Raw genomic sequence first — 72089 nt, 5'->3', positions numbered from 1 at the left:
GTCTTGCAGGAAACACTCCAAGCAATTCTGCGCAGGCAATTCACGATGGTATTCCAAACGTAAGCGAGAATCATTTTCGGAAGTACTAGAAAATTATTCCGCATTTAACCACTTGGTTATAATACACTAGTATTGCACGGAGGTATATTTTTATACCTGTCGCACGGTTACGTACTCGACTAGTTATATAAAAAAGGGGGGAGGGATCAGAAAAAGCGATGTGGAGCTTCAGCGGCGCAATTTATCAGTATGCCGTCAAGAAAAGTTCCTCTCACGCATTATCGCAGCTCGGGCCAATGTCGCAGCAATGCTTCAAAGTCCTTCCGAAGCTTTCGGAGCTCCTCGTCTTGAATTTTGAGTTCGTTCTTCTGTTTCTCCTCTTCCTTCTGTCGTTCTTGTTTCTCACGACTGCACTCCTCACGCAACTGGCGGATTTCCGCTTCCAGGCTGTTCATTTGCACCTTCATCTCATGCATGCACATCGCGTGATTCTCGAGCGTCAAGTGAGATTCCATTTCGTCATCACCTGCCTTGAATGTGCACCCCAAAGCGGCCATCTTGCAAAGTTTCGGTGTTTTGCGGCAACCGGCGCCATGTTCCTCTAAGCTGCCGCGTCTAATGTTCTCTTGGTTGCAGTACTGACATGTGACCGGATAATCCTGACAGTCCTTAAAGTGACTCCCAATCTCGGAGACGAAATAGTTCCCGTGGCAGAAACGGCACTCCTGGCTACGCCTGGGACACTCAGCGGTCAAGTGTTTTGGCAGGTCGGTGTTGGAGACAATGGAAGAACACTTGTTGGGACACGGCGTCGGGCGTCGAGGGCAGGTGCGAAGGTGGTCCACACAGTTATGAGGGATGGCCGTCTGATACTTGCAGCCAAATATTGAACCAGGACAGAGCAAGAGGCTGCTTCCGTTGCAGCGGGTACATCGGGGCGCTTGCGAAGGTTCCTTGTTCAGTAAGCACTTCTTGCATACGTAATGGTCACAGGTGGTTGCTTTCCAGAGGAACATGGAGGATGCCCCACAATACTCGCACATTCCGAACGAGTCCAGCGACGGCGGGGGACAAAAACGGACGGCAGGCATGTTGGGACGAGATGTTCCTCCGAGTGCGATGGGATGCAAACGCTGCAGGGGCGAGAACAGCTCGAACGATGAACTTTACTGCACGTAATGAAGATATCGGGTTCCCTATGAGGCGACTATGACGGGACTTATGTGGCGTGCTCAAATCGGTGGTGACGCATAGCGCAAGTGCGGTATGGCGATAAGGGCTTCCAAGAAATGGAGTGGCGTCGTATCAGTAGCAACGGTCGCTTAAGTTGTGGGATATGTGTGTAGTGTACTAGTCTTTGATTGTTATTTTCTGGCAAGTACGAGGAGCCTTGTTGAAAGAAGGAGAACGCCAAAAAAAAGGACAGGAAGCTTTCTGATGATATAATTGGATGCCGTGGTGCTTCGCTACAGTGCACGGTAGAGTTTTTTTCGGATCCCCGAAAATTACTCACCGTTGAAGCGCTGAGACCGGACAGTTGCTCACCATCTTCGTCAGCCAGTTGTTACGTAGCGACTTTCCTTGTCGTTCTTTCCGAACGTATCAGCACATACGGAGCACTGCAGTTGCTTATATGTACATAAAAGAAAAACATCAGGGGCCCTATTCTCTCAAACTAATCGACGTCGATTACCGCGTTCTCACCTACGTTCGGCACCAAAGTGATAAAGGCTCAAAAAATGTCTGACTCCTCGAAGATATACCTCACTATTTTGGTCGTGCATTAGTGTCCACAGATCAACATTCAATGTTGTCGCATTGTCATTGTGTTTATCGTTACAAGTATCGTTAGAAGTTCGCACACATGAAATGAATCCGTTTGATTTTTTTTTTATTTTATTTATTTTTTGTTATCGGTGAATGTGGAAACTGAGTTGCAGTGTAGAAAGACGTGAAGGTGTCTATTTTCATACACGAGACACCAAGCGCACGTGCTGACAAAGAAGCTGAGGAACCCAGGAAGGGAAGTGCCAAGGACAATGACAAGGGGATGCATTCCCTCCTAAGCCTTCATCTCTGCGTTGCACATATTTTACTTGTGCTGCTTGTGTCGCTTGCTTGCTGTCCCCGTTCTCGTACTTTATGGTCCGAAACAGTCATTTCGAAGCAACAAATTCATGAGAAATAGGATACCTATTGAGATTAGCCAGGACTCTCAGTTCCACTCTCCGCCTGTACCGGCACGACCAATACAACATATCCCATTCCTAATAAACGATACGAGGAACCTCGCGGTGGACACATAACTGGAAAAGGATATTTCCCGAATTGAAATGCTTTCAGTCGTTCGACCACATCGCTGGCACAGTTTTATCTTTACAGACGAGGAGAAGACTTTGCTCTATCATTCCACGATAGATTAACAGTTTATGATGAGCGCGGACGCGTTACCAAAGGCATGCTGGAACAGCGCACTCATTTTCTTCTTATTTTGCTTTCGTCACTGATCGTCCTCTCCCATTTCGGAGCCAATCAAATCTGCCTTATCTCCTGAAGCGAAAATCTGTCCTGGGGCTTTAAAGGGGCACTAAAGTGCAAAAATATCTCTTGGCGATATAAAAGATCCCGTCAACCTAAGAATAATGAAAAACGATTGCGCCATTTCGAATTAAAACGTGAATGAAGGTGCCGATTTCGAGGTTCCTCTTTCGTTCGTCCGAATCGGCGCAAAACGTCAAGGGTACGTCACCCCCAGCGCATCCAATTATCAAAGCAAACAAGTTGCGGGAACTGCCCATTTCCCCGTTTCTTTGTCCAATCAGCAAAGTGCGAGGGAAGCTCCGACTAGGGTGTGATGCGTAGGGATACACACCTCGCCGGAGCCCGTCTGTAGCAGCGGAAGCTTTCGCTGACACTGCCACACAACACGGAAACAGGCACAGAATGAGGCAGCGTTCATGCGGGGCAACTTTTTTCAGCAACTATGCTGTTGGTCGACCGAAACCGTGAACCTCCAGGAACCTGTGTTGCTCGGCATCGTCCTCCGAGTGAAACTTCGAGAAGTTTTCTTGCACCCGCCAATCTGTGGCGGGAACATTGCCACGTGCTCCCGATGGCGTGATGGTTTCGATGGTTGGTTCATGGGTTCAATTCCTGCAGGGTCAGCTGAGAAGTATTTTTCTTTTTTTTTCTACCAATGCCACACAAACATGTGAATAGCCATATATTGAAGATAATGATGATCTTCTGACGCAAAAAAACAACAACTAAGATTTGGTAAACAGCAGTTGAAAAAAAAAGAAGCCGTCAGTTAGATTCGAACCCACATTTTTCAGTTGCTTGAAGGTGGAGCCGTGTCAGGAGCTACCCAGAGCCGTATATCAAAAGGGAATCTGGTCATTGGCAGGAGTCACAAAAAGAGGGTCGGCCTGTCAATCACAGTTTCGGTCCTGTGATTGGTTTGCTTTTTCCCAAGGGTGTCGCCATGACAACTTACCGCCACCCAAAATGGCGACGAAAAGAAAAGCAGTGAAGCGGGGATTTCGTGACAAAAAATGTTCACAGACTACTTTGATGTTACGCTGCAAATGTACATCCTCATATACGTTTCTTGGAAATCAGTTTCAACTTATGCTCATCCACCAATATCTAACTGAAAATTATGCGTTTTATTGTCGGTGTTAGGCCTAGCGAACACGGCGATCATAATGAAATAATAACAAGAACGGCATTGTGCTGTACAATGTTACACTTAATTCCTGGATTTCATGGATATAAACATTCTTGCCTTTTATATTCCAACTGTTCATGTAGATGTGTTCAAAAATTATACCGCTGACAGAGTGTGTCCCTGGGGGTGGTTCTGCCGGCAGCGGTACAACGACGGAAGCAGACGACAATTCCCGACGTGCCTTACGCTCCCTAGGTGGCGTTAATCAAATTTGCACCAAAAATCGACTAACTTTGCAGATTGCGAGAGGTATCCATTTCAATCCCATCCAATCCACTTGCCACCCAAAATGGCGCTGCCCATGTTGGATACGGGGATAAATAGTGAGGATAGGTTTATTGATAGCGCCCCATATTACAAGACTTCATTGTTCGGAAAGCTTAAAAAGTGGGTGGAGCTTCAGGAATAGGCATGACCCATTAATGGCTGGACTCCCTTTTAATATACGGCTCTGGAGCTACGGAGTGGAACGTGCGAACGCAACCTCGAAGTGGCAGGTGGGAGATTTCGTCATTACGACGTATCCATTCGTCATTTTGACGTCAAACTCCGCATTACACACACCTAACAATCAGCGCGCATCGCGAAATAGCGCGCGCTTGTTATTGTCCCTACGTTGCATTGCGAGTGTATTCGATATAACGAGCATTCAGTACGGACAATACATCCTTCCTGTAGCCCATGAGACGCACAAACACCAACCCCTTTAGTGCCCCTTTAATCTGTGCAAACAGTATCCTTCAAAATGACCATCTTTTTGCAAACCTGCAATGTAGAAGGGACACTGCACTGTATCTGCACTAGTGGCGTAGCCAGACCTCCAAAATAGGGGGGGGGGGCTCGATACGAAAACTCCCCCCCCCCCCCACTGATCCTGGGTGCGACAACGGACATATACGTGTCCACACCGCAAAATGTGGTTGAGAAAAAAAAGAGAAAAAGAACGCAAGTAATTTATTTGGACGTTCACAATACGATTACATATATAGGCTGTCATGTCCAATAAGGCGGTGTCACGAGATTGTAAGTACTTTGAAAAGCTCAGTTTGAAAACCGTTCACGAGCGCCCCTTAGATAGACGCCATGAACTGCACGCCGCCGATTTGCACGATTTGCGTGGGTCGGGTCGGGTCGTGGCAGGTAAGGCCCCCCCCCCCTAGCCCCCCCTAGCCCCCCCTAGCCCCCCTAGCCCCCCCTAGCCCCCCCGTGGCTACGCCAATGATCTGCACTTACATACGTAAAACACATTCCTGTGACTGAGAAGATATGATGCTGAAAGCATTTTGTGGTGGTGCGTGCGTTGTTGGCCTCACAAATGCGGGCGGTGTCACGACTGTGACCCAGCATTAAGATGACATGAGGTGACGCTGACGCCCAACGATGAGGATAGGAAGCTATCAGATCCGACTGACATTTGGCTAAAACCATTTTGTGAACATTAATAGAAGCCGCACCCTGCCTATTCCGGAAAACGCACCGTTTCGAAGGAGCATCGTCCATTCTTAAAACTGGTGGTGGTGGTGATGGTGAAAGGGCTTGCTTAAAACTGGACTTCGCCGCACAGCATGCAGCTGGCAAACCATTATCATGAATGGCATCGTTCTATCCCTGATCTCTTGCAAATGGGAGGCGTATGCCTTTTGTAATACGTTAGCATTAGGAATGTCAAGCTGGAAAAAGCTGTATGTAAGTGTGTGTGTGTGTGGCTATGAGCGGCGTACAGACGTGGACAGATGGAGAGAGGACAGCAGGAAGGAGTGGGGGACGGGGGGTTATTATGCGTCCTGGGCCGACTTCAGGGGGAACTGTACCGACATTCGTCTGGAAAGTCTTCGGAAAACCCAAAGTGTGTGTGTGTGTATCCGTGTGTGAGATGGTGAAGCCTCAACGAGGCAGAGGTATAAGTGGACATGTAGAGGGGCATATAAGAAGGTAAATCTAAATGGAGGTAAATGATTTGAAATTGAGGTAGTCAAGGGTAATTAAGAGAAAGAGGTAGGAGTAATTTAAGGTAATTAGAGGTAATTAAAGGCAATTAAAGAAAGTTGAGTTTAAAGGCAATGAATGTAAGATATATGCAAATAAGAAAAAGATTAAATGAGATTGAAGGTTACCGAAGGGAACTACAGGTTACCGGTCGTAATTAAATGTCATTAAAGGTAAGTAACATCAATTAGAGGGGAATTGAGAGTAATTGAAGCAAGCAAATGTATTTAAAGGCAATTAAATGAAATTCAAAATTATCTCGGATAAACTCCGTTTACCTTCGGTAATTACAGGGTAATTGAAAGTAATTGAGGTTAATTAAAGGTTCATTAAATGGAGTTACACATGGTAATTGAAAGTGTCGAACAGCAAGTCAAGTATAGACCGGAGGTGGACAGCAGGAAGTCAGGTTCGATCGGAAGCGGAGAACCGGAAGTCGAGTTGGACCAGAAGTGGACAACCGCAAGTCAAGTTAGACCAGAAGTGCACAACTGGAAGTCGGTTTAGGCCACCACTGAACACTGGAAGTCAAGCATAGACGGGAAGTGTACAACCGGAAGTTGAGTTTTAGCGGAAATGGATACTGAAAGTCAACTATAGATGGGAAGTGGACTACCAGAAGTCAGGTTAGACCGGAAGTGGATACCAGAAGTTAAGTATAGATGGGAAGTGGACAACCGGAAGTCAAGTTAGACCGGGAGTGGCAACCGGAAGTCGGGTTTAGACGGACAATTGGAAGTAAGGTTAGACCGAAAGTTGACAACCGGAAGTAGAGGTGGACCCGAAGTGGATACCGGAAGTCAAGTATAGAGTGGAAGTGGACAACCGGAAGTCAGGTTAGACCTGAAGTGGACAACCGAAAGTTGATTAGGACCGGAAGTATCGACGGGAAGTGGACAACCGGAAGTCGGGTTCAGACCGTCAGTGAACACCCGGAAGTCGGACTTAAACCGGAAAAGGCGCTTAACGCATTTCTGTCGCATTTACCGTTAATCGCCACTTAATTTTTGTGACACTTATGCAGTTACGATGGTTGTCACAAAAAGGCATAGATGATCAATGTAACATTCTGTACAATGGTTGGCCTTCAGCGTGCTTGTGGTGCAGTTATGTTTTTTTTTAATTGCGTGTTAGCGACGCGAAGCAACTGTGACTATGAGCGGCGTACAGATGTGGACAGATGGAGAGGGGACATCAGGAAGGAGTTGGGGGCAGGGCGGTTAGAATGCGTCCTGAATATCCCTGTCAATTTTCGTGGCAAATTTCCGACTTCAGTTGGCAAAAATTTACATAATTAAACTTACGTTACATGGCATTCACATCAGGAGGTGGCAAAAACCTAGTAAGAACAAATGCCGTTGACCGCATGATTCTAGGTGGTGTAGTTTTTTATCATAATTCAATGACACGTTTTCTGCGACACCCTGTATCTACTTGCTGGCTTGCACTGCGGCCTCCACAGGTGGCGCCGTCACCGTGGAACATTGACGGCTCGCCGAGACGCACTGTCAGAGCCGATCCAAGAACGTGTCACTTCCCTACGCCGGGCTGGCGAGTCCCAAGTAGCACGAAACAGCTATACTCGGCTGGGAGTGCACGATCAAATTGTTAGCATATGCTCAACGTGCAGCCATAGAGCATTAGGTATTTTTCCTTTGCATATGTACTTGCTGGCTTACACTGCGGCCTCCACAGGTGGCGTCGTCACCGTGGAACATTGACGGCTCGCCGAGACGCACTGTCAGAGCCGATCCAAGAACGTGTCACTTCCCTACGCCGGGCTGGCGAGTCCCAAGTAGCACGAAACAGCTATACTCGACTGGGAGTGCACGATCAAATTGTTAGCATATGCTCAACGTGCAGCCATAGAACATTAGGTATTTTTCCTTTGTATATGTACTTGCTGGCTTACACTGCGGCCTCCACAGGTGGCGCCGTCACCGTGGAACATTGACGGCTCGCCGAGACGCACTGTCAGAGCCGATCCAAGAACGTGTCACTTCCCTACGCCGGGCTGGCGAGTCCCAAGTAGCACGAAACAGCTATACTCGGCTGGGAGTGCACGATCAAATTGTTAGCATATGCTCAACGTGCAGCCATAGAACATTAGGTATTTTTCCTTTGTATATGTACTTGCTGGCTTACACTGCGGCCTCCACAGGTGGCGTCGTCACCGTGGAACATTGACGGCTCGCCGAGACGCACTGTCAGAGCCGATCCAAGAACGTGTCACTTCCCTACGCCGGGCTGTCGAGTCCCAAGTAGCACGAAACAGCTATACTCGGCTGGGAGTGCACGATCAAATTGTTAGCATATGCTCAACGTGCAGCCATAGAACATTAGGTATTTTTCCTTTGTATATGTACTTGCTGGCTTACACTGCGGCCTCCACAGGTGGCGCCGTCACCGTGGAACATTGACGGCTCGCCGAGACGCACTGTCAGAGCCGATCCAAGAACGTGTCACTTCCCTACGCCGGGCTGGCGAGTCCCAAGTAGCACGAAACAGCTATACTCGGCTGGGAGTGCACGATCAAATTGTTAGCATATGCTCAACGTGCAGCCATAGAACATTAGGTATTTTTCCTTTGTATATGTACTTGCTGGCTTACACTGCGGCCTCCACAGGTGGCGCCGTCACCGTGGAACATTGACGGCTCGGCGAGACGCACTGTCAGAGCCGATCCAAGAACGTGTCACTTCCCTACGCCGGGCTGGCGAGTCCCAAGTAGGACGGAACAGCTGTACTCGGCTGGGAGTGCACGATCAAATTGTTAACATATGCTCATACTGTTGACAACGCAGTTCGTTTCCTGCTTTCTGAGCCCATCGCGTCATCTTTGCGGTACTGGCAGAAACGCAAACACGAACTCCGTGCGCTTTTGACCGTCTGGGGAAAGCGTAAGGCTAGAGCCAGGACCCAGGAATTTAATCGCCTTTGCGATAAAATTCGAGTTGTCAGGAGAGGCGGAACATTAACGATGCAAGCTCAGGAATACCTTAACAGCTTGATTGCCAAACGCAATCTTTTGTTAAGCTCCTCAACCTGCATAGCACGCATGGAAAGATCACGCAGCCGCTCTGTTTCCGGCATTCAGGTATATCGTTTTTTACAACACCGCAAAAAACAGTCGAATACATTCTTCTCCTCGTGTGTTCTTCCAGACGGATCCGAAACGCACGACCCTGCCCAGTTGTTTGAGACCTTCAACGAATATCACTCACGAGATCTTTCCGTAGGATGCCCCCCGTGTGACTTGGAAGACTCCTTCTTTGACATTTTGACAGTGAATATTTTCCCACTACATCACTTGCGGTCTTTCTGTGTGGTGTCGTTCGTTCGTCATTTTATTATCACGAAACTCGACAGACCAGAGCACGGACTGGCGAGTGGTTTAGTTTTATTCAGTTCTAGTTGTCGTTGGTTCGCAGAGCAGCATGAGGATGACGGTTAACTGTGTGTATTCCTGTTATCTACGGAAATACGTAGATGCCTACATTCGTTACGATTTATTGATTTCGCTCGCAAAGGATACAAACGCCACTTCAACACGTCATTGGCGGTGAACATCTTCTTCCGTGCCGGTGAAAAGCAAAGGGTTGGCAGTGTCGCAGAGGATCTCACAGATAAGATATATAACATGTAAGTAAAGATTCACGTTTGATATGACAACGTTTACCTTGTGATACTAGAGAGTTTTAGTTCATCGTACGCTATCGACTTTACGTACGTAAGGGATTGCGTTGATTGTTGATGCCCATAAGAGAAAGGGAGCTTCGCGCATTGCGCAGAACCACCAAAGCTATCTCTTATGTACGCAATATCGATAGCGTACGATGTACTAAATCTCTCTACTGATAGCGCTACTCAGCTCTGCACGCACCCGAAAGGGTCGTACGTACTCAACGCAATTACGTGGCTTGCCTCGCTTTCTTCCCTGGACGTTCCGTTCCCTCCATCGGCCCGTTTTGCTGTTATACCGCGTGACTGCACAGGGTTGGTAACAAACGGAGCAGCTCGGTTGTATTTAGGGGTCAGCAATTCGTCCGCTAACACAGTCCATGACCAGCGGATGACTGCGCCTGTGCGGTGACACTCGGGGATAGGAGAATCTCATTCACGGCACGCCATGTCTGCTCTCTAGAGCCCTCCTATATTAACTCTATTGGGCGAAGTGTGTGTTCCTTCGTCCGTCCTGCATCGTCATCGCCCTCAGACTCAAGGTCATGTTGCCTCTGCCAAGTATTATTTACAATAATAATAATAATCGGGGGTTTATGGGGGTTTACGTCGCGAGACAACTGAAATCATGAGCCACGCCACAGCAGTCGGTCTGTGGGTTCCTTTTGCCCACCCGAGGTTTCTTTAAAGGGACCGAAAAGTGAATATAAACCTGTCGAAACTTTATGTTGAGCAAAAAGCTTGAACCTTCAAAAGTTCAAATATCAAAGAACTCCGGTGAAATAGCTGTAATTTTTCTGTAATCGTATTTTCCATAATTGCATGTCCAGGGACCTAGTAGGAAACCGAGCAGTTTGTCAACAATTGCATCACACCGCGCTATCTGTCGAGGACGCATGTAATACACGTGCTTCCGGTCGCTAATCCGGCAGTGGGCATTTGTGACCACTTTTTACGCCGAGAATGTCGAGCCTCTTGAACATGAGTGCGCTGGAATTCCGCATTCGAGAACTGTCGCTCACAGAACTTCTGTTCGTGCGTTAGCGTGCTGGAAAGTGTGTGCCAATGGTGTGTGCTTTGCAGTAGAAGATTCCTCGTCCAGAGGTTAACCGGAGTCACATTCGTCTTCACCAGTAGCTCATCGTGCCGTGGACATCGACTGCTTTGTGAAATTTCCATGTATCAGGGAGAAGCACTTGTGTAAGCCGAAACAAGGGCTGTTTTTTTCGTCGTGCAGGTGTTCATGTGTGAAATGCAAACCGACGGATACCACGGTTTTTTCTGCCAAGAGGTTGAGAATGCGCGTGGAAAGCGGACAGACAACTGCATCACAACTAACAAATATTTCGAAATACTGTGCCTTGGCACGGAAGTACTGCAAGTGTATTTTACATACATCGAGAAACTGAAGAGCATTGCTACATACCAGCGCCGTGTGGTCTTTACGCGCTACTTGAACGGCAAACTGGACGGAAAACCCTTATTTCTGCAGGTACTTCCGTTATATCACATGTCGGCCATTCACAAGAAGGATATGAAGTGCTCCGAGAAAATACAATAGAAAGTACTCCACTGGATCTCGATCTACGTCGTGCGTGCTATATGGGATGCTTTCCCATCAGTGCGCAGACTTGTAAAAATGTTGATGTCAGCAAATTTTCATTTTTTGCTTACTGTTAGTTTCTCTCGTTGCTTTTTCTTTGCTGTCACAGCATAATTATTAGTTCGTTCCTGGAGGGTTAAGTAACCTGGGGGCTAAGTGATCCTGAGGGTTAAGTAATCTGTATTTGTAGGTTATACTAATGTCTTGCATATATGAGCAGTAAATAAGATAATTTTCATCAGTGTCAGTCAGCTGAACTGTGTTCATAGCCTTTTAATATACTTCTAATTAACCATGGTTCCAAATGCCAATTAATTTTTGAATCAAGATTGGGATTTAACACTTGATTAACTCTGTTTTACTAAAAGGAGTACTTGTAACTGATTCATTATCACGTCACCAACTAACATTTGTAAAGAAGGACTTGAGGGCTAACGTCAAGTATTATCAACCCTTCGGATCTGGGTACAAACTCAACCATGCAGCATTGGTGTGCATAATAGTCAAAAATGGTGAAATAAGCTATCGCATGAGTTCTCTGTTACTGTAATTGAGATGTACTTTTGTAAAATACATCTTAACTGCCCTGCAAACTACAACTGGCTTCAGTGTACACGACAAATGCATCGTAACATTTAATTGAAATATAATATAAGAGCAGAAGCAACATTTTGTCACACATCAAACTATATCTTTCTTTTTTATTGCCAAGGCATTTAGGAAACAGAGTCGGACTTCTTGCCCTCTGATGTTTTGATGTACTTGATAGAGTTGTAAAACCTGCAACAAAATAAACAAGAGAAGTATAAATAGTTTTGTCTTTCCCTTTTGAATTTAACAAGCAAGTTGTATTTCACCATGTGTGCACTTTTGTATGCTCTTGTTGATGAGAAAATTACAGGAACAATGATGCTGCAGATAGATCCAACAATGACCTGTCATCTTCATGAAGATTAGAACTTTTCTTCACGCGTGCTAAGCAAGACAAAAGAAATGGACAATGAAGGCTGTACAAAAACAGAAAATCTCCGTCGACTAAAATTTTATGTATGTGGATGCTACCACATCGTTTAGTTTCCATCCAAAAGTAGGACTAGGCAAGGTTGTTTGCTTGTTGTTGATAAGTTGGCGGCATGTTGATGTGCTATACCGTTATAGCACATCAATATAGACGAGGGGCAAACACAGTAGACAGCGTGATGGCTTCAAACTCTCAATTGAAGATTTATTCAACAGAACAAGAAACTGAAAGCATAAGTAGAAAAAGCATAAGCATGCACATGCAACGCAGGACCACCTTAATCTAGGAGAAGGTAGGATTGAGAGAGCAATAAAGAGAAATGACCGTTGTGTGCGAGATAGGGGAACTCTGCAAATTTAGGACCAATATGATGTAGTCTTGTGTGGCTCACTGCAGGTGCGACGCGCTTTGACCAATTCCAGTACGGGGGCTTCAAATACAATGAACTTTCGCTGTTTCAGTGGGCATTCAAGTGCAGAGGATGCATCTCGAGAAAATTAATTAACGTTCCCTAGTCATAACTGTACCTCAACAGGAAGTAGTCATCTACCCTTCAAAGAAGCTAGTAGTTCTCATCGGCTTCTTCTCCTGCTGTTGGTGTCATACTAATGTTCTGCACCTGCCCAAAGACGCCAAAAATGTCACGAAGTCTGCAACACGTAACAGATCTAGTGATTCTATCTGTGCACTTTGCATACCTGCTTTCAGCTATTTCTGTCATGTCAACTTGAGTGCCTGGATCACACACACGCAGCAGTCTGGCGCCACTTCAACACTGAGAGGCCCCTAAAATCAAATTTGTTGATGTTGACAATGCTGAGTACGGGACAAGTAGGATAACATAAGTTAAATGGAATTGCTATATTATAATGTATACATGCGTGACATCTGCACATACCTAAGAGGTTGTGTTGAACTCGTCACCTAGATGAAGCAAAATCAGTGGTTACTGAATGGCAGATTGCTTCGGACGTCTTCGCAATTCGCCTTCTACGTCATCTTTGTAGTCGTCGGCAGCAAAATGAGCTCAGCACACACGACACGACTGCTGTATCTAACAGCAGAGTGCTTGGAACCACACTCGTTTTCGAGAACTCTCCTTTGGAATCTTGTGGTAGGAAACGCCCGTCGTCGCAGATGAACGAATATGATTTTTGCATCCCCGAACACCAAAACTAGGCCAGTCGGTCTCTCGAATACATGGCACAGCAGCCACAGACATATCATTCACTTCCATTTTCTGATTCGCGCCACCGGCATGACCACCCACGACGTAGACAATAAAACATCAATAAACGCCTAGCAGATGGCGTTGCGGATCGTAGCCCGTAGCGGCGGGAGCGGCGGAGTAGCTGAATGCTTCATTAACGCTTTATTAATGTAGAAACTATGGAAGTGAGCGTCAGTTTTTAAATGGCGTTTAGCTGTAAGATAGTGTGCGTCAACTTTGTTCTCTACAAAGTTAACTCTCACGTGGTAAGGGTTGACCAACCTCTGGGAGCCCTGGACCCAAAACCCAAGTTGCTCTTTTTCGCCGTTCGTCGGCAGCACCGTCCATGTTCCTGCACTCTTCCAAATATTTATACGTAAAAAATATGCCGAACTGAGAAGTAATGCTTTCAGTGTGTCATCAAATAATGATGTTGTGCACGATAATGGGCAAATATATGGGAGTTATTTTTCACTTTTCAGTCCCTTTAACGTGCGATGAACGCTCACACGGACCCCGTATTTAACGTCCCTCAGGAAGACGGCGTGTCTAAGCAACTTGTACCCTGTCACCAAGTTGCTTTCATCCTCCGCCGGGTTCAAACCCGCGATCTCGGCATCAGAAGGCGAACACGCTACCGTCTGAGCCACCGAGGCCGGTGCAGTATTTGGTGGCAGTTTGCACGAATGTATAATGTAGATACTATTTCACTGCAATAGTAAACTATGCAAATAACATTATTTCATGCCTCACGTCATCACCAGCAATGGGGTAGAGTGTCGCTCCTGGTGATGAAATTCCCCATTCATTATCGTGAAATAAATTTGTTGTTGATGTAAGAACAAGTAGAGATGTTACTATATATCGCAAGGTACGCATATTAGACTAATATATGCACTTTAACTGCGAGTCGCTTGCCAGATAGCACACGAATATATCAGTTGCACCCGATTCCACCACGAATTACAGATCTAAGAATAACACCCAACTTCCTCCCCACCCCCGAGTCCTGGATAGGCATTCTGCCCAAAAAAGTCTCACCTACGTAAAGGGATCGTACACCATATACTCGATACTGGCGAGAAACAAAAGGCAGTGTGCAGCAGGCTGACCACATGCTTGCTGTACCGAGATCAGTCTGTATTTTTTGATAGATCGCTTCTTCTTTCCCGGGTGATCAAGAAAAGATCTTCCCGGAACAGCACCGCAAGCGGTACTGCCCCGAAGACCTTGTTATCGGCCGCGCGTTCAAAGACACGGCCCAACCGGGGGCAGACCGCGTTATCAAGGGGCCCTTCTCCAAAAATGAAGGACCGGCTCCCTTTCGCCTCCCTCCACCACGAAAGATCGACCGCGAAAGGGTGACCGCGAGGTAGCTAGTGCTTAGAGGAGTCTGCTACAAGCTTTCCTCCCAAGCCCCATAGCTTTGAGTAGTAGAAATAAAAATTTAGTGGTGATCTTGCGGTAAATGCGAGAGAAATGCGTTAACATGATGCGCCTTTTCCGGTCCATAGTTGGCTCCAGGTACCCACTTCCGGTCTAAACCCGACTTCCAGGTGTCCACTTCCCGTCTATACTTGACTTACGGTATCCACTTCCTGTCCGCCTGGACAGGTTCTCGATATCCGGTCTCCCCTGACTTCTGGTCGTCCACCTCCAGTCTATACGTCACTTCTGACTAAAGACAATTTAATTATCATTTAATTAGCCTCAATTAGTTTGACTTACCCTTAATTTCATTTACTTGCTTTAATTACTGTCACTTTTCTTTAATTGACGTTAGTTACCCTTATTACACTTAATTAACCTCCTGTAACTCGCGTTTACCTTCGCTAATCTTTAATTTCACTTAATCTTTCTCTTAATTACATATATCTGAAATTCGCTACCTTGAAACTCAACTTTTGTTGCTTTAAATGCCCTTAATTAGCAATAATACTTTTAATTGTTCTTACTCTTAATTACTTTGAACTTCTACTGAACTACTTCAATTTACATTTAACCTCTGATATCCCCTTTGCATCCCCCTTTACATATACAGGCTTCGCCAAGATAAACTTCGGGGTTTTGTAACGAAGATAAAACAAATTAGAAGAGTGTCGGAAAGCCAAAGTAGATGTTAGAAGACGTATTACGCCCCAAAATTTTATGTCGACAATGCCGCTTTCTCCGTTTCTCTGTGGATAAATCGTGAAAATTAAAAAATCGCTGCTGCCTAAACGGCTATACCTGTGTTTCAGCTTCTTTCCGTCAGATGACGAAACGGCCGGACGCGGCGTTGCAGAGTACGATTCTGCATTCAGTTCCACTTGTTCAAATTTCGATGTCGTCTGCAACGCCGCGTTCGACCGTTTCGCCATCTGACGGAAAGGAGCTGAAACACAGGTATAGCCGACTAGGCAGCGGCGGTTTTCTAATTTTCACGATTTATCCGCAGAGGAACGGACCAAATGGCAGTATCGACATAAAATTTTGTGGCATAATACATCCTCTAACACCTACTTTAGCTTTCCGACACTGTTCTTATTTGTTTTATCTCCGTTACAAACCCCGAAGTTTATCTTGGCGAACCCTGTATATCTCCTTTACATGTCCCCTTTTATTCCCTTTACATGTCCACTTACACCTGTGTCAGGGTGAGGCTTCAGCATCTAGTACGCAGAGACACCACACATACTATTTGGACTACTTTGACTCTCCCAATGCGAACACATTAAAAATGAAAGCACATAGTAGAATGACAGCAATATTTATTTATGATTATAGCGCTAGTTATATCAATGTGCACATGAATGATGCATCGACCGATGACTCCATGTTCAAGTCCCCTCCTCGTACGGCTCCTGCTTCTCAAGGATGTGCCACCTTGCTTGTTCATGCGATAGTTCAGGCTGACGTGCTGTGCGTAATATTCTGGAATATAAGAACTTTTTGCACTGAGAACGGCACTTCAAAACTAATTGGTCATCTTTAATCAGCAATGTATGTGTTCTTGTTTTGTCCGTACTGCAGCTGGACTTTTATGGTCCTGTGTTTTCAGCTTTTATCTTTTTTGAAAATCGGCGCTAAGAAATCAGGTTCTATCTCAGAACCCGGTAAAACAGGGTAACACCGGGTGATATCTGTTGAAAAAGTAGACTTCCGGGTAGGAAAAAAAAAACAACAACATCAGTGCCCTTATTGATGTCTGAATTGGAACTATTCCAAGTTCATTTAAGGGTTTTACCGGAAGTGACGATGATGCAAATCGGGGGATAAAATCGGGGCGGGGGGATACCGGTTTCACCAGAAAACACAGGGCCCTTGCATGTGTCTCGCGCAAGCCAAAACACTTTATAATAATCAAATGGCATGAATGACAGTGATGACAATAATGAAATGGCATGGATACTAATAGCTGGTCCTCAAATCGGCTTGACAAACGAAAAGGTAGATAGGTAATATAATCAAAACGACCATGAAAGTATTTCAGCTACACTTTTCATGTCGAGTTCAGCGTTTTCGTTTTGGGAGCTAAAGAAGAATCTAGATGCAATCAGAAGTGCAGAGCAGAAGGGAAATTGTTTAGAGATACGGAGAGATCTGCATCCCTGAAGGCAAATCATTATTTTGTGCATCTTGATACAGACCGGTGATGGTGAAAGGGCTCGCGCTCGGAAATGTCACGACTATCGCCCTTGGGGAATGTTCTAATCTTCTAAGGGAACTGGTGACGACATATGTCTGAAAGCGTCTGAGGAAAACCCAGGGAAAAGCCCAGACAGCACAGCAGGCACCGAGATTCGAACCGGGGTACGTCCCAGGCTCGACGTGACACAGCCAGCACGCTAACCACTGCGCCACGCGAACTGACATTAATAATGACCGACGTATGCCTTGTAGCATGTGAACCGCTCCTTGCAGGGACGCGCAATGATACAATCAGGGATTTGTGCAGGATTTAGATCTTGGAGGGTGGGGGAGGGGTATTAGCCTTATCTGGCCTTTTTGAACCATGTTTTGGGAGATATTGCAAGTTTTTCGGGAGGGTATTAGGCAGTACTGGGAACAACAACAACTTTATTCTGAGATGGAAAGGTTCATCGCATGAGGCGATACTCTACCCCATTGCTGGTGGGGATGTGGGGAATAAAATAACGAGCCCCTTCACAATAACGATCGAAGTCCGATGGTGTCCAGAAATGTCAAAAGAGCTTTGAGCGCAGATCGTTGCTGGGCTGGATTGGGCCAGGGACCAAGCAATTTCGATCGGGAGAAGGGGGCGAGAGTCCAGCTGACGAAGAGACTCGGAGAGTGCGGTTCGGGAAGGTTGGTAGTGGGGGCAATGAAGAAGAATGTGCTGCAGATCCTCGAGTGCACCACAGTGGCAGCAGGTGGGAGAGTCAACTTCACCACAACACATGGTTGCCACCAACGGACGGATGCAAAGTTCAGATTAAAAGTGCTCTTTTTTCTAAACCGAGCGTAATATTGTTTATTGACGGGATAATGTGCTTTATATTATAATTACTTCTTTAATGTGATTTTAACAGAGCTTAGGAGAATAGAGAGAGAGAGAGAGAGAGAGAGACAGAAGCTCTTTTATTGGCATCACATACGGAATTCCGGCTTTTCATCAACAACGGAACATCATCATTTACATAAGGAATGACCTTGAGGGATCAGACGTTATTCGCGTGTAACTGATCCGTACTCAAATTGGTAGCTGAAATATACGGTAAACAGTAACTGAGGATTACATATCAATGAGCTCTTGATCTACAAGTTGCAACCCAAAAACTCGTGCGCAAAAAAATAAATAAAACGAATATATATACAAGACGCAAACGAGAGAACATATGAAAATTTGTAAGTACAACGTGATCTATTCCGTTACAAGAGAATATTTAGTTAATATCAATCCGACATAACAGCTAATTTGTAGCTTGAAGCATAAAGTTATTATGAAGTTGTATCTTGAGGACATGTATTGATGTGCTGCTTTGTATATGAAGTGGCAATTGATTCCATAACTTGACAACGTAATATTGAAAAGAAAAGTAGCCGCAGTTGGTCCTTATCTTAGGTAAACCTAGGGAAAACGGTCCGTAGTTTCTTAGCGGGATGGTACATTCAAGACTCTTCAAAGTAATAAATGGTAAAGAACATAAGTTGTTTCTCAGTTTGTAAACGATGGTGCATAACCTGCGCTGAAGTAAAACTTTTACCTCAGGAATATTGAATAATTTAAATGCAAAAGTAATACTTTCATTGTTTGGCGTAGCTAACACCGCTCGTAATGCCTTTTTCTGGGCAACATGGACAGGCTTAATTGTAGGATCGTATGTTAGGGCATAGCATGCGATGCCATAGGAAATATGGCTTTGAACAAGAGACATGTAAACGCTTCTTAGAACCCGTAACGGCACGAGGAACCTCAACTTGTTTATTGCATAAGTACCCGAATAAACTTTGTTGCACACGTGTGACACATGGTCGTGCCATAACAAGTGCTCGTCAAGTGTTATGCCCAGGAATTTCGTGGAGGAGTGTTTGGCAATAGTATGAGGACTAAGTACCAAGTCACTATTACAACTACACGTGAATAATTGGGGGGACCTGAAGATGACATATGAAGACTTGGACGTCTTAATCTCTAACTTATTAAAAGTCGTTTATATCGTTTATATAGTTATATCGTTTATATCGAAAAATCGTTTATATCGAAACTGTAGAAATATGGAAGTATCGGCCGCGTATAGAATTGTTGGCTCGTTCAGATAAGATACCAGGTGATTTATGCACGCCAAAAAGAGAAACGGCCCAAGAGTCGAACCCTGGGGAACACCCGCCGAAATGTTGCCAACAGATGAAGAGGCATCGCCAAGTTTAACAAATCGCTTTCGATTAGACAGTTAGCTGGATATAAGTTGTGTGATGGATGGAACAAAGTGATGGATGGGCAATCGTGTCAAATGCTTTCCGAAGGTTAACGAACACGCCCATAGTTAGGAGCTTAGACTCAATATTAGACTTAATCAACTCACAGACTGAGAGGGCTGCTATTTCAGTTGACCTGTTCCGGCGGAAACCAAACTGTTTGTCTGATATCTAGGAATGCCTCTGGAAAAAATCATCTGATCTGGATAGTATTAGTCGTTCTAATATATTGCTGATAGTGGGTAGAATCGCGATGGGTCTGTAGTTCCCGGGAGATAAACGACTACCGATCTCGAAAATTGGGCAGATTTTCGAGACCTTTAACTCATCAGGGTACGGTCCTTCATGAAATAATGTGTTGAAATCAGTGTAGCTACATTTTAAAGAAACTCCACACATGTGTGATCATATCCTGAAGCCGCCATGTTTTTCATATTGTAAATGACCGACTGGACTTCTTCTGGACAACAAAGGTGGAAGAAACATCTGTGGGGCTTACGGGAAGGCAAGATGTGACCTTGTTCAGAATTAGCGTTATCTGAACGTACGAACGCAGCGACATTTAAGAAGTAATTATTTAATAGATTGCATATAGCTACTTGATTGTGATGAATATTCCCTGAATCATCAACAAGGCTTGAAATGGCGTTTGACTGCCTGCTTTTCCCAAGAGCGCAGCTGACTAAGTTCCAAGACTTGCGTGAGTCTCCAAAAGCTTCATTAAATTTTTGGTAGAAGTAGTTTCTCTTAGGTATGCGGTATTTATTTCTTATACGGTATTTAACATATTTCTCTCTCGACCGTGTATTTTCAGGATTCGGACGATGTTTGTTACACAAATTTCACCTACGCATTACACATTGTAAAAGCCCGGTGGTTAGCCACGGTTTCCTTTTGGTCTGTCTTTTTGAACATCTTTTCAGCTTTGACGATGCCTCGATATACTGAGTAAGTACTTTATGAAATGTACGAAATTTACGTGTAGCAGATGTGTCTGCATCCACGAAAGACCAGTTGACGCTCTCGACATATGACCTAGCTAATGAGAAGTCACAAAAACGTACAAGAGCATGAGAACTATTTGTCTCACAACGTTTTTTCTCTATCGCGAAAATGATGTCATGGTCGAACATATCGCAGGGCAACACTCCGGCAGTGAAGGCGTCCGAATGAATATTACACAGGATGTGATCTATGAGGGTACCAGCATGTCGAACTTGGCTACGAGTAGGGCATTGAATCCACTGGTCAGTGCTATTGGCGAGCAATATATTTAGGTATTGAGTTGACTGATCTTTATCTAGTAAATTGCTATTTATGTCACTCATAATTAAGATATTATAGTGGTTCCCCAAAAGCCCATCAAGAGTAGCATCTAATTTTTCCAGGAAGTGACTCATGTTGCTCTGGGGAGACCGATATATCACACCTATTATGACGTTCTTATCTCTGAAAAGCAATGACTCTTTCCTGAAGCGTTCAGAGGGAACTTCGATGAATAAAGTTTCACATAAATCTCAGCCTAGGTTTATGTCATCTCTCAAATGATAAGTCAAGGAATCATCAATAAGTAGCGCAACGCCGCCGTGAGTAGTATAGGGGGGACCGCTATAAGGACATCCTTTTTCTAATCCAGTTCTAGCAATTTCTAATCCAACACAAGCCAGTTCTAATCCCTCTGGTTAGTGGCCCCACTTTGATTGACAGGCCCCTTTTTGGCTCGCCCATTCATGCTGATTGGTTTGAGATGACCCCACTTCGATTTACAGGCCCCTTGTTTGGCTCCACCCCTTCACGCTGATTGGTTCAAAATGACCCCACTTTAATTGACAGGCCCCCTTTTGGCTCCGCAGAAGAAAATCACTTGGTAAAGCTGAATAGTGTTCTATCATGGAAAGTGGGTTTGTTTGTTTTTGTTTGTTTGTTTGTTAGATTTTGTTGGGTGCTCGATGAAGTAAGCAGTGCTTAATCTTGCAGTTATGGGTATTTGAGCAGTCTGAGCCTGGAGTAGAGATTCCAATAAAGCACCTCTCCTTGTGCATTCCTGAGCTGCTGTGTGCGCGCGCGTGTGCTTTTTTCCTGGTTTGTGACGTCATCATGGCATGTTGGGGCTTGTTTAGCAGTGTTACAATTTTACCCGCCGCTAGTATCTTGTTGTTATCTTTTGTTAACTGCGTAGCGATGTGTGGTGACTCTGCCATTATTCCTGAGGTCTTAAGCCTTTTCCCTCATCGTTTAAGTGAATTTGTGTACCCTTGTCCTGTGGTTTCTTTACGCAGGGACAATGCGACTGTATGTGGCATTATGCAATAATTATCTGATAGCAGAAATGGGTGTCTTTGTCACAGTTTATTAGCGTGTGCGTCGTTATTATTTTTTTTTTTCTCTCTTATAGCTATGCGAGCAAAAGTGCGTGTAATTTTTCGCTGCTCTTTTCTTATTTTCTCCACTTTTATGTAGAAGAAAGCCTCCTGCGTAAAAGCTGAATAGTGTTCAGTCAGTGGAAGGTGGGTTGTTTGTTTGATTTTGTTGGGTGTTCGATATCTTGATAAAGTAAGCAGTGCTTAATCTTGCAGTTATGGGTATTTGAGCAGAAATGTTGGTGTCTGAGCCAGGAGTAGAGATTCCAATAAAGCACCTCTCCTTGTGCATTCCTGAGCCGCTGTGTGTGCTTTTTTCCTGGTTTGTGACGTCATCATGGCATGTTGGGGCTTGTTTAACAGTGTTACAATCTTACCCGCCGCTAGTATCTTGTTGTTATCTTGTGTTAGCTGCGTAGCGATGTGTGGTGACTCTGCGCTTATTCCTGAGGTTTTAAGCCTTTTCCCTCATCGCTTAAGTGAATTTGTGTACCCTTGTCCTGCGCTTTCTTCACTTAGGGGCAATGCAATTGAGTATTTAGCATTATGCAATAAGTATCTGATAGCAGTTGATGGTAGTTTGTTAGCATGTGTTTAATTTTTGAGGTCATAGCTATTTTGCTATTTGAGCAGAAATGCTGGTATCTGAGGGTTTAACGCTGAGGGTAGAAATTCCTGTCTGAGATGAACCTGCATTTCACTGCAATTTGTTTCTTTTAAGTAATATTATTGAAATTCCACAGCCACTGTGAACAAAAAGGGATGGTTGTGTGCCTGCTCATGAAAGCAACTTGCATATCGGAATGACATGTGATGAGAGCGAACTTTGCGCTCAGGTACGGCAATGGTGTAGGCGGACGGAGCATTACGTGAAGCCAAGGGCAAGCTGCGACCTTGAACATGCAGAGCAGGTTATTTTTAGGCTATGACGACTCGCCGCACCCGTGCATGTTGGGGCATGCAGCGAGGTCGCCGCTATATAAATGGGGAGGATGTGTAAAGAGGCAGCAGTCTTCGCGTCACTTCGGGAGTGTGCGGAGCTCGCTTCAAGAGTGAGTATTTTTCATCCACGCTTTGTGGTGCACGTTTTCTTAGTGTTTCTTCTTTTTTTCAGTGCCTAGATGCGTGTTCTGCTTTTTTGATCCTCATGATATCGGGGATGATGAGCCATTGGAAGAGAATTCACCATCTTCTCCAGACATTTCACCTGCCACATTGCATGCTCACGTCGAGCGATCGCATCCCCATGTGGACATTTCCTTCCTGCCTTTCTTTCAAACTGATAGCGCATTTCGAGGTATCGTCAAAGCGTTTGTGCTATTGGCATCTGTTCACGATCAGGGAGTAGAGGACTTGCGACAATATTTAATGAACCACCTCCACGATATAATTGCTATTTTGCGAGCGCAAAGAATACCCTTTAGGTTTTGCATTTGTTCTGACGTTCTAATGATGAAAGAAAATCGAGGGGATGTAACCGAGCACATAGCTCATTTTATGGAGCTTGCTCGCGAAGTCCACAGCGACGGAGCTATCGCAAATACTTTGATGGATGTGATTCAGGAGTCCACCGGGCGCATTGAAAATTACCAGCGCGAGGGTAGTGGGTTTGTATTCACTGACGTCCAAAAAGTTCAAATGTGTATTTCTGCTGTGAAAACTAAAAAATTCGGGTGCAATGGGGTACTTCCCACGAATCTGGCTAAACGCAGGAACGTGTTAACGAATATCCATTTACCAGCACGCAAGGAGGGCGAATGTTTTAAATACAATACGCTCGCTCTCCTGCACCCACAGGAAAGGAATTCGTGGAAAAAATGTGAAAATTATGCAGTAGATTACTGGTGGCCAAGCCACTTCCCCGTTTCATTTTCTGATCTGGACGAATTCGAAGACAAAAACAAGATATCCGTTTACGTGTACGAGTACGTCGATCAGGGAGTGCACGTGTCGCGACCCCCAAAACTCGAGTGTGAAAAGAAAATTCACTTATTGGCTATAGATGAACATTTTTTTGGAATCAAGTCCCTCGAACGATTACTGATGAGAGACAATAGGTGTTTCGTATGCGAACGTTGCACGCGCTCTTTTAACGAGGAAAAGAGCATGGCGAAACATCGTCGCCTGTGCGCGGACGTGAACGAAATCTTATTGGAATTTTGCGAACCTGGCAAAAATTTTGTAGAATTTAATAAAATACAGTACAAGCAGCAGTACAACTACGTCGTCGCGTTGGACACGGAGAGCGTACTCGCGGCCAGTGGTGTTGGCATGCAGCGTCACGTCACCTCTAGCTTCTGTGCCGTGCTCGTGCGCACCCACGACTCGAAGGTGATGCGCGTCAGGACGCACCACGGTGAAGATTCCGCGAGGCAGTACGTGAAGGCTTTGATGGAAATGCGGGACGAGATGGTTGCCCTGAATGCCTGCCCCGCCACAATGGTGCTGAATGATGAGCAACGGGCCGAGCACAGAGCTGCCACCCATTGCGCGTACTGTAAACGGGAGTTCACGCGAGATCTACCCCGTGTCCGTCATCACGACCATTCAAAGCGATGTACTACCGGGGACACAAATTACATTGCGACGCTGTGCAGCCCCTGTAACGTGGCGTGCACGACGAGAGAAAAATTACCGATCATGGTGCACAATCTGGCCTACGATTTGGCCGGACTGCTGCGGGAATTTCACCTTCTCGGGTGGAAGCGAGCTCCCTTCATCGTTGCCAGTTCCATGGAAAAAATTCGATCGTTCGAAATTGGCACCTTCCTATTCAGAGATACCATGCAGTACCTAAATTCGTCGCTGGGAGAGCTCGTGGAAACCGTCAAATCCATGGGGGGCGCAGAGGCGTTCCAGTGCCTGAAGCAGGTATTTGGAAACGACTACGAAATCCTGCTTCGTAAAGGTGTATTCCCATACAGCCACGTTAATTCTTTTGCGGTGTACGGCGAATTGGCTCTGCCGGCAAAATCTGCCTTCCGAAATGATCTCACTGGGGAGGATATAAGCGAGGAAGACTACCAGTATGCGCTGCAAGTATTTGAACATTTTGGATGCTCGAATCTGAGGGATTATAATGCACTGTACCTGAAAACGGATGCCCTATTACATGCTGATGTAATGCAGCACTTTCGACGACTGTGCTACGACGCGCGTGGATTAGAATTGCTTCATTGTGTTTCTCTGGCATCCTATTCGTGGCAATGTGCTCTAAATTACACGCAGGCAAAATTGGAGTTAATCATCGACGAGGACATGTACAGAACCATCGAGTCGGGTGTTAGGGGCGGGCTCTGTCAGGCGAGCAGGCGTCATTTGCGGGCTAACAACCCTCTATGTAGTGGCTATGATCCCGAAAAAGAGGAGGTGTACATATCATACATAGATTGCAACAATCTTTACGGATTCAGTATGGTAAAGCACCTCCCCGTCGGCGATTTTGAGTGGGTCGAGGATTTTAGCTCTGTGGATTTTATGCGTCACCCCACGGATTCGGAGGTGGGGTACGTGTATGTGTGTGACTTGGAGTATCCAAAATCTATCCACGCTCTAACGCGGTACTTCCCCCTGGCTCCCGAGAAGGCTGTGGTCCCGGAGGAATGGCTCTTGCCATTCCAGCGAGGTCTTCTCGAAGAATTAATGTATCAGCCAACTAACAGCAAAAAGCTGTTGCTGACGTGCAAGGACAAGGTCGAGTACGTCGTTCATTACGCACTGCTCGCACTCTACTGTAGATTGGGCATGAGGGTGACAAAAATTCACCGAATTCTAAAATTTCGTCAGGCACCATTCCGGCGTCCCTACATTGAGGACAATGTTGCCAGGCGCGTTGCCTCAGGCACGACGTTTGAAAAAAATTTCTACAAAATCTCAAATAATGCGGTCTTTGGAAGAACGCTTTTAAATAAATTTAACATGAGGGATATTCGAGTAGCCTTCGATGAGGAGACGGCGAGTCGCCTCGGGAGTCGGGCAGAATGCGTGCGAATGGAAATTTTGTCCCCCGATTGTGTCATGTACGAAATGCGCAAAAGAAAAGTGCGATGTGATTTCCCCTTGCAGATTGGCTTCACGATTTTAGAACTGAGTAAATTAACGATGCACTCGTTCTACTACGAAACTCTGCTGAGCAAGCTCACTTGTCCGGTGATTACCTGCTACTTTGACACGGATTCTCTGATCCTCGGCCTATTCTGCAAGGATTACGAAGATCAGTTACGTGTGATCGCCGACGACCATTTAGACTTGTCTTCCTTCGATCGGGGTCATCCACTGTACAGCGAGAGGAATCGTGGTAAGCTTGGTGCATTCAAAAGTGAAACCGGTAGCATACCCATAGAGGAAGTAATATGCTTGAAAGCCAAAATGTACTCCATCAAACTAGCTGGGGGAAAACAAATTGCAAGAGCTAAAGGGGTCAAAAAGAACATTGTGCGCAAACACCTCCTCCATGATACGTACCACGATACCCTGTTCAAGCACACTAGCGTATCCCACGAACAGGTGTCAATAGTGGGAAAGAAACAGTGCATGTACACCATCAGAAATGTGAAAAGAAGTCTGATGGCGTACGACGACAAACGATACCTCTACAATGACATCGACTCCTACCCATACGGAAGCTGCGAATATGGTAAGCTTGAGTGTACGACGGAGATAGCGTGATTTAACTGGGCATTCTTTCTCTCCTCAGATAATGCAGAGGATGAGAAGGAGTAGCGTCAGTTGGACCAGTGGAAGGATATGGTAGCTCGTTCTCTTCTCGCTCGTCTCATGCACGCTGGCGCTGGACACCTGCAACTGAAGACGCATGAAGCTCGAGAAGGATAAGCACACCTACCCGCTTGAATGCCCTGGTGATATCTTCACTATCACAGATTGGTATGTGGTACCTATGCGGTCCAACATTAAGCTGGACAAGAACGCTACTGGATCGCTACGCACGTGCCTTCAACCACTGGACGTAAGCGTCCAGTGCGCGTGGAATGTGTCAACTCACGGAGGATGAAACTTTTCTTAGCCGCTGTCCCAGAGACACCTACATGATTCGTCACTTCCGAGGAACCATGCCCAGCATCAAAGGAATCAATCTCTCCAAGACAGCCTTGATGTACTCAATAAACGTTGCAATGTATTCCTTTTGTTTGTCTAAGATAGAGCTGTAGCGGGGTCACTGGGTTGGCCGATCAGCTGTCCTAGAAGGAGCCAATCAGCGCGAAGTGGATGGATCAATCAGCAATCAGTAGGTTTGGAGGGGCCAATCTGCGTGAAGTGGGCGGAGCCAAAAGGGGGCCTGTCAATCAAAGTGGGGTCATTTTGAACCAATCAGCGTGAAGGGGTGGAGCCAAACAAGGGGCCTGTAAATCGAAGTGGGGTCATCTCAAACCAATCAGCATGAATGGGCGAGCCAAAAAGGGGCCTGTCAATCAAAGTGGGGCCACTAACCAGAGGGATTAGAACTGGCTTGTGTTGGATTAGAAATTGCTAGAACTGGATTAGAAAAAGGATGTCCTTATAGCGGTCCCCCCTATACTACTGCCGTGGAGCCCTAACACACGATTCGAGCATTCCAGGTGGTAACCACTAAACGAAAAGTACTGCTCAGTATCCTTTTTTAACCATGTTTCGGATAAACCGAAGATTGTTATCCTGATAGTGCCATAAGTAATATGGATAGATCATCATAATTTAAACTCCGGTCATTTAAATGAAAATAAGAAAAAGCAGACGGTAAATAATTCTCGTCAAGGTCTTGCAAGGAAGATGGAGAACAAATTCCGAGGCTTCACATCGTCACGAACACCCTAACTCATAAGAGCGATGTTTTCTGTTGTTTTAATATGCAGAACTGGAGAATAGTCAGATTTTCTCGCGTAGATTTTCCCTTTGCGGATCCAAAGGTGTTTCCAGTTCACCTCTTTCTTATGTGCTACCGCACCGCCTAATACTTGCTTGTCAGCAGGCGAGAAGTGCTCATTAATAAATATCTTCACATCACCACCAGGCAGTCCCAAAGATGAACAAGTCAGTTTCACTTTCCTTGACATTTGGAAAAGTTAATCCCTTTTAGCACGAGAAATCATGCGGACAATTATATTGTGCTGAGTAGGCTGTTTTGTTGGGACACGATGACATACTTTGATATCATGGTCTTCAGGATTCACTTTTACTGCTTCAGCAATTGTTTTCGCAACATTAGTTGGACTTGGAATGTCCTTAGGTACGCCCCTGATTTCGAGGTTATTTAACCTCTGATATTGCTCGATAGCATTCCCCAGACAGAGAGAGAGAGACACACACACACAGTGAAAAAACTAGACGAGCGAGAATAATAATCATAAAATACGAAGCGTATACGAAGTGAATAGTTATATAATCGAATCTGTTATGTATACAGCATAGGAGCGGATATGCGGATACATACACAAGAGATGCGTACGGATCATCATGCGATGCAGCACTCACTTTGTTCCATGCCCATATTATGACGGCTTTTGTGCTTATGAGTTGAGCTTCCGAATTATTCGAATCCATTCGGTTTGGAAGATACATTGCTTTGATTCGGAGTTGGAGTACAGAATTACGCATTTGGTTCGGAATTCGAAAAATCCGATTATACGCAAAGCCCTAAAAACAAGACATCGTGGCTCACCTGAAACCAAGCAAATAGTAAGAGCCACGACAACGAATAGGTTCATGGTCACACGTTGGCTTCGAAGCGTTGAACTCCGGATAATCACTTGTGTGAGTGTCTCGTGTACTTGGGTTTTTCCACGGTGTCTGTACGCTGCAACCGGAACTCGTACAGTCTGTTTTTGGCTTTTTCATGTCAGATATTCTAGTTAAATAATGGGTGCAAAAAGACAGCCACATCAAACACAAAGGCTAAAGACTTTAATGCAAAGTTCGTCACGATTCTTATACACCGCCAGTAGATGCCTCTATAGGTGGCGAAAACACGTGCCTTTAAGTTTCAAAAATCTCCGCTCGTGCGCAAAAATATTACGTCATCCAAAACTTTCACGTCCATCTTACTGCGCAGTGGCTCAACACGAAAGGAAGTCCCGAAAATAAACAAATGAACGAATGAATAAATGGATGCTGAAGGGAACAACAACAACAACAACCTTATTTTGGCCTTGGAGAGTGGGGAGGTTTTTTCTTCACTTATACTATATATGCATATAGTATACAACTCTACTCAACTATATATATATATATATATATATACATATATAGTTGAAATAAATGGGAGACAGAAGACGAAAGTAGGGGAAGTAACAAAAAAGGGGTTTATTAAAACTTAAAAATCATAAAAGTTAGGGAGGATGTCTACGTTACGGCGGAAGCTCCGCCTTCTTCGGGAGAAAAGGCGGAGCTTCCGCCGGGACTTATAAACATATGTTCAACGTGCAGCCAAAGAGTCTCTGCTAATTTTCTTCACTTAATACTTTACTGGCTTCGCACTGGGCTTCCTCTCCGAGTACGTTGCTGGAAGCACTGCCACCATGCCACCTCTGCTGCCTCGGATTGTTGTAGGGTAATCTGCAATAAGCAAAGAGCCGCGTAAATCTCAAGCGTAGCTTATCTGTTGGGTTCCTGTTCGTTCAACTTTCCGAGTGGAGAGATGTGAGTGCTTATCGTCCTTTTGATAATTGTTGGCGCTGTTCATGCTAGGCGCGACAGCCGCCCACCTGCGTTTTTCCGAGAAAAGACTCTGTTTTCGTGTTGTGGGGTGCGGAGAGAGAGCTGCTAGCGGAATGACGACGCTGGATTAACACCACTAAACAACGTAAATCGGTAAGTAGTTTTCCGTATTTATTTTCCTAGTCGTTTTTCGCTCTAGTAAACTAAAATGAACCAGATTAGGGCGGTCAGGCCGCTGGTTTTTACTATTGCCCTACCACGTGGAGTCGTACTTGATGACCTCGCGGAGGCACTTGTAACCAAGAGAAGGTATGAGGACTATGAAAGAGTGCCTCACTAGGGCTTCGGCCGCTATGAAATTAAAACAAAGAGTGAAAAGATCGCCCAGGACTTGGCAAAAGATCCTACCATAGTGGTTAGAGGGACATAATATAGACTGAACTATTTGGGATACCGAACCACTAGAATATCGGTGTTTTACTACCGTGTAGATGAACACAGTAGCTTCTTGGAAAATGCGTTGGCCCAGTATGGAAATGTTGTAAAAGTAGAAGAGGCCAGGTATAAAAAGCACAAGCAATGGGGGAGTGGCATCTTTCAAGTTTACATGGAAATGGAAAAAAAGTGTCCCAAATTACCTAAAGGTCAACGTCGCGAACCGCAGCTTTGTCGTCCAGTGCGAGTACCAGGGAGTCACTCGGGTGTGCCGGAAGTGCGGACGGCAGGGTCATCTAAATAGTAATTGTAACACACCAAAATGTACACGTTGTGGAATATTCGGTCACGCGTCGTGCACTGACCCCTGCCCGCGATGTCGAGGCGATCACCCGGTAGCCGAGTGTCGGCAGAATACCTTTGCAGCGCCCTTGGGCTACACGAAGGTACTGGTGCCCGCACTCGACGTCATTCCAGACACTACAGATCTCGAGGATGAAGTCGCGGTATCACCTGAAACCGGAACCAAAAACGTAAATGAAATCGACAACAATGAACAACAAAAAGATGTGCCAATCAATAGCGCAAGTAATGAACAGACAAATGAAAAACCCGTTAGTGACGAACTACATCTAGACGAAAATTCATGGCCCCTACTTAGACCACGAGATAATGACGAGGTGTCGGCAAACCCGTCAACAACGATGAACAGGAAAAAGAGAAAAAACACTTGTTATCCCACTTGATATACAAGAGGGGCAACTGCCAGTGAAGGAACCTCGAAGTTCACCGCCTATCACCGAACAACCGCTTGATTTACAGAAGGTGCAGTTTACTTTTGAGGGGGCACCTTTGGATACCGCAGGCGGTGAAGCATATGCAAGCCCCAACTACAAGGGTAGAGCGCGACGTTGAGCCTATTAGAGGTATAACCAGTGAAGAAAGCGAAACTGTCCTGGTTGAATATGCAATCAGCCAGGGGACACCGAAACTAAAAAGGAAAAGAGTACGTAGAAAAAAACAAAACGACGACCGCCTTCATTGAAAATTACGAGCACATGCCCCAACTTTCAAGCGAAACAGAATCAGAGAGTGATGATAAGTCGCCGGCGGCTAAACAATTCAAGGAAAAGACAGATAACATCGAGGAAGGAAGCTCAGAACAATCTAGCGATAAGGCTGAGATTCAAACGCGAACTCAAACAGGGCTGGATCGACGGAATTAAACACAAGTGATTCAAACGATGATAGCTACCAAAGCCTGGCATGGGACGCATCAGCTGATACGCTTGTTGCAGATGATGATGGTGAAGACTTACAAGACCCCTTATTGAAAAAAAAATAATAATCACTCTTATAAGTAGAATTTTTTTACTCTCTTTCATGATGGTGAACGACGGCTGTATAAAAATAGCCACGTGGAATGTTAGGGGTTTTCGCCAAAAAGAAAAACAGAACGAGGTGATAGAAATAGCGAAAGAAAATAAATTTGACATCTTGGCGCTTCAGGAAACGTATGCAAATAGCGCAGAATATATAAAAAATTTGACAAGACTTTTGACGTTAAGAGTGCATGGGGTTTCTCGAATGGCAAACAAGGCGGGACAGCCATATTACTGTTTGGAAGTACTAAGCAACTGATGATAGGAATGGAACGAGACTATAGTGGAAGAATCCTATCAGTAAAACTTAAAACGGGTATTAAGATTGTGAATGTCCCAGTGAGAAGACATGAACAAACAGATTTTTTTGAAAACCTAGATGATCACGTTAATGATACACGGAAGTGAATAGTATTAGGCGATTTTAACTGCGTGGAGAACGAAATCGCAGATAGAAACCCAGCCAGAGAAAGACAGATCACTTACGGGACAAGAAGGCTAGTGGAATTTAAAAACAGATGTAATCTCATTGACGGCTTGCTTAAGACTCACCCAGGCGGACCCAAAATGACCTGGAGAAGTACAAACCATCAGGCACGACTAGATAAAATATACGTTAGCGATAACGTTCTTGAAAACCTTAAATCTATGAAAGTGCAATTTACACCGCTATCGGGCCATGCCATAGTCTCGTGCTGCTTAAAAAATGGCAGACAGATACTCGGGAAAGGCACATGGAAGCTGGACCCCATGTTGTTACGTGAGGAAAGAGTAATTGATGAAATTAAGAATCTCTTGTCGGAAAGACTAACGGAGGAGTTGTCCCCACGAAGCTGGGACGACTTAAAAAAAGAGGTGGCAAAAATCTGTAAAAAATGGGGTAAGGCGTTAGCGAGGGAGAGAAGGCTGGAAATTAGAAGGGTAGCTGACGCAATAGCTTTATTAAGGATGTCACAGAACACTGGTCCGGGATTTGAGGAAGCAATACAACGATTAAAATTAAAACATACAGGCCTGATCTAAAGATATGGGACACCGTAAGACTACGGCTGAAAGCAGAAAAATGGGAATTCGAGAACTAGCCAAGTAAATGGCTAGTGAATAAAAGCCTAGGTGAATGTATGGAAGAAATACTTGGCCTTACTGACCACCGTGTCGGAGACGAATATAAAACCCAGGAGGGGATAGAAGATTATGTGGAACAGTTCTGTGCATCACTTTACGGAAAGGAAAGTACACTATTAATCGACGAACATATTTCCTTTGCGGGGAAGGCAAGGAGAACGCATGGGGGTCGTTTTTCTGAAGAGGAATTAAAAAATGCACTAACGCAGTTAAACGAAAAAAAGACACCCGGTGAAGACGGGTTAACCCCGATCTTCTATAAACGATTTTGGAACTTAATCTCGAAACCTTTCACAAAAATGATAAATGAAGCGTTCGACAAAAACATACCGGACGCTTTCAAAAGAAGCCGCATTACGCACTCAAAAGAAAACAGATATCAGAGCTTGGAGACCAGTGTCCCTACTAAACACAGATTATAAAATAATAACAAAAGCCTTAGCAAATAGGATACAGGACTCCTTCGTAGACGTAGTTAACGACACGCAGGGTGCCAATATACAATTCCGCTCTGCGCAGTTAAACCTAATAACATTAACAGATATCATGCACTGGGTAAACAAGTCAAACAACCCGGGTGCACTAGTCACGATCGATAGCGAGAAGGCGTTCGACAGGGTTGATCACTCTTACTTGTTTCAATGCTTAAAAAAGCGAACTTCGATGATCACCTAGTCGAAAAGGTACGCACCATGTATGAAGGCTGTGAAGGCGTAGTAACAGTTAACGGTTTAATACGAAACCGTTTGGAATAAAACGAGGAGTGAGGCAGGGTTGCCCTTTATCAGCAACATTATTCATCATCCCTGTGGAACCTTTTATACAACTTATAAAAAGATTAACACCTGGGATACACTTACCTTCAGTAGGTAAGATAACACCAGTACTGGCATTTGCCGATGACGTCACGGTAATTGTTGACAACGTTGAGCATGTCGCAAAAATCTTGCACGCCTGCGAAACATATCAACAGAGGTGCACGAATAAGCAAAGACGAGTGAAATTCTTCTGTTCGGTTCGAGACGTGTCAACAAAAATAGCATATACGGGTTGCCTGTAAAAAAAGAAGGTAAAAGTGCGGGGAATAACTTTCAATAGCGAAGGCCCTTCCAAACAAAACTGGAGCACGAAAATAAACAAGATAAAAACAGCGATTGACCAACTAAATAAAATAAAATGTTCACTGTTTGCAAAAATACAGATGGCTCGAGTACATCTTTTATCAAAGCTGCAGTACGTTGCTGATGTGTTGAAACCAGATAAAGACGATATCAAAAGAATTGATAAACTGATCTTCCCATACATTTGGGGAAGCGGTGTCGAACCAGTAGCCAGGGATTGGATGAAACAAAGTAAAGAGAACGGAGGTTACAACATTGGTGAACTCGAACTTCTAACGCAAACAAAACATGTTAAATGGGTTCTCAAGGCTATTGAATGCGACAGTCCTATGATAAGAGATTTTTCAAGTTATTTCTTTGGCGCCGGATTTATCACAACAGAAGGAAAAGTAGATAACACGAAGCCACGAGAAGCGCATGCAAGGCAATTTTACTGTGATGTGATAAAGGTATACAAGCAGCTGAAGAAAAGTAAACCCGAAGAAGACGTTATAAATCTGACGTCAAGGGAAATAATAAAGATTCTCGAAGCTAAAAACGACTTCCATGTTAGAAAAGGAGTCCTAACTGGCTTAACATAAACGCCGAATTCCTGAACGGAAATAGGAAAACGTTTGGATGGCGATTCGCCCACGGTATCTTGCCACGATAAAACTATCATCGTAACGTAAAACATACCGTAAACAGATATAACCTCTGTGGAGGAAAGGAGTCTCTCCAGCACTTCTTCTCAACGTGCTCTTTCATGAGACCTATAAAAGAAAAAGTTAAAAACACACTAAGCATCGGAAACTTGAACTATGAAATGATACGTTACCTCGATGACGTACCAGGCAACGCCTGTAAAAAGAGGCAAATCATATTACTTTTGGTGGAAATATCCTACCAAACATGGTTGATGAGATGTAGCATTGCGCACGGAGGCAGCCCACCAGATACAGCCGGCTTTCTTGCCAAGGTCAGCAGCTCACTCAAATGGGTGCTGAAACGAGAAAAGAAGAAAACGCCGAGTTCAGAATTCATGGGAAAATGGCTGAACCCAGCACTTCTATTGGAGCTGCGTAATGATGAAGTTTTAACTCAACTTTTATTATTCAACATTTTAACTACCAACATATCACCTCCTTTTACGAATGTTTACGTACCCTGCCACATTAGTTTTAGTCCTCTTGGCAACTCACAGGGTCCGCCACACGCTACGCCCGCCGTTTTCTTTATGGTTATTTTGGCACCTTTTGGGCAGCGTGTTTTCTTCATTTCCCTCTCTTTTTCTTTTCTTTATTTCCGTTACGCCGGCCGTTTCTTTTTTTGGTTATTTTGGCGTCCTTACGGCAACGGCTCCTCATCCTTTATTTTGCAGACATAATCATCCACCGCCATCCGTCATGCCTTCACCTACCATCATCACGCCATCAGTCTGCTCATAAAGCAACCACAAAGCATCGTTGCATCTTTAATTTCATTAAACTCCTATATTTTTAATCCTATCACCTCTTCTTACTTTTACTTCATCACCGTCACACGTCATCAATCTCCCCTCATGAAATTACTCATTACACCATAATCATCACTCACTGCTGAAATTACGCAGTGAGTAGCAACAAGGAATTCTTGTAAAAGGGAAACGACATAAAATCAGGTCAAACAACAGGAAAACTGGTGAACCAAACGTCGTAAATCACTCCAGTATGAATGGTGCGGGATGTATGCATGAAAGAGTGACCCCTACCGCGGCGTAAAGCACGCAAGCCAGCACATGAGCAAGGTGGCTGAAACGCCACCCTGAATGCGTACCAGGCAACGGTTTTGAAGCCCCTGTAGCAGTATGAAACAGTGGCCCCTGTCGCGGAGTAAGTCCCATAAGCCAGTAAATGTGCGCTTCTTTTATTCCATTATAATATTTCTGGCGTGAAAGAGTGGCCGCTGAGGAGGCCTAACGCTTCGCAAGCCAATGAATGAGGGGCGACTGTCGATGCGTAAAGCACACAGCCAGACAGCTAACGAGTTTTTTTTTACTTCATTCTATTTTTTTCAGGGGCGGTAACGAAACCAATAGCCATGAATGAATGAGAGAATGAATGAAGTATGCATAAAAAAATGTGGCTTTGCCCATTGCGTAACTGCGTGTATGAATGACATATGTTTTTGTGGAGGGTACTACGGTCACTAAAGTTCCTTCCTCGAGCTTCTATTTACAGGAATGAAAACAAAGACCTGTGGCCCAACGTCACTCCCCCCCCCCCCCATTAATGATGAGTGTAGGCATATGAGTACCATTGCTCGAAAGCCTGATAAACACCTGAAATGGCGGCTTCGCACTGGGCTTTCAGAGGTGAGTTTCTCACCCTGACGGGAGAACATCACGTTCCACGTGACCTTCCGACGCCACTCGCTCAAACGTCGTACACCTACGCATTGCTGATGTAGGCCCAATAAGGCCGAAACAGCTGTCCAATGCTGGTGTGGCGACGTTTGGGACTTCTAAACATATGTTCAACGTGCAGCCAAAGAGCCTCTGCTAATTTTCTTCACTTAATACTTTACTGGCTTCGCACTAGGCTTTCAGAGGTGAGTTTCTCACCCTGACGGGAGAACATCACGTTCCATGTGACCTTCCGACGCCACTCGCTCAAACGTCGCCCTCCTACACATTGCTGATGAAGGCCCAATAAGGCCGAAACAGCTATCCAATGCTGGTGTGGCGACGTTTGGGACTTATAAACATATGTTCAAGGTGCAGCTAATTTTCTTCACCTAATACTTTACTGGCTTCGCAGTGGGCTTCCTCTCCGAGTACGTTGCTGGAAGCACTGCCATCATGCCACCTCTGCTGCCTCGGATTGTTGTAGGGTAACCTGCAATAAGCAAAGAGCCGCCTAAATCTCAAGCGTAGCTTATCTGTTGGTTGCCCGTTCTTTCAAGTTTCCGGGTGCAGCGATTTGAGTGTTTATCGTCCTTCTGATATTTGTTGGCGCTGTTCATGCTAGGCGCGACAGCCGCCCACCTGCGTTTTTCCGAGAAAAGACTTGGTTTTCGTGTTGTGGTGCGAAGACAGTGCTACTAACGGATTGACGACGCTGGATTAACACCACTAAACAACGTAAATCGGTAAGTAGTTTTTGGTATTTATTTTCCTAGTCGTTTTTCGCTCTAGTAGACTAAAATGAACCAGATGAGGGCGGTCAGGCCGCTGGTTTTTACTATTGCCCTACCACGAGGAGTCATACTGATGACATCGCGGAGGCATTTGTAACCAAGAGAAGGTATGAGGACTATGAAAGAGTGTCTCACTAGGGCTTCGGCCGCTATGAAATTAAAACAAACAGTGAAAAGATCGTCCAGGACTCGGCAAAAGATCCTACCATAGTGGTTAGAGGGACAGAATATAGCCTGAACTATTTAGGATACCGAACAGCTTTTACAGTTTTACTACCCTGTAGATGAACAGAGTAGCTTCTTGGAAAGTGCGTTGGCACAGTATAGAAAAGTTGTAAAAGTAGAAAAGGCCATGTATAAAAAGCACAAGCAATGGGGATTGGCATCTGTCAAGTTTACATGGAAATGGAAAAAAGCGTCCCAAATTACCTAAAGGTCAACATCGGGAACCGCAGCTTTGTCGTCCAGTGCGAGTACCAGGGAGTCACTCGGGTGTGCCGGAAGTGTGGACGGCAGGGTCATCTAAATAGTAATTGTAACACACCAAAATGTACACGTTGTGGAATATTCGGTCACGCGTCGTGCACTGACCCCTGCCCGCAATGTCGAGGCGATCACCCGGTAGCCGAGTGTCGGCAGAAGACCTTTGCAGCGCCCTTGGGCTACACGAAGGTACTGGTGCCCGCACTCGACGTCATTCCAGACACTACAGATCTCGAGGATGAAGTCGCGGTACCACCTGAAACCGGAACCAAAAACGTAAATGAAATCGACAACAATGAACAACACAAAGATGTGCCAATCAATGGCGCAAGTAATGAACAGACAAATGAAAAACCCGTTATTATTCAATATCATTATGGCTTCTCTTCCTGCGCAGCTTCATAATCACACTCACATTACAATATATGCTGACGACGTATGTATCTGGACTTCCGCCGTTCGGCGTGATACGATCCAACGCCGACTACAAGGTTCATTAGACATCATTTCAAGATACCTTTTGCACCGCGGCTTGGTTGTCTCGCCTAGCAAGACAGTAGCCATGGCATTCTCACGAAGATCATTTCATAAGTACCCGCTTTTCATTGATGGCTCACCCCTGACCTTTGTCACGACCTGCCGATACCTGGGGATTACAATTGACCGTGGCCTGACGTGGTCCCAGCATGTGAAGCTGCTTGCTACCAAGGCAAACGGTTTGGTAAATGTACTCAGGCGTATTGCTGGTGCATCCTGGGGCCCGTCATGTTCTGACCTCTATCGTGTCCATCAGGCCCTGGTGTTGGGGACATTGCGGTACAGCTTACCCATCCTGCATGGTCTAAGTCGAACCCAAGAACAGGAACTGCTCAACATCCAGGCCCGTAGTCTCCGTGTCTGTTTGGGAGTCCCCAGGACAACGGAGACGTATTCTGTCTTGGCAGAGGCGCGAGAGCAGCCGGTTCACATACTGCGGGATGGTGATACCCTCCGCGCTTATACACGCTACATTACACGGCACCCGCTCCACTCTCTTTGTCGCATTGATGAGGACTGCCCGGCGTCTGCTTTCGGCAGTGCCATTGCCCGCCTGAAAGGGAGCATTCCATCTCCCGCGTCTACACCATCCTATGCACCGGCGATGTGGACTCTTGAAAGACCCTGTATTCACTCTAACATCCCTGGACTCCAACGCAAGAAAGACGTCCCCACAGTCGTGGCCCACCAGCTCACACTGGAGCACCTCGCCTCAACACATCGACTAAGTCGCCATATATACACAGATGGCTCGGTAACCGAAGGTAGTTCGAGCGCGGCTTTCTACATTCCGGATGAAGACCTGGGCCACGGTTTCAAACTCCCCTATACAGTGTCCTCGACAGAAGCCGAACTGTTTGGTATCCTGGCAGCACTGGAGCATATTACAGAATCCGGGCACGGAACGTGGGTCATTCTTACAGACAGCAAGGCATCACTAGATATGTTGTCGTCATCTCGCCCCAGCATAATAAGCGATTTGCATACCATGACGCTTCAAAAATTCAATGAACTCTTCGCCACTGGTTACAACATCACGTTTCAATGGGTCCCTGGCCACGTAGGCGTGTATGGAAATACCCGAGCAGACGCAGTAGCGAGACGCGCTGGGTCTGATGACACTTCGGCCCTGGCACCTCTGCCGCTTACAGCCTCAACATGCCGTCTATACATACGCCGTCGGTGTGCCACATGTGCTCAGCAGTTCCGTGCCGAAACAACGACTTACAACTCATTCCTACGGTCTATCGACCCATTGATGGAGTTCGTCATCACTTGCCACCGCAGCCGTAAAGAAGAATCCCTTCTCCACCGCCTACGTCTCAATGTTGCCCGTACACCCTCACTTCTCTTCAAGATGGGTCGGCTAAATTCACCAAACTGTAATGTCTGTGGAGTGGAAGCGGACATCCCACACCAACTCCTGTATTGCCAGCAGCACCTTCAACATAGGGACACCCTCCGTTGCCGTCTGCTCCAGATTGGTTGTAACGACTTTTCGTTGGCCGCTCTTCTTGGCCCCGTCTTGCACCCCAACCAGTGGGCTGTCACTGCCGCTCTCCTCGGTTTTCTCCGAGTCTCAGGACTCGTGAACTGCCTGTAACATTGTGCTAGTGTTTATTCTCTTCTTTCTTTTTGTTTCTCTTTTCTTTCTTTCTGTTTCCCTTTTCTTTCTTTCTGTTTCTCTTTTCTTTCTTTCTGTTCCTCTTTTCTTTCTTTGTGTTTCTCTTCTCTTTCTTTGTGTTTCTCTTTTCTTTCTTTGTGTTTCTCTTTTCTTTCTTTGTGTTTCTCCTTTCTTTCCTTTCGTTTCTCTTTTCTTTTCCTTTCCTTTCTTTTTGTTTCTTGTTTTCTTTCCCTTTCCTTTCTTTGTTGCTTTTTGTTTTTCTTTCTTTCCTCTGTTTCGATCCCCCTTTTTCTTTTTCCTTCCTTTTCTTTTTCGTTTGCCCCTTCCCCCTTTCTTTTTCGGAATAGCAAGCCGGCTCTTTGCCTGGCTAACCTTTCCTTTCTTTTTTTCTTAATAAACATATCCCCCCCGTTAGTGACGAACTACATCTAGACGAAAATTCATGGCCCCTACTTAGACCACGAGATAATGACGAGGTGTCGGCAAACCCGTCAACAACGATGAACAGGAAAAAGAGAAAAAACACTTGTTATCCTACTTGATATACAAGAGGGGCAACTGCCAGTGAAGGAACCTCGAAGTTCACCGCCTATCACCGAACAACCGCTTGATTTACAGAAGGTGCAGTTTACTTTTGAGGGGGCACCTTTGGGTACCGCAGGCGGTGAAGCATATGCAAGCAATGCCCCAACTACAAGGGTAGAGCGCGACGTTGAGCCTATTAGAGGTATAACCAGTGAAGAAAGCGAGACTGTCCCGGTTGAATATGCAATCAGCCAGGGGACACCGAAACTAAAAAAGAAAAGAGTACGTAGAAAAAAACAAAAAGGAACAAAGCAAAAGCCATCAATAGCAGCGACGACCGCCTTCATTGAAAATTACGAGCACATGCCCCAACTTTCAAGCGAAACAGAATCAGAGAGTGATGATAAGTCGCCGGCGGCTAAACAATTCAAGGAAAAGACAGATAACATCGAGGAAGGAAGCTCAGAACAATCTAGCGATAAGGCTGAGATTCGAACGCGAACTCAAACAGGGCTGGATCGACGGAATTAAACACAAGTGATTCAAACGATGATAGCTACCAAAGCCTGGCATGGGACACATCAGCTGATACGCTTGTTGCAGATGATGATGGTGAATACTTACAAGACACCTTATTGCAAAAAAAAAAAACTTCTTTCCCTTAACATGTTAATCACTCTTATAAGTAGAATTTCTTTACTCTCTTTCATGATGGTGAACGACGGCTGTATAAAAATAGCCACGTGGAATGTTAGGGGTTCTCGCCAAAAAGAAGAAAGGTGGTCAAATCCAAGAAAATTATATCAGACTGCCCCCGTGAATTAATTGTTGCCGCAAGATTGTGAACTGTTTCTAATAACTGGGTTGTAGTAGAAACACCTTGGCGGAAACCATGTTGTGCTGGTGTGAAAAAATTGTTTTCTTCAAGAGATGTCACCAGGTGTTTATGGATACAGTGTTCTAAAATTTTACCACACGTAGTTAACAGTGACACCGGACGATAATTAGATGCTTTGAGCATATCTCCAGACTTTGGGACAGGCACAATTTTTGCTTGCTTCCACTGTCTCGGAACCTTCGCTGTCTCAATTGACTTCCTAAAAATGATGTCAAGATAGAAACTACACCACTCTGCGTAGCGCAAGAGAAATTGATTTGGGATGCCATCTAGTCCACACGCCTTTTTGCCATTTATGCTAAGCAAGGAGTTGAAAATCCCTTCTCGTGATAAAACAATGTCAGGAACGTAACAAAGGTCAGGTGCCGGAAAAGTTGGCCGACCACCGTCATCACGTGTGAATACGGAGCAAAAATACTCATTCATATGGTTGCACATTTCGACTTTATCAGTGACAATACAATCATTTATCAACAACTTACTGATGGTGTTGTGCGTAGGAGAGAGGAACCTCCAAATTTTTTTTGAATCAGACTCAAGGAATTATCCAAATTGTTTTTCTCTCGAACCAGCTTCTCTGCACAGCATCGAGTATCGATGTTTTTTCGATCACGAGCTTCTTCCTGCTCAGCTTTTTTTATTTCCAACGCCTGTGGCTGTGGCCTTCGATGCATGGCATCACGATGAGTTTTTTGCGCTCTGTTTAATACACATTGAATGTTTATTTATTTATTTATTTTTTGTGGGCACGTTGGAGCGCAATATCTGTGACAAAATTCCTTCTAACGAATGAACGCGCCTCACTCCATAGCATCATTTGTGGATTTTCTTTGCCATTCTCCTTGAGAGCCATTGAAATCAATTTTTATGTTGAACTGCAAAGCACGCACTGTAGGAAAAACGATCCTAAGCTTGTTCACAGGGGTATGCTTCACCTAACGCACGCATGCAACCAGGCGAAGGCAACTTTACTCGTGTGGGTGGATAGAGTGTGTTCTGAGATGTGTACACCGTACCCTGGACAGTTTTTTTATTATTTCTCATTAGCAACTGTGGTTATGAGGAGCGTGAACAGCAGGAGGCGGCGGCATGTTGATGTAGGCTGTTTTATTCGTGTTTTGTAATATTCAGCAATGAATGAGCCTTCTGAATGAGCCTTGGCTGTCTATCTACAAGTATGAACCAATAAGAGAAGTATGGACCTCAATGTACAAAAATGTGCGGTTATGACTGTGTCAAGACAGAGTGATCCTTTACGGTACACGTATGAAATCGACGGCAGGGCTGTCAATTTTGTTAATAGCTACACCTATTTAGGGATTAACATCACGAATGATTTGACCTGGAATTCCCATATCGAAAAAAAATTATCGAAAGGAATCTCATAGGTTGTGGTTCTTGAAACGAAATTTAAAGCACGCTACCCCTGATACAAAGCTAGCCGCTTACAAAACTTGTGTACGACCGATATTAGAGTATGCTTCTCCCGTATGGGACCCTTTTACTACCACTGATATTAACAAAATACAGAAACCGACACTGAAGATTTTTGTTTAGGTTTAATTTGTACAAGCTTTCGCGTGGAGGTCCACGCTTCCTCATGTACCTGAGGAAGCGTGGACCTCCACGCGAAAGCTTGTACAAATTAAACTTAAACAAAAATCTTCAGTGTCTGTTTCTGTATTTTGTTTATGTGATCTACAGGACTTGACTCCCCTCTTCGTATACGCTTCTTTTCTTCCCTTACCACTAATATTGATAAACTCGAAGCCATCCAAAAGAGAGCCTTACGATTCATTTGCAATCAATATAGCCCTAGCTCATCCATTACTTGTATGTACGAATTAGCTGGACTCGACTCATTGGTTAGAAGACGAAAGATTAATAGATTAAATTTTTTTTATGAGCTTGTCCAAGGGAAATACAAGATTAATATTGACCATTACGTTGGAAGGGCTTCACATTGTCGAACTCGATCACACCGTTTGCAGTTCAGAACAGAAATTCCTAGGACAGACTCCTTTAAATACAGTTTCTTTTCACGAACCACAACTGACTGGAACTGTCTTCCTGAAGACGCAGTACATGCAACATCCGTGGATGCATTTTTAGCTGTCGTTGGTGATCAGCTGTAATTACTTTCCACAAAAGATTCTTGTTTTGAGTGTATCTTCTTCTTGGTGGTGGTTATTGGTGTGTTTTTTTTTTTGTACTGAAGTGCTCGTTTTAGTTGCTGTAAGCTTTACAATGTATGTTCCCACCCCTGCTTTGGCTGCTAACAAGCAGCTGGCTGTATTTATAAATAATAATAAATAGTAATAATAATAAGCAGTTGGATAGAAATGAGTCACCAATGCAATGGACCTTTTTTCACACTCGCGTTGCGGCTTTCCATGGAAACACGATCGCCAGCCTCAGCCTTCTTTTGCAGGAGCATGTCTTCCTCTCCGTGTATCTTTGCGACTGACTTGGTGCACCGTTGAAAACCCGAAAGTTTGAAGCCTCAGTTTCGGGACTTTTTTTTGGCGGTTCCATTTGCAATATCGAGCGGGTTTCTTGGTGGATCTGACGAAGTTTGCTACTGGGCTCTCGAATTCTGCAAAAAATAAATAAATAAAAGAAACCTTAGGTTGACTTCGGAAATTTTAGAGTTCAATTAAACTAATTCAATTTCTTTTAATGAAAATCAAATAAATATTTTTGCAAAGTGTCAAATTTAGTTGCCACACAAATGCCGTTTACCTAGTGTTTTCCGTCGTTCCCGTTTTTTTATAAAGTCAGAATGACACGTTTTGTATATGAGTATATATTCATACATATATACATACAAAACGTGTCATTCCGACTTGATGACAAGTTATGTCAAAGTCTACAACTCTACAAGCAACACAAAATTCCCAAAGAACTTGCTATCAACCTTAAACCCACGTTCCTCCTCAAAAATGAGCACCAAGATCAGTGGAACGAGATTCTCAACAATACCTCTACCGCGTCAACCGATGTGTTATTATCCCATTGTGATGACGCTATCTGCCAATTTTCTCACGAAGCTAAAATTATTATTCGCGATAAAACCGCTCTTGGTGACAACAATAACTCAGATTCAGCACGCTTTGCTAAGAACAGGGAAGAAGCCGTGCACTGCAGTAAACGTAAAAAGCTCGCCGGGGACGAAGTAAGCCAGGTTGCACATACTGGGCTTAAAGCAACATTTCAGGATGGTCACCCGATAAGTATTGTTCAAATTACTAGTACGTCATCACAGGCCCAGCACACTATTATTAATCAAAATCAAGACGCCGCCTCCACTGATCCCGGCAATCTCGAATGCCCTAAGTCTCATAATGTCGTTAACTTGTCAACCCATAGTCCCACTGATTCCGAAATGTATTTACTCAGCCATGGCCTCTCATATTGTCCCAGCAACAATAAGTTAATGAATATCAACTTCACATAGATTTAGATAACTTCGCCCGCCGCTTACGCCTCAAGTAATACTTCCATGACAAGTCCAAGTCAGGCTACAACCCTTTCAAACAGCCGTCCAGTTTGACATCAGACGGCAAAACCTTGATAAAGCCCTGGATATGTATGTACGCGCAGTCCAAAATGATATTATTAACGCGTACAGCCATTCATCCAATCGTAAATCAAAGTCAAATTTATCGCCAGCTGAACACAGTAGACTTTACGACCTTCAAAAACGTGATGATCTGGTTATTAAAAAAAAACAGATAAAGGTCGTGCAATTGTAGTAATGAACAAAACGGATTGTATTAACGAGGGTATTCGGCAGTTATCTTGCACATCAATTTTACAAAGTCCTTGAAGCTGACCCTACGGTAGAGATCACTGCGAATATTATCCGTAACCTGAAAGATCTGAAAACCAGCAAAATGATAGACTCCACCCTGTACGAATACTTACTCGCTAGAGATTCCGTGCCAGGCAGATTTTACATGCTCCCCAAGATTCATTAACCTGGGAACCCAGGCCGCCCCATAGTTTCGAGTCACGGTACAGCTACCGAAAATATTTCCAGCTTTGTAGATTATCTTCTCAAAGATATACCCCCCCCCCCCCCAAAAAAAAAAAAAAAAAATCCATCCTACACGAAAGATACAAATCACTTCCTGGAAGTATTAAGTCAATGTCAACCTCCTCCTTCAAGTTTGCTGGTCACGCTAGACGTTTCTTCCCTCTATACCAACATCCCCCACGAAGATGGCATTGCTGCAGTTTTTAAAATATTCGGACAACTCATACGATCCTTCTGTTCTATTCACGTTCCTTAACCGTATTCTGAAAAATAACTTCGAATTTGATGGTAAACATTACTTGCAAGTCAGAGGCACGGCTATGGGCACTAAGAAGGCACGAAATTTTGCAAACATTTTTATGGGTGATCTGGAAGAGGCATTTCTGTTCCAACGCGAGAAAAAGCCGACGTTCTGCAAGCGTTTTCTAGACGATATCTTTATAGCTTGGCATATTCGGAGGACGACCTAAATATATTCATTAGCGATTTTAGCCATCCGGCACATCCAGCTATCAAATTCACCCATTCTTACTCAGCTCTAACTGCTTACTTCCTGGATGTCCAGGTGAAGTTAACGGACGGGGTCCTAACTACGGAGCTGTTCCGTAAATCTGCGGACTACCAGCACTACCTAGCTTACAATAGTTGCCACCCGCTGCACACTAAACTTGCTGTCCCCTACAGCTAGGCACTTCGTTATAGACGCATCTGCTCCAGCGACAGTGATCTGGACAGATATGTGAACCAACTTAAGCAAACATTCATCAGTCGCCAACAATGTTTCAAACATCAACGGTATACTTGACCGCCACCACAGTATTCTTCGTCAGTCAGAGCGCATGGGACAGATCTTCCAGGAGCCCCCAAGTGTGACCTACAGGCGCACGCAAAACCTCCATGATAATCTAGTCAGCTCCAAAGTAAACCGACCAACAAGTCCGACAGCAGACTGCCATCCGTGCAATGGCCGCATATGTCAAATATGCAAACTAATGCAAAGTGCCCACGTGCTTAAGAGCACAAAGTCTAGTTTCTTCATCAAAATTCATGGTGACTTGGACTCTAATTCATTCAACGTCATTTATGCCATTCAGTGCAACGCGTGTCAGGCACAATACTTAGGTCAAATCAAAACATCTTTTCGCATCAGGTTCAACAACCACTGGTCGGATGTTAACAAAAAGCTAAAACTTCCTGTTTCTCGTCATTTCAAACAACCTGGTCATTCAATAAATGATGTCGCCCTTTTTATTCTTCAATGAAACTTTAGCTCCGATAGGGACAGGGAACAACGCGAGTCTTACCTCATTTACAAATTCTAATCAATCATTAACGAAGATCCCGGTGTACTTTCAACAGTAAGGAATCTGGTCGCCTAGACGGGATATAATTTCCTTTTTTTCCTTTTATTTTTCCTCTTTTTTTTTCAGCTAAGGCCTCAGTACGGTTCACCCTTAGTTGGTGCCCAAAGAAGAATGGCATCACCACCCGGACTTGACCCTGCGGAATGTTCCAGAATATGACTCACGGACAACTTCCACGTGGCATACTTGCACCCATTGTGACGTCACTTACCGAACCGATTTAAGCAATGTACAACCCTTGTACCTCTTTTGTCCTGACGAAGACAGCGCCGCTGCCGAAACATCCATGTTATTTTAAACGTTTCATAACACATTATAATCTATGTGTTAAATTATCTATTAAATAAATAAGTTTTGTTAACTTTCCTGTAACCTGTTGTGCACGTCTTATTATTTTACTTTTATTCAACTTCGCGGCCGTGTGATATATTAACCGCTTTAACATACAAACATATATATATATATATGTGTGTTATGCCAGTGTGTTATACTAGGGAAAAAATAGCTGGAGCTCTTTGGCTACACGTATAGCATATGTTTGTAAGTCAAACTCCGGCTATTGTTTTCCCTGTAGGAAAAACATAGCCGGAGCTAGTATACGGAGCTATCAATTTTCCGTAGTATACTTCACTGTCTTCACTGTGGTAAGAGGGGGTAAGAGAGAGAGACAGCAGCGCTGTCTTGAAGACTGCGCTGCTGTCGAAACGTCGAGTACCCCCTCTTAGTTTTTAATAATAAAGTTCCCCTTTTATACCTTGTCCTGTAGAAGCACTGTCTCCACTTCGGATCCTTATTGAATACCTTCATTTTTCGTGGTCAACCGCATTCCTTCATTTAAACATTATATATATATATATACTCATGGAACGATGCCACAGCACCAGAGGACACGTGTTTCGCCGTTTCTGCGGCTCGTCAGCTTTGGGTAGCTGCGCATCGTTCGCAATTGGTAAACCAGGGGTCGCTAAGCGAGCGATATACACCTGGGAGTGTGACTGAGCATTCCTCAATGCCAGTGTGCAAGCCAGTGAATTATATATTATACATTATATATATAATTATAATTATATATACATATATATTAGGGGTGTGCGAATCCGAATATTTGAACTCGAATCGAATATCGAATCGAATGGAGGAAAAAATTCTGAATACCAAATCGAATATCGAATATTCGTGCAAAATTTACAATATGCTACTTTCGCACTAAAAGTTTCCATTTTGTAGCCCATGGCTTTAGTGTAATTTTTCTGGCATTAACTGTCACAAGAGAGACGTGCAATTCTTCTGCTAAACGATGAAAAATGAAAGTCACTGAAAAGGTTAGCTAGCCGTAGGACTCGAACCCACATCTTCAGGATTACCGGTCCAGGGCTCCACCAATTGAGCTAAGCTAACACGCCTCTCCAGCGACTTTCGGGGTGCGTCATCTGAAGGGACGACAAACCAGCCAATCACTCTCACTCACCCTCCTTTCACTCTTACATTTTTTGCTCACTCATACACACATTCATACGACGGAAATCGACGCAAGCGGCATCTGTTGAACAAGAGAGAAACTGATGTTCTGAGGCTGGAACAACATAGAAGGGACAGATACAAACAAGGCTCCAGGGCTCTACCGATTGAGCTAAGCTAACACACCTTCTCAGCGATTTCCAAGGTGCATCATCTGAAGGGACAAACCAGCCACACAGTAAACTTTTTTACACTTTCTTGGTGTAAATGGCTTGTCCCATGGCGCACACCTTTTTGGTGTTGCCTTTACATTCAAATGATGGGTGTTTTCTAATACACTGTTCTGTTACAATGGACGTTTAAAAACAAAAACACCCTTAAACCGGGAGTATTCTATTGAAAACACCTTTCATCATGGAATTGTTTGCTGGCAAATATTCCCTCGCAAGTAGCTAGTGTAATAGAAGCTTCTGCGGCAGCATGCCGAGACCAATGGCCGAGACATACAGTTCGACGTTCTTGCTTCTATGGCAAGCACCACCCTGAACATGGCAGACTTCCAGCCGTGGTTCCATCGTAGAACTTAAACCGGAGCGCAATGCGTCGCAGGCACGCCTCGTTAGCTTGGTAACACTGTGTGACCAACTTGAGTGCCAAGGCTTGAAGAGACCTCGGGCACCCTCAGTAGCCTATATTGACGTGTGGGATGGATCATATACTGAAATACAATTTGTTGGGGCACGTTCGTTACATGTTGTGGGGCGGGAAACGTTTGTAGCGGTGACGGGAATGCGTTTTTGCAATTAACACCCACGCTTGCAACGAGTCAAAGTAATCAACTAAATACCTAACATCGTTCCCTGTCAAATACTGTGTTTTTAACTCAGGTTATCGTCTATAATGTAGAACAACTTCAGATTTAAGTGACCCTGTTTGTCTACAAGTGCTTTTTAGTAGTCTTTTACTGCCTGTCATTGAATTTGGATCTGTTGCATGGAATTCTAGTGGTCGTTCTAATGTGTCTCGTCTAGACTCGGTCTTGAGGAGGTATTTGATTATCGCCTACCGGAGGGGGGGGGGGGGTTCCCTTCTTATGTCACAACGTTTCCCACTGGACAAGCGAGAAACTGATGTTCTGAGGCTGGAACAACATAGAAGGGACAGATACAAACAAAGCCTCAATTGCCTAAGAAATCAACGATGAAAGATGAAAGTCACTGAAAAGGTTAGCCAGCTGTAGGGATCGAACCCACATCTTCTGGTTTACCGGTCCAGGGCTCTACCAATTGAGCTAAGCTAACATGCCTCTCCAGCGACTTTCGGGGTGCGTCATCTGAATCAGGGACGACAAACCAGCCACTCACTCTCACTCACCCTCCTTTCACTCTTACATTTTTTGCTCACTCATACACACATCCATAAGACGGAAATCGACGCAAGCGGCACCTGTTGAACAAGAGAGAAACTGATGTTCTGAGGCTGGAACAACATAGAAGGGACAGATACAAACAAAGCCTCAATTGCCTAAGAAATCAACGATGACAGATGAAAGTCACTGAAAAGGTTAGCCAGCTGTAGGGATCGAACCCACATCTTCTGGATTACCGGTCCACGGCTCTACCGATCATCGTTGATTCTTTGGTTCATTTCGTTCATTCTTTGGTTCGTTGGTTCATCGTTGATTTCTTAGGCAATTGAGGCGTTGTTTGTATCTGTCCCTTCTATGTTGTTCCAGCCTCAGAAGATCAGTTTCTCTCTTGTTCAACAGGTGCCGCTTGCGTCGATTTCCGTCGTATGAATGTGTGAATGAGTGAGCCAAAAATGTAAGAGTGAAAGGAGGGTGAGTGAGAGTGATTGGCTGGTTTGTCGTCCCTTCAGATGACGCACCCCGAAAGTCGCTGGAGAGGCGTGTTAGCTTAGCTCAATTGGTGGAGCCCTGGACCGGTAATCCAGAAGATGTGGGTTTGATACCTACAGCTGGCTAACCTTTTCAGTGATTTTCATCTTTCATCGTTGATTTCTTAGACAATTGAGGCTTTGTTTGTATCTGTCCCTTCTATGTTGTTCCAGCCTCAGAACATCAGTTTCTCTCTTGTTCAACAGGTGCCGCTTGCGTCGATTTCCGTCGTATGAATGTGTGTATGAGTGAGCAAAAAATGTAAGAGTGAGTGTATGAATGAGTGAATGTAAGAGAGGAGGGTGAGTGAGAGTGATTGGCTGGTTTGTCGTCCCTTCAGATGACGCACCCCGAAAGTCGCTGGAGAGGCGTGTTAGCTTAGCTCAATTGGTGGAGCCCTGGAACGGTAATCCAGAAGATGTGGGTTCGATCCCTACAGCTGGCTAACCTTCTCAGTGACTTTCATCTTTCATCGTTGTTTCCCTCTGGGTCTCTTTTGAGTGATCGCCGATCGAGCCGTGACATTATTTTTTTTATATAAATGCGTTCACAACCTTTTGGATGCTCGATCTATACTTGACCTTTGTGTTTTCATGTACCCGCGCGCACTGTCCGACACATGCACTTGTTTTATGTAGACAACATACGTGGGAGCCAGTCGCCCACCCGCCGCATTCAGTTATACTTCAACTCAATGACTTCTGAAATCGACTTATTTTATCCTTCTTTTAAACATGTCAGACGAGAGGTTCTCAGTACACAGTAAATTCAAAAACACCCTTTCTGGGTAAAAAAAAGGTGTTTTTAAGCAAATACACCTTTTTTAATTCCACAAAGATAACCAAAGGCCGCAAAAAGGGTGCTAAAAAAGGTGTATGAGAAAATACACTCTTTATAACACCAAGTGCTGTATCAAAAAGGGTGTTCTTATGCGTTTACACCTGTCTTTACACCCTTCAAGTAACACTGGTGTCGAAAAAGGTGTTTACGTTATATACACCCTTTCTATACACTGGTGTTGAAAACGGTGTTTTCATTCGTGAGAGAAAAATTACATTGGCTTGATAGCTCCGCTCACTAGGTAATCACATTATAGACGATAGCTTGAGTTGAAAACACAATATTTGACAGGGAGGGATGTCAGGAAGCTCGCTGATATCTTGACTCGTTACAGGCGTACGTGTTAATTGCAAAGACACATGTTCGTCACCGTTACAGATGAGTTTTATCGCACTAAGCTTAGCGAATATACTCCAACGAACTGCATTTCAGTATATGATCAATCTGGTACGCTAATTTAGGCTACCGAGAGTGCTCGGGCTCATTACAGGCATCGTCTGAAGATGGCAGCATCGTAACGCCGCTCATTTCACGAGCACGGACGGCGTTACGATGTTGCGATCTTCACCTCTTCCCTTACATATGTCCAACTGTTTTGTTTTCATTTTATTTGAATTGTTCTTTTTTTTTTTGCTCACTCACAGTGTTGCTAGGACGATGAGGGTTGCCAGTGACGCGCTGCGCTCCAGTTTAGGTTCTGTGTGGAACCACGGCTGGAACTGTGCCGTCGCTAGGGTGGTTGTTGCCATACAAGCAAAAACGTCGGACCGCATGGCTCGGCATGCTGCCGCGGGAGCTTACACCCTTTCGAAAGGGTGTAAGAGTGTTTAACACCCTCCTAAAAGGGTGTTTAAACAGGTGTTTTTTGCACAATACACCTTTTTGAAAGGGTGTTACAGTTGATGCGGTGTAAAAAAGGGTGCCAGCCATAGGACAAAAAGGTGTAAGCGGTTTATACCCAAAAGGGTGTTTTTGAATTTACTGTGTAACCTCAACTTGTAATTTAGGGTGCACTGCAATTCTAGGCTTTTGCTGTTTGCAGACACCATAATAAAGTATGTATGTATGTATGTATTACTTGCTGAGCGGAGCTGTGAAACTAGCATATTTTTTCTCTCACGAAATAAAACACCATTTTTAACACAATATTCCCAATTCAAATGGGGTGTAAAAAGGTGTATTAGACGGTAAACACCTGTTTCAACACCCCACTTTACACCCTTAATGATCGACATTGGATAAAACGTGGTGTATGTCGATATTACACCTTTAGTAATGCTCTTCTTGCACCCTTTGCGGAATAGAAAATGGTGTTTTTATAAGAATATACCTTTTTTGAGCAAATAAAGGTGTAAAATGATGTACTGTGCACTCTCTGTTACTCATCCTCCTTTTACTCTTACATTTTTGCTCACTCATACACACATTCATACGACGGGATCGACGCAGGTGGCAACTGATGAACATGAAAGAACTGATGTTCTGAGGCTGGAACAACATAGAAGGGACAAATACATACTGTATGTATTTGCCCCTTCTATGTTGTTCCAGCCTCAGAACATCAGTTCTTTCATCTTCTGCTAAAAGCCCCTACTCTTTAATTTTACATGAGACTGCTTCCTGCTTTTCAGGTGAGCCCACACTTACTGGAGTACTGGAGTGGTTACCTTCATTTCAAAATTTTATGTCAGGCAGTAGCATGTTATACGGATGGGGCTGTAATTATTTCAGACAACCACAGGCCATTTGTGAAACAAACGAATTGGGATCCTGCCTCAGCTTTGCCATGGACACTCTGTAGTTTTTTTGCACTCGCCCTAGGAAGTTGCACCACTGAAATTTTAGACGTAAAGGACATCTTTAGGACACCCTTCTTGTTCGTGGGCTGTACGGGCTGTAAGAGTACGTGTACGTACGAGTACTGTACGTGGGCTGTAGGAGTCCTAACTTTTTAAAGGAAACCTCACAGACATCAAATCAAAGTCCCTCGTTGGCACCGCTAAACTGCATGTGGGAGGGGCGCCACCCCTTCCACAGGCGATGTCTACAAAACTAACTTTGGATAACGTTATCCTAAACTAAACACCGTCCCGCCTGTGAGGGTCCTGCAGCAAGGGCAATTTCGTAAAGCAGGCTTCACCTCATGCAGGGAAGCATCAGGTGAAGCCCACTTTCGGGTTGTGTCGTTCATATTCGTGGAATAGTCGAATACTCGAAAAATCGAATATTGAATATTCGATTCGCGAATCGAATAGTTCGAGCGTTTGATATTCGATTCGAATTCGAGAACTCAAATATTCGCACACCCCTAATATATATATGTATGGATAACTGGGTACATATGGACGCGAAAAAAATAGACTACAAGTAATCAAGAGACTTGGGAAGCCATGTAAGCAGGGTGTCGAACCGCAAAAAATACGGGTACGGTTCGGGTTCGGGTTCGCGTTGTTTTGATTTCGTTCCGGTTCAGTTCCGGTTCGGCCACGCCAAAAACCGAACCGGTTCGCAAACCGGTTCGATGCCCCGAACCGGTTCGCGAACCGGTTCAACGCTTCCGTTTTATATGTTCCATAAAACTGCTTTTATCAGGAAATGCGTGGAAACAGCTTACTGCTGTTGTCTGCATTGACGTCTTTAGCGGTGAGGTAGCTCTTTAGCGAGAGAAATATGAAATGGATGAACACTTATTGCAAATAGAGTCCACGCTGATGAAGCGGTGTTGTCCCGCTACTTTCTGTTCCCAAAATCTGTTTTTCACACGCACAGTGCCAGCAAGATAAACTTAAAGGAAGCCTAATAAGATGGACAGTACTTGCCGGCACACTGCCTGCGCAGCGTGAATCGATCTGAAACCGTACTGAAGCATGTCGAAAATAAGCCTGCCAGCCTTACTCTGCCCGAGCTCACAGCAGTGTACTAGTTAATCCACCTCACAAAGGCAATGTATCACAACACAACTGCACTACGAATAAGCAGAACCACATTTACTTTTCAAACCACGACCAATCAAACAGGCACCGTTCTGCGTACGCTCCTTCTCTACTTCTCATGTTTCTGACTTGTTTAATTTTTACTGCTCACATGTAAAAGGAAATCTTGGGCGCTTATTTGATCACATATTCGTCGTGTAGAGCTACATAACTGGCCTACACCATTCCTGTTGCATTCGTCCGCGTGGCACCTCGTCTCTAAAGAGTAGACGCCACATCACCGCGTGCGTGGGGCGCCAGCCGCGGCGCTCACAAGGACAACTGCGCTTCAACATGTTAAAAGGATGCTGAAAGTATACTTACTATACGTCGTCGTCTGACTGCTCGGTGAAAATTTCTGAAATCCATGATATAGGCGCGTGATGATGATACCGATGTGTCTTCGTTCGATGTGTGCTGACTTCTATGTCCGAACCGTTTTGTTGCGAACCGGTTACCGCTATTATTTTTTAGGGTTCTGCTCCGGTTCGGGTTCAGCAGTGTTATGAAAATTTCGGTTCGGGTTCGGGTTCGGTTCCGGCAAAAATAACGGTTCGGGTACGGTTTTCGGTTCGGGTTCGGTTCGACACCCTGCATGTAAGGATTAAAAACAGTTGCTACTTTTATTACATTAATTATTAAGGGGGAAGTAGTTGAAATAGATTTACAGTTAGGGCAAACATTTCGGCAGTCAGCGCTGCCTTCAACAAGACTAAACTTGCAAATAGGTGACAAGGGCTTATAGACAAGGGAAAGGGGGGAATGAGAGGGGGGCAGTAAACGTGGTGCGGTGTTGGTGATGTCGTAGGAGCATTCTTGCTGGTCGTCCATTGAGCACTTGTAGGGGCGTTGGCTGTCTTCCAGGAGAGTTCTCCTTGGTCGTATCAAAGCCCTTGTCACCTATTTCCAAGTTTAGTACTGTTGAAGGCAGCGCTGATTGCCGAAATGTCGACCCCTAACGATAAATCTATTGCTGGTACCTCCCTCTTAATAATTAATGTAATAAAAGTAGCAACTGTTTTTAATCCTTATACGGCTTCCCAAGTCTCTTCCTTTCTTGTAGTCTATGTATATGTATATACAGAGAGATATACTTGTTACAGACTACAACAAGTAAGCTGTACAAGTACAACAGACTACAACTAACTGCAAGTAAGGAAGAGACTTGGGAAGCCGTATAAGGATTTAAAAAGTTGCTACTTTTATTACATTAATTATTAACGGGGAGGTACTAGAAGTAGATTTACAGTTAGGGATCGACATTTCGGCAGTCAGCGCTGCCTTCAACAGGACTGTTTCAGGGGTTTCAGGAGTCGATAAGAGGTTTCACGAGAAACTGCAGGATGCAAGTTACAGCGAGTACAATCACAAGTGCAAGCGTAACGATTCCTGCACCCCTGCTCTCTGAAGAAAAGAAACATTTGTTTGTGTATAGACGGGGAGAGATGCAGCGAACCGATAAGGTAGAGCCTCAGGACGAGAGCCACCGATATTTCGAACAGTGACAGTGAACAGTCTTTGTTCGAAATATCGGTGGCTCTCGCCCTCGGACACTTCCCTTCGTATTGCCTGTTTGTTTGGCTCATCTTGGCTACCTAGCAGAGAGCAGGCTACCTAGTCTAGAGCTACTTGTCCGATATCTGCTGTATCTTCGTCCTCTTTTTCTTGCCCCTGCCCCTACCTACCAGTTAATAGCATTGTTTCTCCGTCTTACAGGTGTTAACGGCTCCCATTGCGGTCCCGCATTCGCCACGCAGGAGGAGTCTCTAGGAAAGCGACAGAGGAAAGACTCATCGGTGTCGCTTCTGCAGTTACTCAAGTTACCACACGCCCAACGTTAAGAAGCACGAGAGGATTCACACCGGGGAGAGGCCCTACGTGTGCCAAGTGTGCTTCAGGGGATTTTCGGAACAGAGCAACTTGTACGGGCATTCAAGAAGCGTTCACGAGCGTCAGAGGAGCCGCACCTACTCGGAGTGAAAAATCGGGCTTGTTGCTGTTGTCCTTGCATGACGGACTGGCACTGGGAACGGGACAGAGAGAAGAGACGCACTTACTCAGTCTGCGGGAGTGCACTGGTACGGGAGGATCAACCACAGCACCACTCGCATGAGGTATGCAGCCGTTAGGGTTCGAGTCTCTGGATCAGGGTGTCTACCAACCTGGAAAACCTAGGAAACAGGGAATTGTCCGAGAATTTTGGTATCATCCGAAGAGTCCCTTCAAGAATTACTAACTGCAGAGTGAGCAAGTTAGTAAAACATTGCGTTGCGAAAAAAGAAAAGGGACAAGAAGGACATTTACGTTGAATATCATTTACACTGAAACGCATTAGAAGCTACAAATTTTGACCCTGCAAATGTGTACACTGTGTCCATAGTTGAGATGTGAATGATATGTTGTTACCAATGTATGTATTTGTCAAAGTTGCTTTGTGAAAAACGTGTGCACGCATTGGATGCATAAGAGTATGTAAGGCAGGTGTTTCCAATCTTTTGCTTACTATTCAGATGACCCTTAGCATCATAGTTGTGACAGTTCCCTGGATGTGAACTTTATCGTTGGCCTTTGGGTGCTGCTTTCACTGTTCGTTTGATGGGTGTTGATGTCATGATTAGAGATGCAAAATTTCCGGAAATTTTGAATAGCTCGAAAAAAAACCGGTTTCTTTCGGGTTTTTTTCCGAAAAATTGGAAGAAATGGTTTTTGATTGCATGTTAGCGCCGCGAAGCAACAGTTGGAAGAAATGGAAACAAATACGGTTACTGCTGAGTCGAAGCATTGCCGGCCAAACCACAGCATACAATGAGCTAGAAACTTTAGTAGTGTTCACCCTCTAGGCATAAATTCAGAGTAGAGCATCCAATGAGACTGCTGTCTACTCAGAGATAGGTAATTTGAGCAACCCGTCCACTCTGACACTCTGACATTATGTCGATGCGATGGCGATCGCTTGGAGCAGCCAGACGGAGCTCTAAGTTGGCGGTTGCTGGCTGATTAGGGGCACCCAAGGTACTGTTGGCTGTTGGAATGCATCGAAGGCACGAAAATTTAAATTTTTGAAGTTTGTCGCCTAAGAATTTTTGGCAATTTTTCCGGAGACGAGGAAAAAAAACGTTTTTTTTTCCCAAAATTTCCGTTTTTTCTCCCGGGGCTTCGCATCTCTAGCCATGGTGCAATGAGTTCTTGTTCCTCCAACTCGGCTGCTTCGAGAACCACACATACTATGTAAAGGCAGCAAAAAGTGTGAACTTGCAAAACAAGTGCACTGTTACTGCATCAAGATAGCTTGCTGAGTCGTGAAGGCAGGCTATTAGGGATGAAGACGAGGCTGTTTGCCCTGATCATGTACCACAACTTTTCCTGCGCCGCCCCCAACCTCTTAGCACGACCCAGGGTCTCCCACACTCACCACATACAAAAAAGCATGTACTGGAGAGTTAAAAAAAACATTAAAAGTCCAGCAATTGAACCCCTTTCCTCTATTTTTGAGACGGAATCCTGCACAAAATTCCCGGCCACACAGTGCTCCAAATGGCCTTAGTGTCTAGATGGCATGTGGTCCAAGACCTGAATATTTTCCTGCCTTCGTCGGTGTCTTTTGGTGTCGTCTTTGACGGCTGTTTGAGAAAAAAAAAGAGTTTTGAAAGCCCAACAGTTAAAAAATAGCGTTCAAAACAATAATGCGGGACTCTGAGTTGAATCGCTAAACTACAAAGTACGAAACTTTAAAGCTACGTTTACTCTACTTGATGATGAAGATAGGGCTGAGGGAGTTTCATCGCCAGGGGGGGAAGTGCGGCTGTTAAAGCGTTGTTTTTAAGTTCCAACTATGACACGTGGGTGTCCGATTTTTTTTCAACTCGCTCATGTGATGCGGCTTAGCAGGCCTGGGTTTATTTACTTCTTTCTTCTTGTACGTGTCTGTGTGTGTGTGTGTGTTGCAGGTAAGGAACAGGTATGCAGAGCAAACATTGCGCAATTATGTAACCACATGACTGTCGCCCTTGCCTCGTTGCCCCCCGCCCCCTTGCTTGTATTTGTCGACATACTTAGTCCGTCCCTCCTCCTGCAGGTGTGAGCCGCCACGCCCGCACGCCCCCTGCGCCTGCTGCCGAGGAGCCTCCAGGGAGGCACCGGTGCAGCTTCTGCGATTACTCCAGTCACTACAAGGCTCGCACCAGGGTCCATGAGAGAACACACACCGGGGAGAAGCCCTACGTGTGCCCAGTGTGCTCGAAAGGATTTTCGCAAAAGGTCTCCCTGGACAGACATCTGGTAGCGATCCACAAGGGCCAGAGGAACTTCACGTGTTCCGTCTGCGGGTGCGCGTTTTCCTCCAAGGACACCCTGGACAGACATTCCAATGCGGTGCACGAGGACCAGAGGAACGTCGCGTGCTCAGTCTGCGGGTGGGCGTTCCAACGGAAGGATCATTTACGGCGTCACCAGAGGGTGCACATTAAATGATGTGGAACGGATTGAGTCCGAGCGAGTGCACTGATGCCTCTCTCCTCTACATCGAGATGTCTTCTGGCGTTGACGCCATTGGAAGAACTTTTCTGATTAAGCTTCCCGTTCCTAGTACCCCTTTCGTATGGGCATGATCTGTCGCGTGGTCATTGATGAGTGCCCGTGTCACTTTTTCTGATTAGTATATTCAACAGTGGTTCGCGGAACACGTCAGCGCGATGTTCAAGAGATATTTGGCGGCGTCGTTTTTACATTACTGCTTGTCACGTGTGCTCACTCGAAGAGCTCATCCCCGCTTTGTGTGCGCAATGTTGTGTCAGCATCTCAAGTGTACCTCCGGGTACTTCCGGGTACACTAAACTTTTAGTGAACGGGACAGCAAAATACTGAATTAAAAATATTGCATTCAAATTGCATGTCATCTGCATCTAAATTAGGGTAAACAAATTGCCAGAGCTATACGCATAGCATGAGATGAAGCAAAAACTAACGAACGCAAGTACTACATAAACTAAACTTAGACACAAATACCAAAAATTAAAAAAACAAAAATATACAAAAAATAAAAAAAAAACTACATGCAAATGTATAGTTACTATAGCATATATTGTAGCACAAATAAGTGGGGAATAGCACAACTGCTATCCATTACATGAAACGTCGCTTGAGTGCGCGAGGGTGTGCGGTGACGGGAGCGGGGGGGTTAATATTTCTGTATAAGAGAGGTTGATATGCTGTGTATATCCTGACTCCTGCACATTCCAGGCACAATTTTTGTTTAGTATAGGCGCCCCCTTAATGGGTCGAAGTTGTGTGGCAGTGCTACAAGGAAGGTGCTACAGTTAGAATCTCTCTTCCCTCCCCAAGAAAAGCACCTGCCAAAAAAAGGCCCCGAAAAGCTCCTAGCAATTCCCCCCTCCCTGAGTCATACACTCATGAAATGAAATTGAAATTCAGCACTTGAAAAGCACTCATTGAAATTGAATTTAAATAACGGGTTTCACGAGAAACTGACGGCGCGCAAGATACAATGAATTCATCTTCGTTTTCAAGTTTGACGATTTTTTTAAAATTCGTTAGGGGAAGAATCAGGTGTTATTTACGCCGAGAATTCGGGGAGAAATCGGACGCTATGATCTCTGTTTGATATGTCGTCGGGGAATCTTCGAGTGAAATGAAATGCACATGAAGCAAGCCACTGCTGTGACGCTTAGAGGAGAAACAATAATCTTTATATTTCTGCTGGGAACTGGCGCAGTGAATGATTGCGGTATTCAAACGCTTGCGCGAGCTCCACAAAGGCTGGTGCTTTTTCTCCTGCAGGAGGGGGTCATAAAATGAGGACAAATAGGTTGTCACAAATAGCTCTCTTGGCTGATATTATGATTCACTTTTCTGACGGCTTACCGAGAACGACAAGTTGAAGGACCGCAAGGATTTCGGTGTAGATATCGGGTTCTACTTGAATTCTTGAAAATTTGTTCGGGTGCGAACTGTCGTGAACAATCTGGTTTAACACGAAAACGAAGAACCCTACGGATACATTGACAAGTGTGAACGTAACCATTTCTGCACTTGTGCTTTCTTCTGTCCGAAGAAAAGGAACATATTTGTTTGTTTGTGGTTCCTCTTGGCCAGCTACCCTTTGTCTGATGCTACGGTTACTTGTCTGATTTTTGCTGTAGCTCAGTACCTTCTTTTCTTCTTCTGACCCCTGGAAGAGGAAGGGAAATGTGGAGCAGAGATTGCGCAATATGAAGCCACATAGTTCGTCACTGTCACCCATGTCAGCGCCACCTAGACACCTAGACGCCTGCTTAATGTCTCCTCTCTCTCATTCGCTACGTGGACACAGGTAGTCAGAACTCGTCTGCTAGCGCAAGCGCAATTCGCCATTCTGCCGATTCAAGAGCTTGCAAATGATTGCAGCCAACTCTGCAAATTTGAACCTGTCCCCAAGTGCAACACGCTTTCCAGAAAGTCAGCCTCGAGAAAAATATGGGACCATTTTGCGCTTTATTTTGTTTTATCATTTAGTACGCGGGGACGTTCATTAGTCGCAGACGACAGTTGCTGTCGGCGGCTCGTTCCCACGGCTGCGACCGGTGAAAGCACGTTCGTGGTTGGCTGCGGCCGTTGAAAACACGGTCCTGATTGGCTGACTCTTAGTTGTTACGTCACGTTGACGAGTAGGCAGGCTTTCTCTGTCTAGGTGCCGTTGCTCCTGCCTTGTTTTCCTACTTGTATTCGTCGTTACTGAGCAATGTATTCGTTGGTATAATGTGTGAGTGTTGGTTGCCATACTTCATCATATTCATTCTTTTTGTCGCAGGTGTGAACCGCTCTGACCGCAGCCCCGTACTTGGCGGAGCTCCAAAGAGGCACCGGTGCAGCTTCTGTCACTACTCCAGTGATTACACGGCTAATGTGAAAATGCACACGAGAATTCACACTGGAGAGAGACCTTATGTTTGCCAAGTGTGCTTCAGGGGATTTTCGCAGAAGGCCTCCCTGGACAGACATTTGGAAGCAGTTCACGAGTGCCAGAGGAACTACCCGTGCTCCGTCTGTCGGTGCGCATTTAAACAGAAGCATCATCTACAGCGTCACCTGAGAGTACACTTTAAATAAGGGTGGAAGACTTACGGATTATGTCTGCGTGAGTGTACTGATGCTCTCCGTTGCGCCAAAATGTCTTCTGGTGTTGATGTCATTGGAAGAACTTTCTTTTTATTAAGCTTCCTCTTCCTAAAATTCCTGTCACGTAATCATTGAAGAGTGCCCATGTCGCGTTTCTGATTATATTCGACAGCGGTTCGCGAAACAAGCCTGCACGACGTTCAATATTTTGTTTCATCTTTTTAACGTTACTGTCTGTCGCGTGTGCTCACTCAAACTCATCCCCGCTTTGTGCAATACTGTTTCAGCATCTGTAGTGTACCGCCGGGTACCTAGAACCGGAAGTACTAAGTGTCGAATGAACGAAGTAGTAAAATACTGGATTAAAAATACTGCATTCGAGTCGAATGTCATTTGCATCTAAAGGCACTTGAGATGAAGCAGAATGTGCATGAGAACTAGCCATAGACTCCCCACTGTCCACTCTGTGGATGTGCATGCAGCGTCCAAGGGTTAAATATGTAACTTAAACAGCATTGTTACTCATGTAGCTTTCAAGGTTGTTTGACAGGAGAAACAAAGACATTACTTCGGGCATGGTGGCAAGGATATCGTCCTCGAAAAAGGTCAGCTGGTTCTTCTGAAGTCCCTACCTACAGGCATCAAAGGACCGAAGATGTTCACAGGACCATTTAGTGTCGTCTTTCTCGGGTCAACTACGAAATTGAGCCAGAAGAGGATACCTGGAGCGAGGTCGTACATGTGGAAAAACTCGAGCCATATTTGAAGCCAATTTCTCTGTACGGGTGGACATTGCGTGTCATTTGTATAAATACCCAGTCTGCATGTCATCACTGTGTATATACTCAAATAAACTGCGGTCTGGATGACATTTTCCAAAACCGGGGCATGTGACGAAGACGAAGTTTAGGCAAGCTGGGCTCGTCGATAAAAATAAACTATTGTGAAGACGATCGCGATTCTGTCTTTTCTTCAGCCTGATCTCGGCCTGGTCGCGTGTTGTTTCATGTTAAGTCCAGCCACGTTACAACTATACAGGGTGTCCCAGCTAAGTGTATACAGATCTTTTAAAAATATATATACCACTTTTTCCAAGATGAAATCAATTGCAATATAGCATATGCTGAAGGGCACTCCCTAGGAGGGTATTAGCAAAGTCCGAAGGCAATGTCTTAATTAACTTTCATTAATTAACTTGTTAATTATAAAAGCTACAAAGTTGTCCCAATGAGAACATCTGTTCCTTTCGGTCACCTGATATCGTAGCCGTTTCCAGAACAAAAATCCGTTCGATAAATCGCCCGCAAAAAATTCGTGAAGGAACGCCATTTTTTTCTTTATTTTGTTCATTGCGCTTCTTAGAAGACGCGTCTTTCCTTCATCCCCAATATGAGAGGGAGAAGGAGCACACTATCGCCTCTCGCGTCCTGGAGAAAGATTAAAAGGAAACAGAACATGCAACCCAAGATATGGCCAGTTCCGATAGAGTCACCCGATACATTTGTTTTTGTTTTGTTTCCGCAAGTTAAAGCTCATCTTCGACGCATGAGGGGGCACGTGCTCCTTCCCCCTCTCACATTGGGGATGAAGGAAATACGAGTCTGCGAAGATGCGCAATGAACAAAATAAAGAAAAAATGGCGTTCCTTCACTAATTTTTTGCGGGCGATCTATGAAACGGATTTTTGTTCTGAAAACGGCTACGATATCAGGTGACCGAAAGGAACAGATGTTCTCATTGGGACAACTTTCTAGCTTTTATAATTAACAAGTTAATTAATGAAAGTTAAGACATTGCCTTTGGACTTTGCTAATGCCCTCCTAGGGAGTGCCTTTCAGCATATGCTATATTGCAATTGATTTCATCTTGGAAAAAGTGTTATATATATTTTTAAAATATCTGTATACACTTAGCTGGGACACCCTGTATATATTGTGAAGGAATTATGTTATGAACGTTATGAATGTCAGACCTTTTCTGGCGTGTGCGCATGCTGGTGAATTCAATCATTTTTTACTCCTTACCGACCAGAACAAGCAGTGGTTTCCGCGTCTCAAAGGAAGCGACTTCCATAATGAATGCTGAATATTATCAGCTGCTTTTCCTCCTTTCTAGTTGTGTAGATGCTTACTTCTTAGAAGTACAGAATTCAAAAGTTCTCTAGACAATCCCTGGGGGCAGTCACCCTCCAAACGATAGAAAGAGGAACGAAGATGCTCTGACAAAGAGCGCTCTAAATTCGCAAAGCACAAAGGCAAAAAAGAAAGAAAAGAAAAGCAGGCAGTCAGGGAGGGAAGAAAGATATCTTTTCTGTCTCTCTTCCGTACCTGTCTCGGATCATCCTCCAAATGCAATGCACAAGGTCAGTCAGAGACGTGAAAGAATCCAAAACAGACAAACGGAAGACAGACACGACTGCCAGCGAATGCGATGCCAGCGGGATGAACGTGTAGTGTAATTCTATTGTTGGGAAAAACTCACGTGACCTCAAGCGTTTGGCCGATCGTTGGACGACGGTTGAGCAGCTTTTTGCTTCCTTTTTTTTTTTTGTCTCTCCTGGGCGACCTGTGACGCTGGCGAAAGTTTTCTTCTCCCATCTGTTCTCTCCCTCTCCCCCGCTTTGGCAGTTCTGGGCGGTTGTGGATCTTCGTTTCGCGTCGGGTAAAATGAATAGGGGGGGGGGGGGCAAAACGCAGAAGCGTTGGCTGTTTCTGTTACACAAAGTGCTTTATTTTTCGGGATATGTATTTTCAAAGCTCAAGTAAGCAGTCTACTGTAGCTGCGCAAGACACGAACATGATATGAACATTCTTTGTGAAGTTCGAGCGCTATGGCGAAGCAACTTTGCGTTTACAGACAGCTCATGTTTCACGTGGAAAGTTTCACACTAGATCAACAGTATATTGGCTGCACAGGCACACACATTCACAGATCCAGCACGACAGTGAACATGTCCATATCCCTTTGCTGCTTGTGTATAGACATCTAAAAACGGAGGTCGTAGCGCCCTACGCAAAGAAACCATCTTTCCACAGGTGTCAGTGTCGGCAGGAAGAAACACTCGCGAGCGGCGCAATCCTTTGACAAGCTTGTTGCCCGTTTCCAGGAACGGTGTATTCACACGAGCGACATTCCATGCTGAAGCAGAAGACGCGAAAAACGTCATAGTCTTCTTAGCGCGAGCGCTCAACGTCCACTGTCCACGTACACTGCTAACCGTGGGGAATATCCTGCAACGCAGTCACAACATATTCTGTAGCAGACGACAGGAAAGACGCTGACGGTGCCGTGTATCGTCTGGTAAGTGTCGTCTGCTAAGTGCGCAGTACGCCACTCCCGATGTTCCTCACCGTGTGAATGCTCGCATGACACGGGGCGGAACTTCGTCTCTGTGAGCGGTGGTTTTGCTTTTTCTTCCACTAGAACCTTCCGTGAGAATGTCGCTCGTGCGAATACCCAGTAAATGGGAGGGGCCGCTGCCCTAAGGTAAGCACCTGGGGACACATTTCTCTGCCTGCACTTTCAACATCAGAAAATGTAACAGCGTTTGAAGATGCGACGAGTAGTTTCTTTTCTTACGTTTCGCAGGAGGTGCTTTTTTTTGTCATAATTAGTTTATTGCAAAAAATATTTAACAGAATCCAGGACCCTGATTGAACTGGGCCATACATGTTGAAGCTGTGCATCCTAATCGTGCTTCCTTCAAACCGTCCAGGAAGCGTTCTGGAATTTTATTCCGTGTAAGCATCGCTAAGGAACTGCACTCTTGAAAGGGAACTTCACGGCAGAGCACACTCCTAGCCAACCAGGGATAAGCAGTAATTAAATAAAAGTCTAATTAAAATACTATTTAAAATATAAATCATGTATGTATATTTTACATTTAAAGACAGACTTAGCAAATGCATTTATAATTATATTCCAATACCAATTTTCGAGTATTTATCCTTGTAAATATTTTATAAATACTCCTAAATACAGTATATGCTGACTCATATCTTAAAGTCGCCTCGCATTTGACCTTTCTTGAGGAAGGACGAGTTTGGGGTGCAGTTATGCCGTGTTTTTGCGCTAGCATGCGCACTCGACAAACTATTTTAGATGTCAACTTTTTCACTGTTGTTGCGGACGACGGTCGCGACTATCCAATTATGATGAAACCTCCGAGTTCGTATTCATCAGCCGACTTGAACCATTGGTTCAGTGACGTCGGGTTTAAATCGATCACGTGATCTCTCCGTCTATGAAGAGCGGTTGACCGAAGGGTTGACAACAACGCATGCGCACTTTTGGCATTGTTTTGAGATGGTTGAGGGGAGGGGGAAAGTAGCAGATGACAGGACTGTGAAGAGGAAGCACGAAGGCTCCGGTTAGTTTTTTTTCATTATGAGTTTGTTAACGGAAGAAAAGTTCAGGCGGCGCTGGCTATGCTGCAGGTGGTTGCGCATCAAGGTGTCGGTTATCGGCGGTTATGCCTACCTCTGTATTTGATAATGACAAGCTCTACGAGATATGGTTGATATGTTCGCTAAAATTGTACATAGAGAGCGTTTGCCATGTTATTTGTAAGACAGCGGTACGTATCCTCGCGCAGATGATCGTTGTGCTTTTGTCGGTGTTCGGTCGTCGATTGTGGTTGCGTACAATAACTTCATCCGCAACTTGTCTGTTGTGCGACCTGCTATGTGTGGTGAACTGCAACGATCAAGATAGCCTCTCCACTGATGGGGCATTCCAGCAGTGTCTGTTATGTTCGCAACGTGTGTGCGAGTGCTTGATCACTGTAGGCTATGTAAACAGAAAGAACATTGATGCAAGGGCGGCCTTATCCTGCAGGTGACTCCTACACGCATAACTTTTACGGTATTATAGTTTTAAGAAATCGATGTGGTACTTTCAACGCGTCACAAATCTGCAACGCATTAGAGCATTTCTTTGCTGGCTGTGTTTCATTGGAGTGCGACTCATATAGAACACTGCTCAGGGTGCTGGCTTGTTCACGTCCTCGTCCTATGTGCGTGTTCTTTTCTTTGTTTGTTTAGCGGTGTTTTCGTCATGTTAACCAGGGCGTCCCTGCTTGTGAGCGTGGAAGTTGCCAGTGGCTTGACCCCACTGTCACTGCGGTGCGTACCTGCCTTCTGACCTCTTTTATTTCTGCACTTCAGCATATATGATTATATACTGTACAAAGCATTACACACTAAATTGATTGTTCTGTTCGGGCAAGAAAGATTCATAATTACGTTGCGAGTGTCTCCTGCTATGATCAAATTTCACAAAATGGGAACTATTTGTTCTTACTTGTCATCTGCTATGATGCACTTGGCATCACAGATGTAATAAACGCTAAACTAAACGGCCACACTTTATTGCCATTCTACTGCATCTGAGCATTTCGGAATTTGTGGTTTATTGAGACCATGTACACAAAATATAGATGTTAAAGTGACCCAACTATCTCATAAAGAAGGATGTCTTATACTGTTTCCAATAGTGGTGTTTCAAGGATGGAGCAAACAGGAATGGACCAAAGAAATACACACAGCAAACGCTGCAATATCAGTTACAAACAAGCCTGTGCTGCCATTTTTGTTCAATAATTGCATGGTGCTTATTTGTTCAAAGCCATATGTTATTAAGGAAACACATTTATACATCTGGTTGGACTTATCTGTTTTTTCATACTCATTCTTCACATGCTTCTCTCTCGATTCAATACTGGCATTGTATTTACGCAATTTCACTAGCATTATCATCGCACCATTACATGCCAAACCATCACCACCACCAATGTCTAAAAACTCCCGACAGCTCATGCTACGCTATAATATGGCTGCCAACAGCATATCATGCACTAAACAAGCGAATGAAGGTGGGGTAGTTTGTACGAATTGATGGTGTGCAGACAACAAAAAGACATGGACAGAAGAATGACGACACGGACGACTGCATCATGCACTACGATCTTCGAGAGCACTCAGCCTTATTCAGTTTTTCCTTCTTTTTAATTTAGGCTTCTTGTTCAGAAACAATTTGCATAGTGCTCCAGTTACAGCTATCACTTTACCAGTTACAGCTATCACAGCTCTGACACAGATCACTCAACTTTGACTGTGAAATTACATAAGAGGCTTGTATGATGCCATGAGAAAGATAATTGCCACTGTGCAATTGTGTAGACTTATTTAGTGAATTTTTACTTCAGCAGCTTTTCACCGCTTTCTTGATTTTTTTTTTAGTTTTCGAAAGTTCTCTACCTTCTGTCCCTCAAAGGACGGTGGTCCCACTCTCGGGGTCGTCCCCGACCCGGAGGAAGTACAGACAACATCGTAAGGAACAAAGCAATGGTTTATTTCACCATTCCATGCAAACCGCAGGCTGGCTCGGCTCCGTTCCGTGACTCAGCTCCTCCCGGGAATATCCCCGCGCTTTCTTCTCGTCTTTTTAACGTGGCAATCGCGCCACTCCAGCGCCCTCACTCTGGCACGTGTGTGGTCCTCCGATTGCGAGCGACTAATCTAATACGACACTGCCATACTGATAACTTCTGTTGTTCGAAATAACCCGTGGCGGCCTTGATACAACCTGCCGTGAGTCCCGACAAGTTTGCTAGTCGTGCAATAGTTCTCAGAGTATTCCCAGTTTTCCATGCGTTACTGGATTGCAGACATCCTGAAATACTGACGATAGTTCAAGCAACTCAGCAACTGGGCGTTCGAGGCTTACATCTTTGTATCGAAATTTGGGGCCTGCCTCGACAAATTTTCATTGTTTACGCAGATGATAAAGCTATGAAAAATTTTCAAAATTTCAACATTTCAATTTTCAAAAACATTTCTGCACTGTGTGGTTATGTAGTTGACTGAACACCTTTGTACTGAGAGGTTGTGCTATTTCTTGAGAAACAACACCGTCGAATATCACAGCAAGGCACACCTAGAGAGAGAGAGAGAGAGAAGTACATGATGACGATGATGTGGGCACACCTAGAGGTGCTCGTTCTAGAATGAAATTTCAGTGCCACAGCAAGCAGCAGCACTGATCATTGTCTGCTCGCTTTCTGTATTGTTATGTATCATACCGTAAGAGGAAATCTGCAGTGGAAAAATGGACGCAATGCAAATAAGCTCATACAAAGAAAAGGATGCAACTTGAAATCAGGTGCATCTTAGCTACAATTTGCTGTATTATTTCTATTAAATTTTTTTATGATTGTGTATCTTTCTTCCACAATTTCAGTTTCAGGTTTGGTTCACTATTTTGGAACTCAGCTATTCGGAAAAGGTTGAAGACATGCACAACACAGCCGAATTAGAGGCATTGTGGCATTCGTGATAGATGGAAGCATGATTGCAATGTGGATACAGGTGTATATTATAAACAATGTGGCATGATTCCACAGGGATGTGTTTTTCCATTCTTAACATTTACATGTACAGGATATGGGGTTACACAACAAGAGTGCACAGATCACACCAGTGTAAACCTGTAGTGTCGTCGAGCAATCCTTAACAGTCCTGCTTACAAAAATTACGCAGAACAGCGTGCATATATTTTCGCTTGAAAGAAAAGCCTTGAGCTTCAGGAGACACAAAAGGGACACTTTTTTTTTTGTTATGCTATATTCACACTGAAAACATGAGCACATGGATAAACTCCCTGGCCACATGACAGCTGTCAACAACGTAAAAGAAGGAGAGCTAGTGTAACATGGGTGCATGTTTACCTTTCTTTCCTACTGTCGTCTATACCCATACAGAACACATCAGCCCAGAAATAAACAATGCGGCCATACGGCAGCTGTCAATAACGTAAAAGAACGATAGCAAGCGTTAACATGGGTGCATGCTGTTCCACGTGCTTGTTTGCTCAGGGTGGATATAAACGGCTGCACTGGCTGGACAAATGTGTACCCATATTAAGGCAAGCTTTCTTCTAATTTAAGTAGCTCACAACTGCCATGTGGCCATGTACAATTTATCCATGCGCTCATGCTAGAGTATGGCAGAACCGCATTCCCATTTTGATGTTGGATGTAGCAGATGACTTATTATAATTGCCAATACCATCTATTGTTGAGTCTGTAGCCTACACTCTAAATCCGGCACCCGATATGTACCGCATGAAAGAGGACCCGCACCTGGGCCAAGCGGTACACATGAGGTACAGTCCTCAACCAGCAGGTACAGTTCGCGACCACTGCGAAATTCAAGCGGTACAAGGGCTCCGAGACCCATCCGTACCGGCTAGATACCTTTTAAGCGCGGTCTATAGCAGCTGTACCTCATGTGTACCGCGCGTTTCCAGCGCATGAGTACGAACGCCTCCTCACGATCTCTATGCGCTGCAAAAATATTTCGCGTGATTCCGAATACCAGTGAATAAATTCCCTTATGCAGCAGTGCCGTAATGGATCAGCACTATCATTCTATCAAAGAAGTGCAATAACTAGAACCCGTGACCGTGAGGGATCGCATGTTTGGGAAGAATGCGTTTCTTGCAACCGCTGGCAAATCAATTTGTTTTGAAACGTCGGGGAGCGAGGACGAGTCTGCTCGGTCTTTGAAGAAACTCGTTCGACGCTTACAAGATTTAAGGTGCGAATTATATATATTAAGTAATTATTCGTCCGCACGACGCATTTTCTTTCATATTCGCTCTGATTCCCAGTGGTCCTGAACAGCGGCAGGCTGGACACAACGACTGAGGGACAGAGACAACGAAGTTTGCGCTTCATGCACGAACATTGATGCGTGAATTAGAGAAGCCTAGATTGCACTTTATACCTGGATTACACAAGCAAGTATGCATGTTTTTCAGGCAAGCTATGTCGGTTGCTGGATTTTTTTTAATTGTTTTTTCTCCTAGGTTACGTGCAGGCGATGTTGTAAATGGGAAAAAATGAGTCAATCATCATCTGTGGTTGGTGTTACGTTCTCCGGAAGAAACAGAAGTTCGGAAAGAACAGCAATCCAAAGGTGTGGAAGAGATAAAGAAGCGTGACCACAGAGCAGCTGCAATGGTGAAGGAGAAATGCAATGGTGAGCGTTCATCCGTATACGTTGTGTCCCGTGTGTTCGGCGTTTGTGCATCATGACAGTGCACGCTTGCGATGGACAAGCATCACCCCTGAAATGGATGTAATTTTCGAATAAAGGTATTTGTTTGTGATATTTATCGTACAGCGTAGCTTCCTGGGGCTGTTAATATATCGTAGAGGAGGGGAACCACCCCGACGGGTAGGCCTAAATCGCTGTGCGCTATCCGTTGCATGTACCGTATGTGAGGGCGCGTGTACCTCTGAAATTTAAGAGGTACATTTTTTAAAAAATGTACCTCTTGGCCAAGCGGTACTTAACGGTTGCATATGCGTTACCTGGTTTAGAGTGTATGTTTTGTTATATTCATCTGGAAGGTGCTGTATGCACTGATTGCAGTTGATCTAATTTTCAACTTTAAGCACAGTGCAATGGGAGCTTCAAAGTTTCTGTACACGTTGCCCTTTATTCCTGTGCAATTTAACTCTATATTGCAGTACGACACCTCAGACACCTCAGATATATTAGCGGAGTCAGCACGTGGAATGTAGCAAGGATTTTTTTTTTCTTGTGCGCCATTGCTGACTTATGTTCTCATGTGACATTGACTAATTGAGCGGGATATACAGAGGGCACGCTTCTATGAAAAAAGTCATCCTTGTGGAACTACGAAATAGCCTTTATTGTCTGAATATAAACAAAAAGCTCACGAGTGCAAAGCTGTTGCGATGAATGAGTCAATAGCAGAAATTTTCAAGAGAGGATCTCCAGAATATATGCGCTTATACAATGCAGAAAAGCTGTCATTGATTGGTCATGGTTATGTACCTGCAATAGTAAGGACGCTTCCAAAAGGTTTGCAGCCGCCTTTGAGACATTGCTGTGTAGTGTGTTTTGCAGAAGCAGCCCTACAAAAGCACATCTACTGTTACCAAATGATAAACCAATATATAAGTAAGCAGCTGTCCCTTTGAATGTTTTCTAATGTAGCAGTGGCAACACGATACCTGAATAACTGATTTTCATTGGTCTGTTCTGCTGTGGCATACTGAAATAAGTAAAACACAAACTTCAGTTTCATCTATGTTTGCATGTGAATCCAGGGGAAATGGGGACCTCCTTCGCTTTTGCTCCGGTATTTTCATAATCTGGGAACGTAAAATCTGCTCAAATTTCGTGTTCAGTGAAGTGCAGCAACACGCAGTGTCACCACGCCTTGATAGTATCCACAGAACAGCCCCATGACGCTGATGCACTTTCTGATCCGTCCTATTGCACTGTTAAATGTTTCTGGAGATTAGACACACTGCGAAGAGATGATAGACAGCGATGTGGTTGATAAACATGCCAGTGGATAACACCCCTCAATATCTTCATCGGGGCTCGCAGCATCCATCTAGCATGTTATTGCTCTTATTCACAGCCTACTAGATTATAATGACCACGGCATAATCAGCCACCCCTATGGGGAGCCCGTCCGCACAATCCGCTAGGGGCGCTGCTCATCGGCACGTGAGATCTGCACGACGATGGAAATTTGAATTCTGAACGCGCAGAAGCGTATGTACGATTACGGTTGCAGACGACAGCAATAGCTCCTATGAAAACGCGTAGAATGATGATGATAATGAACCTCAGAGTGAAACATCTGTCGAGTATATCCACCGCTTGTACAGAAATACTAAGGTAAGCTGAAGTACAAAGTATTGTAGAAGTTGGGGAAGCAATAACTGGGACGACGAGTAGCGCCACCGCTACCTTACAAAAATGCTGCGCTGGGAAGGGGTGCCTACGACATGGTCTTCATAGTCTAGTAGGTCGTGCTCTTATTGTACAATGACGGGGGCGCACAGTGCGTATCACAGGAGATGACGCACATAATAAACACCAGCACTACTTACACTTATACTTTGTTTGGAGATGCACATTGACGTTCGACCATCCGCACGCTCTCTCGGTCCCTTGGATTGGTATATGGATTTTGTCCAGTGGCACCCCCCCATGTCAATGTCACTCACTTTGACCACACTTTGACTGTGGTTTTTACGTTTGTCATGCAAAAGTTCGCAATAGCGCCTGCCAAAAACAACTGCCGCATTTTGTGCTCCCGGTCAAGCCGTTTTCTGTATTAACCGTGCATTTAAAACGATTCTGCTAAATTTTTACCAGTTAACTTGGAATAAGGGCAACATCACCTACCGCAACCACTTTACGATACTTTTTTCAACACACAGGTTCACAGTAGTTGCAGCGTACCTAGACCGACGTTAGACTTGCCCCTCACCTAGTTCAAAATACGTTCCGTTCAAATGCATGTGGCTTAAACCACCAGTTTAAGTAGCTTGGGTGGCTGATCGAAATGGAACATTTGAGGCAAATATTCGCCCCATTGTGATCAAATCAGTCTCCTGGGCGCATCTATAGTAACTATATCAATCAAAACTTACCCAAGATTTGATGAAAAATTCTTCGTGAACCGGGGATTAGGCCTGCCAGTGCCGTTTATGCCAAAGGAAGTTTGGCCATTAGTGGGACCTGCCTATACCTGAGGCTCCACCCACTTTTTAGGGTATCTAGTCAATCACAGGTCGATATATTGTTGTCTATTATTACATTCATCCAGTACACTCACCCTTATTTACTGGCTGCAACCATTTTGGAGAAACTCGATTGATTCGGATTGGAACGGAACGGATATCACTCGTGACAGACCAAAACAACGGATTTTGCGCCCACTTTTATCAACGCCACCTGCATGGAGAGAGGCATGTTGGGAAGGCTCAGAAGTGCAGAAATAGTTGCTGGCAGAAGCAGGCTCCAACAGCTCCCCATAGAGCCCATAGTTTGAGATAATTCACACAACACTGGGCACACGACCGATGGAATTGCGACGTGGTGGATATTATGCACAACCCGTCGGCC

General features: G+C 44.7%; 1 protein-coding gene and 1 long non-coding RNA gene across 2 annotated transcripts in view; one reads left to right on the top strand and one right to left on the bottom strand.

The window, feature by feature from the left end:
* Positions 1-1208, bottom strand: part of LOC135372224 (TNF receptor-associated factor 4-like) — a 1641-nt gene extending 433 nt beyond the window's left edge. The window contains exon 1 of the mRNA XM_064605901.1: positions 1-1208. This exon is cut by the window's left edge and continues 433 nt beyond it. Within this exon, the coding sequence (XP_064461971.1) occupies positions 279-1091 (813 nt within the window). The 5' untranslated portion in view covers positions 1092-1208 and the 3' untranslated portion in view covers positions 1-278.
* A 35058-nt stretch (positions 1209-36266) lies between these two features.
* LOC135372220 (uncharacterized) lies at positions 36267-57905 on the top strand. The gene is made up of 3 exons (XR_010415888.1): positions 36267-36331; positions 54733-55130; positions 57092-57905. It is a non-coding gene; the product is annotated as an uncharacterized LOC135372220 (long non-coding RNA).
* The last annotated feature ends 14184 nt before the right edge of the window (positions 57906-72089 follow it).

This window comes from Ornithodoros turicata, chromosome 1, assembly GCF_037126465.1.
Source record: "Ornithodoros turicata isolate Travis chromosome 1, ASM3712646v1, whole genome shotgun sequence".
Taxonomy (NCBI): Eukaryota; Metazoa; Arthropoda; class Arachnida; order Ixodida; family Argasidae; genus Ornithodoros; species Ornithodoros turicata.
The sequence above is the reverse complement of the archived record's forward strand: the minus strand, read 5'-3'. Positions and strand labels throughout refer to the sequence as shown.